At 36.6% G+C, this 72,089-nt stretch overlaps 2 protein-coding genes across 2 annotated transcripts; one reads left to right on the top strand and one right to left on the bottom strand.

The window, feature by feature from the left end:
* Positions 1 to 30,914: 30,914 nt before the first annotated feature.
* On the bottom strand, positions 30,915 to 34,707 carry LOC125228725. Its single transcript, XM_048133386.1, has 2 exons — positions 33,880 to 34,707; positions 30,915 to 33,509 (listed from the first exon to the last, which is right to left on the bottom strand). The coding sequence occupies exons 1-2, from the start codon at positions 34,705 to 34,707 to the stop codon at positions 33,495 to 33,497; spliced, it is 843 nt and encodes a 280-aa protein (XP_047989343.1). The 3' UTR covers positions 30,915 to 33,494.
* Positions 34,708 to 61,080: 26,373 nt separating this feature from the next.
* LOC125228724 lies at positions 61,081 to 62,857 on the top strand. The gene is made up of 2 exons (XM_048133384.1): positions 61,081 to 61,139; positions 61,706 to 62,857. The coding sequence occupies exon 2, from the start codon at positions 61,718 to 61,720 to the stop codon at positions 62,855 to 62,857; it is 1,140 nt and encodes a 379-aa protein (XP_047989341.1). The 5' UTR covers positions 61,081 to 61,139; positions 61,706 to 61,717.
* The last annotated feature ends 9,232 nt before the right edge of the window (positions 62,858 to 72,089 follow it).

Here is a 72,089-nt window from a genome sequence, read left to right as displayed (position 1 = left end):
GCCAAACCAGTCGTCAAATATGCCAAGATATTTATTTTATTTATTTAAACTTTATTGCACAATATAACAAATAAAGTACAAATGGCAGACTTAATGCCTAAAGACATTCTCTACCAGTCAACCAAAAAAAAAAGGTAACTGAAAATGAAACATAAATGTAGTAAATAATACATATTGTCAATAATAAACTACACACAGCTAGGGTGGAGCGAAAAAACACTTTTCTGGAATTAGCAAACCTAATAGTTATCAATCAATGCCCCTTAGTCTATGAAGTCTTTGTGCAAATTTTCAGCTTTTTAAATCAACATCTTCTGCCTCCGCATTAGGGTTGAAATTTTGAAAATCTCATACAAACCTAAAAATTCAACTTTCAGATAAAAAAAAAATTCGGCAGTATTATGTTTAGTATATGTTATTGATACATATCATTATGAGAAACTACAAAAAGTTGCGAAAATAGCGTCAAGAATCGCCAAAGTTTGTCTAGTTTCAGTACATTCGCCAAAATAGCCGCTAAAATACTGAAAATTGGCGATTTTTAACGCTATTTTCGCAATTTTTGGTAGTTTCTTGTAATAATATGTATCAATAATGTATATGTACTGAACATAATACTGCCGAAAAACATTTTTTATCTAAAAGTTGAATTTTCAGGTTTGTATGAGATTTTCAAAATTTCAAACCTAATGCGGAGGCAGAAGATGTTGATTTAAAAAGTTGAAAATTTGCACAAAGGCTTCATAGACTAAGGGGCATTGATTGATAACTATTAGGTTTGCTAATTCCAGAAAAGTGTTTTTTCGCTCCACCCGAACACACATAGGTATAAGGACTGTATCGTTAGGGGCAAGTGTTCAACCTGTGGACACTTTCCAGATTTTGATATATTTTTTAATTTTAATGAAACACCACTGACAGTATCATTACACTCTTTATTTTTTCCAAAGAACAACTAATCAGTCTTTAATCAACACAGACTTTTATAGTGCTAGCTATACAGTAACAAAAGATATATTATGAGCTCTTTTTTAAAAATGCAGTTTTTGTCCACAGGTACATAAGGCGTTTGTACCTGTGGACTTTGATATCCTGCCTATGGACGGCACTGTACCTAAGGACATAAAATCAACAATATAGATTTAACAAAATATTTTCTTTTTAAACTCTCAACTAACAAAATAAAATAATAATCAAGTTACTAAATAACACGTTGGTTATATTTTAATAGACATTTTGCTTCTTGGCATTGCAATATTCTTGATACAACTCTTCAGCAAACTCGTCAGAGTGGGATGAGTTTCCACGATCAACACAGTCATCGGAATCATCATTCAGCACGTAACACTTTTGACAAATGAAACTAGATTCATCACCAGAATCTATATTGTCCTTGTGAGCTTTTGATACGCACTTTGCATGGTATTCTGCCTTGCAAATACTGCACACAAGTAAAGCTTTTTTGCTATATTTTTTACATACAACACACATCTTGTATGTTAACTTAGTGTTCTCTAAGATACAAACTTTTTTTGAGTCTGATGCCTGGTCAGACTTACTACAATTAGGTATTGCTAAGTCTTCCTTATTAGGTGATTCTTGCACATTTTTAGGCTTAACTTTGGTAGGATTCATGGCTTTTTTTGGTTTAATTTTACTTGTACTTGACTGATGTAGTTCTTCCTTATTTCCTTTTTTATTAGCAATGTTCTTTCTTTTATTAATTTCTCGCTTTAATTCCTCCATCTGAATTGAGTTTTTCACTGGCGTATCAGTTAGTATCCTAGTTTTACCAGGTTTTCTTCCACGTTGAACTGTCCAAGCGACTTTGGTCTAGATTCTGGCCCAGATATAATTTTTGGTACTTAAAAATCGTTGACTTTGGAATTTTGTATTTTTCAGCAGCTTTCCGCACAGAACATCCATTATTTACTTCTCGAACTGCATCCCTTAAAGTATCGGGGCATATCTTGCTACGTATTTGTCCACTTTTACTACGAGGCACTGAAATAAAATAAAAATATTTATAATTTTGAAATGTCCACAGATACAACAAGCAATATTGTACCTGTGGATAGTCCATAGGTACATTCAAGAAACTGTCCACAGGTACAAATTTGACACTTTTATTTTTAAACCGTTACCGATCATTTTTAAAACTACTTGCGGGAAGTAAAAACCAAAGACAGCAAAGATCAAACATTAAATTTATATATGTGAGCACTAAAACAATCATATTAATTACATAATTTGCAAAAATCACATTGAAAATGCAAGTATAAACTTACTTTTTGGCACAAAAACTTTCAACAGCCGCACGAGACACAATTCCGTCCATTTATAAAAATGGCGTCTGACCAGTGTTGCCATATCAGAAAAATACTATTTGAATACGTACTCGATATTTGTCTATGGCCTTTTGTTTTTTAAATACTGTTAGTGTCCAAAGGTACACGCGTCCACAGGTTGAACACTTGCCCCTAAGTATAAGGACAAAACAAACCTCGTCTAAATGTTGACATGTGCATAATTTTGTATTATTATGTTCCGAGAGTATGATCTGAAGGTATTGGTAAGCACTATTGGATATAAGAAGGTCTGATATTTTTTTTATTTTAGGGACTTTATGGTACTTTCATTAAGGTCTAGCAAATAAATTTCGGACAACCCCTATCTGGCTTAATTTGAGAATATTTCAATGACTCTTTGTACGATTTCAACAAACAAAGATTAATATGCTGCCAAAATATATTCTTTAAGAGTCCTCTTCATGGTTTTCCAATTGGGTACTTGTAGAATAAATGCGGTGAATTTATATAAATTAATAAAACGCAATTTTGAGCAACGTTCCGGATTGCCGTAAATTTTTGATGCGAGCAGGATGAGAGAAACAGATAAAAAAATTAGCCATAGGCCAAAGTCTAATTGACATTCATGGTGTTTGAACAGTGCCTAAACCAGATCAATATAAACAGTGTATGATAGTCAAATTCGACATCAAAGTCGGAGTTAGGTAAGCACCATGCCACATTCTCTAAATGACCGCCATACACAGATCCTGAACTTTATTTTTTTTAAATAACAGTGGCTAGACTATGTCCAGATATTCTGCTTTGTGGATCATGTGTCGTTGAGGTTCGCACCGTACAATTTTTTTTCGCAATCGTATCGTCTTTTACGCACTTTGTGAATTTTCTAGTAGCATTTGTCCGGAATCGTAATTAGTACTCGGGAGGATTAAGTCAATACTGTCTAAACCATATGCTTTACGTCGAGCTTCTAGGACAAAATGTGTACCTTATTATGTGCCTTATTAAGCCCATGTCTTGTTATAAGAAAAAAATCTAATAGCAAATAAATACGGCTACTCAAAGTTGTCTTCATACTTAACGATACAGTCTTTACATAAATAATACACATATAATAAATTTGTATATCTATAAAATTACATAAACTTACATATATATATACATATATATATACATACTACATACTTTATGTACCCAGTGCAAAGAATACTATGCCTATGATAAACAAATTAACCAGTGAGCTTGTCAAAAAAATGCTGATATATATATGGGAAGATTTGGTTGAGAGCTGCAGAGCTTCGGATTTTGTGGTGAGCAGTCGTGTTACGAGAGGTAATGACATATAAATTGGTCGCCGCGTCAGAGGATTAAGTAATTTAAGACTACAATAATCAATCATTGTTTTTGTTGAATCATGTTTTGACGATTTTTACATTCTAGTATGCGTTTCCTTAAATCGGTCAATTTTATCCTGTCTTAAAAATACTATCTGACAGGACTCAGATCACTCCGAAGATACTCGATATATAGCGGAACCGTCACAAAAAATAGCAAATATTGTATGTACATAGAAAGTGACCACACTGATCACTGATCAGCGCCCATGACTCTACTAATAATGGAATGATTACGTGTCAAGGTTCTTTTTTTTTTGAGTTTCATACTGATTAAAGATATTATTTATTGGACCAGATTTTATTTAGACTGCAATGATAAATATAAAATATAATCATTTTTCATTGACCATAAACTACTACGCCGTTCTTAATACCTATTTATGCATAACTCAAGAGGCAATTTAAATGCACAAACTCTACTTATATCACAGAATATATTATTAGAGTACACGTGCAGATTAGAAGGATCACTCGGTCGTCACGCGAACAGCCGACATTTAATTCTATTGCACCGCGCGAAGGTCGTCACCAGTGTCACCACTGAATGGGCCGCGAACTCGCGGCCGCCGGTGCGGAGATAAAATCGAGGAGTGAGCCAGCCCTGATTTAGATGTCCTGTCATCATCATCACATTTATATTTATTCCATACCATCGTTTTTTAACTTGTTATGAAAAATAAAATACCGTGGCAACGTTTTCTAACCTGAACATAAAAGCAATAAAGTATATTAAGTCTTTAACGTTACACGTGTTGACAGGCAGTAATACCTATATGAGAAATTTTGGGTGGTGATGGCTTCAGTAACGAATATTAGACAAGCCAAACATTATATATCATTCCTAGTTGGCTCATAAATAGAAGTTAGCAAAATAAGATTTGCACAGAACGATACATCCGCCTCACTGAATATTGACATTAAGATAAATGTGTTTGCACAACTTCATATATCAGAGCCATTTTCAGAGTTAAGAGCATTTCATATTATTTATGAAATAACCAACATGTAAACTTAAAACCAGAGGCAACAAAAAACAGACATACATGCAATCACGCCCGTGTCCCATAAAGGAGTAGGCATAGAACATGAAACTCACTCTAGTTTTAGTGCTACTCTTGGCAGGGGTTGAAAGAAAACGAAATTGTGTCATTGTAGTGACAGATTGTCAGCCTTTTGCCTGCGTCACAATCCACACTTCGACTCGAAACTCGCGGGAAGAAAGAGGGTGGTGAATCTTAACCCGTCATCACACGGACAACCAACAAAAAATACTTCAAAGAAAAGTATACCTAGCCGAATAAAAACTCAAAATTTTATTATTTTCGATACCTTTCCTATCTATTATTTCAAACTCTAGAATTTTACAGAGTACCTAAAAATACCGTACCCTACTTTTTCCAAGAATTTAAGGTACCTACCTATTATCACGTTCCACAGGATTCTAGAACAATAATATGAGAAATCCGAATAAACATTCACTGTGTGTTCGCCGTTCATTTTTTCACATTCAGATAGCGAGTAAAAGATGCCGAATCAAAAACTAATAATGTTGGTTTGTTTCATTTTACACTATAAATTAATTCTACACTTTTAATTAATTTTGTAGTCAGACGTATAACTTTAAGTGACAGGAGAAAAATTAACAGAAAATGAATCGTCTGATTTCACCTTTAGTTAAAAGTACTTTTCTGAAACTAAAACGTGGCACCTTGCTAAAACTAGTTCAAAAGTAAAATAAAACTATTTCAGTTATGAAGAAAACGAATTTAACTAGGAAAAGCGCGTTTACTACACTATTATTTAACGATAGCCAAATATTTATTAAATCTACTGAACTATTATGTGATCATAACATTAATAATGCTTGACATCTTGCATAATTGCACTCGAAGCATTTCATACTAATTTAATTAAACTGTCAATACAATGCCGACATCAGTTGTTTGTTGTTGATAAACTATTAGGTAGGGTATGCCAATCGCGTGTTCGAAATTTTGAGTGCCAACCGCTTTTAGATTTCCTCGTGCATACGGGTACTTGTTCAGTAAGATAAAGCTTAGAGCAAGAGGAAATGTGCTAGCTCTATAACAGTCGCAATCCGAATGCCACTTTTACAGACAACGTGAACGTGGCTCCGTATTTTCCCGCTTAATACACTTCCCGTTATATCGCTCTCTTAGGGATAGCTCGACGTCGCAGGTAACTAACTGCATTATACTCACTCGAGGACAATGAAAAAGATACCAAACTTTTTCAGATGTGTCCACTCAGATGAAGACAGACTTTTATTTGATTAAAGCAAAGTCAAAGCTTTATCTGCAGTTCTGAGTTATATGCCAGATGACTTTTCATAAGTCATGCTTATTTTTTGTCAATCATGCAAACTTCTACGTATAGAAAGAAATTCGCTTACCGTTTTTATAAGTAAATTATTTCATTTCAATTTGGTTACATAAGTGTGGTAATAAATATTGTTTTTTATTTCAGTGAATTGTGATACAGTCATCATTTGAATACTGGCTAGTGTAGAAATATGGGCATTCAAAACTTGCTTATAATTAAATGTAGGTGCTTACGATAGCTCTTAAATCGACGAATGAAGAGCTATGGGACATAAATTTTGAGCAACTTTAGTACGCCCCTAACACTTGTACAGACTTGGTATACACTTGTCTATTCATCATAATCATAATCATAATCATAATATTTTATTTGTAAAACCAATTTACACGTCAATAATACATAATTAGTAATTAACTACAATACAATATAAATGTATGATAATTAGAAGTTACAAATTTATTATCACGCTGGACGTATCATGCCTTATTATGCTATGAATTCATTATAGCTATAAAATCACTGGTGGATAAGCCACTGCTTTAGGCGGAATTTAAAGCTGCTCAAGCTTGGAGCATCTATAATGTTTTTTGGCAACTTATTGTAGACGGTGGGACCCATGACATGAGTAGTAGATGACTTGGTCAACTTCCGGCTTACACCCATAATCTTATCGGCGTTTCGCGTTCCGTAAGAGTTTAACATTCCGAATGTTTTAAATGACGCCAGATTAGCTCTCATGTATATAGCCACGTGCAGGATGACTATTGCTGGCAGTGTTAATATACCTAGCCTGATAAAAAGCGGTTTCGCGTGGGTATCGTGGGGCACCCGAGCAATTAATCGCTCGCGTTGTGCTCTATTTGCGACGTATAAACATTACATTTAAGTTTTAATAAGGCCGTAAATCTCGTACTTATTTAGCGGTAATGTAAGTAAATAATTAAACATTTTATTGTACTTACAAGAAATAAATACAACACCACCACCCACTTCCTTCCCGTGGGTGTAGTAGAAGTCGAATGTAGGATATGGCTAAGTTGCAGCGTAGGCGAGAGGCTGGTAACCTGTCACTGCATTGTCACAATTTCGTTTCTTTCAATCCCTACATTGCCCCTTTTCTTTCAACCCCTTTTTGAGATACAGGCGTGATTGTATGTATGTATTTATTTTTGAATTTCTTAGTTGTGTTGCAATCCGCATGATAATATTTAAACAGACAGCAAAGACTAATAAAAATACACATGTAACTTCCACTTTAATATCTACACTGTCCACCACTGCACAGAAAAGCCAAAATGAATGTCGCTTACGGGGCCATAAATCCTTAAATATTAAAACTGAACCGGTGACCGTAGATCCTGCAAGGGGACGGAAATAATGAAGACATTCATATTGTTTGAAAATGGAATCGCTTTGCAGTGATTTCGAAAACAAAAAACATTTACCATAAATCTCAGGGGATTTAAAAATGTATTTACGATAGGAGGCATATATGGCACGGCGGATAACAAGGCCCAGGCCATTCTAAAATAGCAGTTTTACACGTTATGGTCACTGGCGAAACCAACTGGCAAACATTATCTTTGCACGTGCCGCTTTTTTTAAGGTTCTAAAAAGGTACAAAAGGAACCCTTGCGTGCGATTCTGTCTGTCGGTATATCACATTACTAAATATTTTTAAATTATAACTATTTAAATGTTATCGATTAGAGATGAATGAGGAATTGTTGTAATTACGATTAACATAGTGAGGATTGATTGATTGCAAACACTGTTAACTAGAAATTGAAAGTGTTATTTTTTATTTCATAATACAATAATCATAGCAAATGACCAATATGAATGGAACAAAACCTTTTTTTTTATTTTTGGCTGGGAAAAGTGCGAAAAAAGCTGCTATAAGCTATGCAGGTGTTTGGCAGGTTCAGTATATCAACAAGATTTTCTTTAAATTTTATATCCAGAGAGGAAACTGGAGAAAATATTTTACGGAAAAGCGAGCTCGCACGGTCGCTTTTGATAAATTAAGTCGATAGGTAGTAAATATGTCCTCGTAGTCAATGGTAAAATGGAGAATATTGATCTACAGATTAAGAACGTAGCTCATCGTCATCATCATAATTTCAACCGTTAATCGTCCACTGTCAAGCCTTCGTGCACGCCACTGTCGCCACTTATCCCGGTCCTGGCTAGTCTCATCCAGTGGTGCCCCACAGTTTTTCGAATGTCGTCCACCCAACGAAACAAAGGACACCAGGCGCTCCTTATCTGTACGTAGCCGAACGCACAAACGCTCACGATAATATCTGTTTCGTAGCTATATTGTAGATTTTTAGTATCCTTAACCTAGTGTAGCAACCGTAGTGATAAACTAAACGGTTTAGAAGTTAGATGGTTGTAAAGGACACGTCAAAATGCTATGGACGTCCTTTACACCCACGATTTTTTTGAACAATTAGAGTTGATAGGGTCGTAAATGACGGTCTTAGATGATTTTTATACAAATTCGGGGCGTAAATGTAACCGGAATGGTACAAATGGCAACTGTTTTTAGCTTAGTTTACAATTGAGAAACTTGAAAAATGTATCAAAACGTAGTTAATATGGCATAGAATAGCCACATTAGTGTTACAGTGTATATTTATCTAAATATTTAGCAAAGACAAAGAACAAGACTATTTTATATCCAGTTTTGCAATAAAGAAACAACATTTGCTTAAAAACTATCTAATATTTTGGAAAGTTATTATTTTAGTACTCGCCGCTGTCTCAATAAGTTACGCATTCAGTATTTAATTCTAGCAGGGAAACGATTTCGTATTTTAAGTAAATATAAAAACACTAATGGTACCTAATCACGTAAACTTTAATCAGCAACTGTGAACAGTAGACTATATTAATACGACAGTCATTTTAAGTCTAAAGTAGAAAGAAGTTCTAAGAATAACTAAGAGTTAAGTATTTATTTATAAACGCAAGTTAGGACGGGTATACAAACTGTATTAGTCAAGACTACCTACTATGTTGATTCATATTTTTGATAATTTTAAAACAGAAGATTGTTATTTAGTCTTAAACCTGTTAAATAAGAATAATCTTAATTATGAGTTCAATCCTAGAAATATTATAGTCAATGCTTTAAGTACCTGGGTACATAGCCAAGTCACCAAACGCTAACGCTCATTCGCTAGCGAAACGCACCTGTTATTGTCGCACTAAATGTTAGTATAGTCTACTGTTAAAGTTTACTGCCGGCGTAGCTGAATGGCAATCGTCGACGCCAGACGCCGACAAAAATGCAGTCTGGTGCAATACGCAAGAGCGATAAAGATATATAGCTACGAAATAGATATTATCGTGAGCGTTTGTGCATTTGAATACCCTGATTACCATAGTGTTTTTTTTAATTACCTACATCTCGCCGCAGTATAATAATACTACGAAAGCGTTTCCCTGCTAGAATCAAAGACTGAATGCGTAACCTACTGACTATTCAGACAGCGGCGAATACTAAAAAAAGAACTTTGAATTTGTTGCCAAAATATTAGATAGTTTTTAAGCAAATATTGTTTCTTTATTACAAAACTGCATATAAAATATTAGTCTTGTTCTTTTTTGTTGCGAAGATAGCTTAGATAAATAATACACTGCATTAAACTAATGCAGCTATTCTATGCCATATTAAGTACGTTTTGATACATTTTTCCAGTTTTTAATTGTAAACTTAGCACAACATTTGTACCATTTCGGTTACAATTACTCCCCGACTTTGTATAAAAATCATCTAAGACCGTCATTTACGACCCTATCAAATCATGGGTGTATATATCTCTATCGCTCTTGCGTATTGGCGCGACAGAGCCAAGCTGCATTTCTGTCGGCGTCTGGCGTCGACGATTGCCATTCGGCTACGTCTACCGGAACCTAACTCCAAACACTGAACCAGTAGGTATCTTAAACTTAATTACTATTATTACTACGGGTCACAAACATCTGAAAAAAGTATTCTAATTCCTCTTAATTACCACGGGACCCTACAAATAATCAACCCAGATGCTCCTTCCAATATCCATTAACCAACCCGATGCGATACCTAATCGAGCGTAACTGTTAACTTCAGAAACGTTACGAATAAAGACATTGCTTTATTCAGCCCCGGAGGCTACTAAATACAATCCAATGACTTAGTCGTCCCTTCTATTAATCTTTTTAACAGCCCTTAAAAAAGATAAAGGTGCCTTCAGACCCTAAAACGGACCTTTTCTCCTCGTGTCTAATTAAAATTGCCCAATTTGTAAGGGACTCTTAAAGGATAAGCTCGGCTTAGCGTTATTGAGACATCGATTACAAATAATGATATTACCCGTATTTAACATCTATTGTGTGGGCTTTTTTCGATTTGTTCATTTATTAGCTCATTAAAGAGCAATTGTTGCAAACCTCATCATTTCAGATTTAACATTGTAGGTAAATCCTCGTCAAGTCCTCGAGAAGTTGACTGTAGGGTACGGGTTCAATTGTGGCGTAGACCAGGCGATGGTCTAGCCAACCCGTCACTCCAATAGGACGGTTTCGGTTTCTTTCAACTCCTTAAATGCTAAATAATGTGCAATCCTAATCAATTTATACTTAAGATCTTTTGTTAACTACATTTAATGCAAATAAAGTTTACTTACTTAAATTTAATGCTCAGAGTGGACTGTACACATAAGTATTTATTATAAATTAAACATCCATATCCTGACTTTCTTTCCGTCCACTATATTTTCCTTCCTGGAGTTTACTGTCCAATAGGCTAGACCAATCGTCAGAAACAACTACTATAATATATGTCTAAGTGTACAAGGAAAATATTGCACATGCCCCACCACAGGGCTTCGTAAACGTCTCTACCCGAGGCATGATTATTTAGAAGATTAATCACGGCTTTAGCAGGTCGTGAAACTAACTGTCCGCCTGTCCGGTAAACTAGCTGTCAATTGCATTACTTGCTTGAGTAACTTACCACTTAAGTACATTTAACAACAGGTACATAATGTAGTGCGAAATGTTTATCTTTCGTATTTTTACGGAAACGTTCATGATTGTCATGCTAGCTCAGACAGTGTCAGTGCGTCTTGTACTGAGACTGACTGAAATAGCATGATACGTTCGTACGTTTCCGTAAAAATACGAAGGAAGATCTTTTCGCACTATATCTATAACTACGTACATAATTATAGGAGTATACCTAATACCTATCTATTAATACAGAAGAAGTTTTCCCAGGTACACTAGTTAAACTATCTTCAAATGAAAATAAAAACACCGCAAGCACAAGTTCTACCATAAAACTAAACGGTTGACATCCTTAAGAAGGTAGAAATGTAAAGCAGAAAGTGTACAAAAAATAAAGTTCGTGAGCAACGCAAACTTCGTGAAGTGGACAGCAAAGCAAACAAATCAGCAACAGGCTTCGACAACTACTAACAAATGATGTAATCCGCAACATGCTTTGTCAACCTTAATCACTAAATAAAGGCTGAAGGTCCCCGAAACCAGTCGGAAAATGGAAATAAAGTACCTACTTAACGTGTGTCATTTTATATTATTGGTGCTTAAACTATCTTTAAAATTGTAATAGGTAAACAGAAAGTGTACCAAACATTCAAAATTTTGGCATCAGCAACGCATCAGGCTTCGTCAACCAATAACAAATGATGTAATCCGGAACATAGTTTGTCAACCTTAATCATTAAATACTGAAGGTCCGCGAAACCAGTCTGAAAATGAAAATAAAATACCTACTTAAGTGTCATTTTATATTATTGGTGCTTAAACTATCTTAAAAATTTTAATAGGTAAAACGGAAAGTGTATCAAACATTCAAAATTTTGGTATCAGCAACGCAGGCTTCATCGACTTAATAGTCGTAGACTTAATACAAATGATCACCAAATGATGTAATCCACAACATGGTTTGTCAACCTTAATCACTAAATAAAGGTCCCCGAAACCAGTCGGGAAATGGAAATAAAATACCTACTTAACGTAAGTGTCGTTTTATATTATTGGCGCTTTACAACATTTGCAGTGCGGCTGACGGAAACGCGGTGAATCAATTTCTTTGCGCAGATGTTTCACATGGGCCGTTATTGGATCCCTCACGATGTAATATGCGGGAATTTATTTTCACATATATGATAGAACTAGTTGCGTCCTACAGATTTGCCTGTAGATTAGTTTTGACACCATAACATGTATTTTTTTTAATTTGTGATGTTTGAAATGTATGACGACACTCAATGATTTTGTATAGCTACGATTGTAGCCGAGTCCATCGTGTTCCTGATTTATATTGGAACGCCATCCCGCCGTTTAAAAACGAAATATGTTTTTTTACCAATAATTTACTTCCCTAAATCCCCAACTGCTCATATAGTGCCTTAGACCCTGCCTATGATTATAAGGTAAGTTGATATAATTATCATACTTAAACGTACAAGTGACGATATATGAACGCTGGATCAACTTACCTTTGTACTAAACTTCGTACAAACTGACACATCCAACGTGAATTGGAGCACAGAACCCTAAAAATGTATATTACCATTTCATAACATTATTAGGCGTATTAAGGAAGCTTTCTCAATCTCACGTTATTTGACAAAATGGCAAGATGTATTTCTTTATGCATACAGATTTTACAGATTATTTTCCCTGCCTTGGTAAGCGCTCTTAATACTTCGCTTACGCCGTGCGATGGTTTTATTGGATCATTGCTGATTATTTCTCAATGTTTATTCGGATCTCCTTAATATGCATAAACACAGCGAGCTTCTGTTTAGATTTCATAAAGGAATCTTCATTTTGTTCACGAAAGCGTGAAGGATATTGAAGGTAGAATAAACATATTTTCTAAATTAGATATTGTGATGAACGAATTGAGTTTATTGAATATATTTACCGGGAAAATAAATAATATAATCGTTGTAGTTATATAAATAAGATTGTTAAAATTATTTACACACGCATATTGCCTAAAAGGTAACATTAAGACGACAACCATGTTGTAACTCAACACTATAGCAGTAACGCTGGTAGAATCACAATTCGAACAAAAAACGTATTCGTACCTAAAACATATGTGCCCAACACATAATTTTTTTCCCCTTATTTTTGAGGTGACAACCTTATTCTTTTACTTATTTTAATGAGTAGTAGCGTGTTTTCAGCAGTGGATCGAAAACGACCCTATAGGCACATATGGGCTAATGATAGTTCTGGGTTGCACGATGTTTTAAACATTTAAAGATATCGACTATGCTTTCTGAGGTTATCTTTACGAATATCCTTTTTACATATTCATAAAATGAAATGCTTCTCCCTTTACCTTGAACTGTGTAAATGCAAACTATGCAGGAACAAATGAGTACCTACATTTTATCCCGCCAGGCGGCGCCAGTGCAAGTGCCTAGGCATGTCACTGTCATTCATATGTGAGAGAGAGAAAAAATATCTTCTTCTCGCTCTCACGTATGAAATTCTTTATCAGATAAACACAGATTCTGTGCAATGGACTCATAAGGTGCCTATCTGTCATAATATTAGAGTGTGCCTCCCCATTCCATTTTATAAATAAATATGTTTTTTTTTATAAAAAAAAGTTTCATAAAGATACTTTTTCATCTCCAACGGTTAACATCAGCTAAAGAGACAAGACTGGTGAATTTAATTCCCCCGATGTTTGCTAGTATAATTTTATTACGGCCGACTGTTTCGCAGTGCTATTAAGATGACAAATGCTCGGTGGGCGGGGACCGAGACGTTAATCTGGATATAAGTGGGAAAAATAATAGACAAAATGTGTTGGATGTTTCAGTTTTAAAGTTCTTGACAAAAATGCAGATGAATGTTTATTTACTATGTTTGTTTGTGTTTTAAAGTTAGATACTACATACATATAATTATTTATACTCAAATAATTGAAAAGTAGATTCTGTGAATAAACCACATCAATATGTGTTATTCTCAGATTATGACAATACAGAACCGCTATTCGAATCTAGCCATATACTTGTACCAGACTGTTCTAAGTCATCAACATCAAACAGTTCACTGTTTCCTGTGTGGCTTGCACACTTTCACTGTAATTTTAAATAACACAGTTTTTTTCTTAGTAATATATTGTGTATTGCGAACCAATTTATTTAAAGAGAACTAAGGGATTTCCGCAGCCTAAAAAATACTGTTCGAGACTACCACTAACGCTGTGCCTTCATTGTACTGATTCTTAAATCACAACCCAGACATTATTGGTATTGTTTGGCTCTGTATAAATCTGTGCTGGCTTTATGATTCGACGCCTGGACATTTTTCACCGTCTAATGCCCAGTAGGGGAATTTTGTCTTATTTATGTAGGCCCCACGCGGTTTTATGTTTCTTGTTCGACTGCTATAATGTTTCTGGGAACGTTAATTTTAACAAAAAAAATATTCTTATCGTTGTACTTGTAACTGCTTTGCAGAAGTGCTGTTTTTATGTTTTATATTCGTAAACTGAAATGGACTTAGAGCCTTAAACTTTCCAAATTAATAAATTGATATTCAAGTGATGTAAGTAGAAATAAAAGTATCTAAGTATTAAGTATATCGTCGGTGCGTATTAAAAAATCGCTATGTGTTTTTTTACCATTTTTCGATTATTTCATATTTTGATTCCCTTTTAAATTCCTCGTCGACCCATGAAACAAATTTTTTGATATCTTTATTAGTTTTGAAAATAGGATATCTGTCATCTGCAAACGGAACCAAGTTGCGACAAAAAGTAGCTATGTAGTACATAGCGAAAATAATTTACTCAATTTCCGTTGAGGGCAGTACCAATAACATTACTCATAATGCACATGGCGAATTTTTGTGGGGCGAAAAACCTGAAGTCGACACTCGTATTTAAAGCACATTCCTTCTTCAATTACTGAAAAAATCAGATTTAGATGACATAAGTACCTATTTGTTAATACGATTCCGATTATTTTTAATTTATTTAAAACAAAAGTGTATACAATCGCGAAGTAATCCCATACCTTTTCTATGTTTCCCATACCCTTTCGACGTTTGTTCTATGTTATGTTTTGACGACCGGTCTGGCTCAGTCGATAGTGACCCTCTTCCTGCTGAGCCGCGGTCCTGGGTTCGAATCCCGGTATGGGCATTTATTTGTGTGATGAGCACAGATATTTGTTCCTAAGTCATGGACGTTTTCTATGTATATAAGTATGTATTTATCTATTTAAGTATGTATATCGTCGCTTAGCACCCATAGTATTAGTTTGGGGCTAAGTTGATCTGTGTAAGGCGTCCCCAATATTTATTTTTATTTTATTTATTTATTTATGTTTACAGATAATCACAATACCAAGTAACAATAATAGTACCTAGATCGTGTGTCAGATCCACCAACCATCGAAACATTTTGGTAGTTTTTTTTTTCGATTTTCCGAAAAATCTACTATTTATGTAGACATATGAAACTAAAACCATAAGAATTATATACTCTTTACTTTTGCTGATTACTCTATTAGTACGTACATATAGAATATAGTATAGTTTAGTAAAGTATTATTTTTAAAGGTTTTTGCGATCACGATGAACATATCCTTACTTTAAAATAGGTACCGTACACCAAAGAAAACGCTGTCAAGTCCACTGATGGTGGAGCTAGGACATACCTAGTTTAGTTTCTCCTTCTTCTTCTTCTAACTTAAGAGCTGTGCTCTTGTCGGTGGAGTAATCTCCAACTCGTGCGGTCTTCTGCCAACTCCTTCACCTTCTGATACGACATGACCTGAACCTTTTCTTTAATTTGGGTGAAATAGTTTCTCCTAGGTCTTCCTCTTCCCCTCTTTAGTTTAGTTTATATATAAATAAATAAATAAATATTGAGGGACACCTTACACAGATCAACCTTGCCCCAAACTAAGCAAAGCTTGTACTATGGGTGCTAGTCGACGATACATTTATATACAAAGATAAATACATATTATATACATAGAAAACATCCATGACTCAGGAACAAATATTTGTGCCCATCATACATATAAATGCCCTTACCGGGACTCGAACCCGGAACCGCGGCTTAGCAGGCAGGGTCACTACGCGCTAGGCCAGACCGGTCGTCTACTGTATTGTGACGTTTAGCATCGCATGAACTAGGGTAGACTAAAAAAACTATAGAGAAGAAAAAAACTCCGATAAAAAATTTGAACAAACTATATTTTAATAAAAAACCTGTCTAAATTAATCAGGATCGTGGGTAAGTACTTTCTGAGCTGGCCGGTTACAATGAAAGAAGAAACAAGCCCTTGTTAGGGGTCACTTCCTGCACTACGCCGCCGAAGTCGTACTGGGCGTGGCCGTCATCCGTGGTAGTTCCGGACCGCCAGTCTTCCTTCCGGAACCCTCCGGAACGTGTGCAGGAGCGCGCGCATTCAAGTTGTGGGTCCAGTTAACAACCCCAGACTTGTTCCCTGGAATTCCAGTAAAAATGGCCATTTCAAGAAAAGTCCAAGTTTGAACAAGACAAGTGACTGCGACATCCGGAACTTAGGCCAAATTAAAAGTGCTAATGAGATGTAGGCTGGTTTAGTTAACTCCAAAGCATAAAAGGAAGGTAATCAATGATGTGGTAGTCACAACTTAAATCATCATTTTTTTTAAACAAGAAGAAAGTACATTTTATTTAACTATTAGTACTTTTGCTCATTAAAAAAACAACTAAAAACATTATTAATGTAGGTTAACTACAGATTGGCATCTAATTCTAACTAAGCGTAAATTCCACAAGAATGATTAAGATTTTTATAAAGCGGGTAGAACCATATTTCTAGAAAGCTCGAGATCTATGACCGCACAGGGTTTTTATAATGAAACTTGGTGTTTTGGATTCAGTTGGGGTAGATTAAGGGAAAAATATGTGAAAAAAAAAACCAAAATTAATTTTAAATGGTTTTTTTAAAGCGTCACTTATAAATGACATTGCCAACTACAGCTTAACATAAAGACGTCACTTTGGACGGACATTGAAATAACTAACATAGAAAAATAAAACATAAACTTAATAAGTTACACTCAACATTGTCCGAAAATTCACGTGCTACCTCTTTATGTCCGGCGCAATATCTGTAACGTAATCTACGTTATGAAAATTACTCAAAACTATGTTGACTGTCCGGATCTGCTGTCAAGCTTGAAGTTCCCACTTCTCAGTCCCCTCACGCCTTTCGTGTCGCACTAAACGTACGTTAAATATCCCCTACGCTAATACTAACTTCAGAAAGAACTCCTTTATTAAAGAACCACTAGGTCTTTCAATCAAATTTGCAGGAACCATGACTCCATCGATTTGATCTATGACAGTTTTACATCAGTACGCAAACTACTGACCCAAGACTTCTCCCACTGTTAAATCTCAAATAACACTATAAAGAGGTTCAACCAATCCCATCATTGACCAATCATTGTTTAAACTCATTGCTGCTGTAGATACTTCCAAATATAGATATGTATTATTACAAAATTTTCAAATATATTACACAATTTTCTGTAATTTTGCACGCATGTACTTTGCCAAGTTTCAATCTGTGGAAACTTGTTATTAGCTCTTTGTTTCTATGTATAACAGCCTTATTGTAACTTTATCTGTGAGTTTTCCTAACAAATAAAGTAAAAAAATAGTCCAGGCAAAAATAAACAGTTATGCAGGAGAAGATGATCTACTGCTGCGGTCGTTTCTAAAAAAACTCTCAAGCTAAGATTCTCCTTTTTTCTTCGTCGTTTAATTCTAAATCGGAGTCTTCAGAAGCTGGAGGTGGTAGAAGAGCTATTATCGTCTTTGACCTCAAACGTTGCCCGGCAATATTATTGTAAAAATGCAACTAATGTTAACAATTCACAAAAAAAATTCGCTTAGAAAAGTTGGAAATGTCCGTTACCAGTGACGCTTCTGATACTAGCAGACGTTGGCAATGTCCGTTACAAGTAACAAATAGAAAAAACAGAATATTTAGTACTAACTGGCAGTGTCACTTAAAAGTGACGTCTATTATAACTTCAAAAATAAGAATGAAATGTATGTCATTTATTCACAATAATGACACTAAATAGTAACGTAATTACTATTTAAATAAAATTGAGTGAAAAATATGGATACATTACTAAAATGCATACATAACAACGATATTGTCACAGGCGCAAAAATACTTCACGGTTTTAATTTTTAAACTGAGTATTTTTTCAAATTTTGATATGCGAAAGCTCTGCGATAGTGCGTAAAAATGAAAGGGATAGACGCTAGACCGCGTGGACCATGCCACCTGCATCAGAGTGCCTAGGAATCTGAGTTAGCCTAGATTTTATAGGACGTCATTTAAAATGGACAAAAACAATTTAAGGCTTAATTCCAACATTGTTTCTAAGGAAAGATTACAGTTACTAAGAAGATAGAGAAAGATGAACCCAGGAAGAAATAAATGAATAATGATTGCGTGAAGAAAATGATTCCTTATTAAGACTTTGAACTATGGAAGAATACCTTAAATCTAGTGCTACAAAATATTCAAAACACTCACCCTATTTGGGAAAAAACTGGCACTTAATACATTTAATGGTAGTTGTTATTTTAAATAAAATAATATTTGTCACTCCATGTCGTCTGACATTACGTGTGAGAAATTTAGGTAACTTGACCTTTCGCTGTCGGAGCCGTGGTAGGGAATGAGAGTGCGAATGCGCCTCATACGCTGACCAGCGCCTATCGCTTATCGGGAGCGGTGACGTAGTCTTTTGTATTGAAAAATCTGGTGTGGGGAAAATTATATTATGTGCACTACCTTATGCAGAAAATGTATCATATGACTATAATTGTAAGATAGCTTACTATAATTCTTTAATGTACCATGCCATAGCTGTTAATAAAAAGTACCATTTCTTTGACTTAAATAAATTCATTGAGCGCTTCATGCTAGCTCCACGGAAGGTATTTTTGCCAAAGAAATTATTTGTATATTTAGTGGAGTTATTGGCCTTCAATATTGATCCAAATAGATGTAATAGTGTTATATATAAGTCTCAGTCAGCTGACAAAGCCAAGGACCCCATGCCTCATTTAAACTAGATTGTAAGACAGCGGAAAAACACCTGAGTATGAACGTTGTTCACCAGAATATTCAGGGTTTTTCCAGCAAAGAATTAGAAGTAGGATTATTTTTAGATAGTAATAATAATGTTGAAGTTATGTGTATTACTGAACATTGGTTGAAACAAGAACAGTTGATATTTGATTATGTTAATTTTAAATAAGCTAGTTTTTTTGCCAGAAAATCTGCTGCTCATGGTGGCTGCCTTATTATTGTTAAAAATTGTATGAAGTGTAAAGAGCGCAAAGATGTTGTAAAATATTCCGTAGAAAGAACTATAGAAATTTCATGTGTTGAATTAGACAGATATATTATTGTATGTGTTTATAGACCACCATCAGCTGACTTCAGCATATTTGAATCTACAATGGAAAATGTTCTCAAGTTAGTGTGCAAGGGCCAAAAACATTTTATTGTATGTGGAGATTTTAATGTTAACTTGCTCAAGTCATCTAGTAATACTGTTAAAATGTTCTGTTTGTTTAAATCATTTAATTTATTTAATTTATTTCTTGAACCTACCCGGGTAGGGGTGACTAGTGCAACATGCCTAGAGAATATTTTTTGTAACTGTGAATGTATAGATAAGAAATTATTTAACTGTTTTCATTCCGATCACAGCGGCCAAAGGGCAGCTTTCTTAAACGTTATTCATGATACTCCACAAACAATAACATATAGACCCATTACTGGATCTCGCTTGGAATCATTCAAAAATTAAATTCAACATAGTTTGTCTATAATACCATTTTCGCATTATGACTGTAATCATTTTGTATCAAGATGTTTTCAATGTAATTCTTAATCAATTTAATAACAATTTCAAAGTGAAATCTATTAGTGGGTCAAAAGTTAAAACAAAGTTTAGTGAATGGGCTACTGTAGGTATTCACAAAAGTAGAAAAAGACTTTATGAACTTTATGGTGAGAGAGAGCTGAACAAGAATTCAGAATTCCTGGACTATGTAAGAAACTACTCAAGAATCTTCAAGAAAGTGTGTTTAACTGCCAAGAAAAACTTTATTAGTTCTAAATTGAAAGTGTCGGACAACAAAGTGAAAACAACTTGGAGTATTATAAATAAAGAAGCTGGTAAATGTAAATCACGCGATTGTCAAGACAACATTGTATCAGATAATCAACAAATAGTGTCGAACAGCGAAGTTGCCTCGGCATTCGAAGATTATTTCTCAAATATAGCCGTTAACACCACAAAATGTTTACATTCTTCTGCGGCTCAAGCCCATTCATTACTTTGTGCTAATGTTAAGAAATGTAATAATTCATTTGAATTTAGTCAAGTAGACTCTGTAAATATTGTTAAAACATTCAAGTCACTCAATTTAAAGAAAACGGTAGACTTATGGGGAACATCAGTTAAAGTAATTAGTCATGTCATAGATTTAATAGCACCTTACTTGGCCGTAATATATAATATTTCAATTTCACAAGGTACCTTTCCAGATCTTATGAAATGTAGCAAAGTCATACCGCTTTTTAAATCGGGTGATTCGAGTGATATAACCAATTTTCGTCCCATATCAATACTTCCTGTACTAAGTAAAGTCTTTGAGAAGCTAATTAAATGTTAAATGATCTACTGGGACACTTCAACAGACATAGATTACTTACAAGCAAACAGTTCGGTTTCACAAGGGGCCGTTCCACGACCGATGCTGCTTCGGTACTCATTAAACATATATATAATATTTGGGAAAATTCTTGTGATGCAATTGGCATATTTCGTGATCTTTCAAAAGCCTTTGATTGTGTGGATCATGGAACGCTCATTTTGAAATTAGAACACTATGGTTTGTCTATAAATGCCCTAAACTTTATGTATTCTTACCTTAGCAATAGAACACAAACAGTAGTTGTTAACAAAACTCGCTCTAGCGGGACTGTAGTCCAATTAGGAGTGCCACAAGGCTCAATTTTATGTCCATTCCTGTTTTTGGTTCATATAAATGATTTCCCATGTATAGTAAAAAACTTTTGTGAAATAGTACTTTTTGCTGATGATACATCACTGCTTTTTAATGTTGACCGAAAATCTACGGATTACAATGTAATTAATAGCACGTTAGCTGGTGTACTGCAGTGGTTTACTGTCAACAATTTACTTCTTAATTCTAAGAAAACCAAATGTATTCGATTTTCTCTGCCGAATGTTAAATGTTATACTTTTGAATGATGAATGCTTAGAGATGGTAGATACAACACTGTTTCTTGGTTTAACATTGGACAAAAATCTACAATGGAGTCCTCATATAAGGAAACTAGCAAGCAAATTAAGTTCAGCCGCATACGCCGTTAGGAGAATCAGGCAACTGACTAATGTTGAGACAGTTCGCCTAGTGTATCATAGTTATTTTCACAGTGTAATGTCATACGGTATTCTGGTTTGGGGCAAAGCAGCTGACATACGGACTATCTTTGTATTACAAAAGAGAGGCATTCGTTCTATTTATAACTTAGGAACACGTGAATCAGTAAGAGAACTCTTCAAAAAAATTAATATCTTAACTGTAGCTTCCCAATACATTTATGATAGTATAATTTATGTTGTTAAGAATTTAGACTGTTTCACTAAGAATTCTGATATCCATAATTATAACACTAGAAACAAAAATAAGCTTGCCATAAAGAAGTTTCGTGTCCGTAAAGTACAGAAGTCATTTGTTGGACAATGCATTCATTTTTATAATAAGTTACCTGACACTGCTTTGAGATTACCCCTCCCAGCTCTTAAGAACTACTTAAAAAAATCATTGATGTTAAAGGCTTATTACAGAGTCGAGGACTATTTGACAGACAAACATGCATGGCCCGAACCAGAAACTACAAAAAACGAATAGCAATTAAAATAATTGTATTATGTATAGAGGACACAGTTCAGATAAGAAAGCACATCAAATATTTTATATTTTATGTTGTGTAGGTAAACTACATATTTAATGATATTGATATTCATATTATCTTTTTTCTTCTGTGACAATTTGATATGTTTTCTCTGAAGAAGAACGACGTATTATTAAGCAATAATATAATTTATTGAAATTAATTTCCATAGAGTACCTAGTCTGTTCATATTCTTTGATGAATACTTTTGCATGTTAAATTGTATCTTGTTATTTAATGCATGTTAATTATAAGATGTAATGTTTTGAAAAGAAGTTGCCCGCCGAGTTTCTTGCCGGTCCCATAGTGGATACCCCCCTCCCAACTGAGGGGGGACTGAAATCTTCTCGAGGCTGAGGCGTAGGGTTAGAGCCGGCGTAGCTTTATTTGACGTTCATATGCGCATTGTAATATGCCTACTTGAAAAATAAATATTTCATTTTCATTTTCATTTTCGCATCTAGTTTTAACTAATAACAGATGCAGTCGTCAATTCTGTTTGTACATACGTAGTTTTATTCTTCATTGTTGTTTTAGTTTTTAAGTTTTTGTTATAAAATATTTTATTTATAAGAATGTATTTCAAAATGTATTATAGTAGTTTATAGTTATATTTAGGAATGTTTTATTTTTATTTAATAGGATTTTAATTAGGGATAACGGTAAACCGTTACAATATCAAGAGGCGACTACTTTGTAGTCTTAAATTGAAATTGAAACAAAATAAAGTTTTAGAACATATGAAATATGGAAACGGCCGGTTGCTATAATGACGGCACCGGTATCCTAGGAAACCAGAGCTTAAAATCAAACTATGCATACTTGTCGTCTGTTTTGACTATTGTTTACTAAACAGACCTTGATTTAATTAAAAAAAAGTTATTTACCTGTACATGAATTACAAATACACATAGCGATATTTCGCTAGTCTGTCGGAGCGCCAGTAAAATTATGCTACATCACAGCACCGCCACTTGCATATTCATGACACAAGCGACAGTCATACTAAATATAATATTAAGTGACTTTATTTATTCGTGAGTGAAATATTTAAATATTTGATTTTTAGCGCCACGGTAGAATAGTAAGTAATTTAAAAACTGATGCTTTCTCTCTCTTACTTACATGTCGACGCTTAAGAATCAATATCGTCTAAGCATAACATATAATCTAATTTTAGTTAGACAATATTGATTCTTAAGCGTGGATGTCATTTACCTTCATCTAAAACGTCATTTACATACATACATATAATCACGCCTGTATCCCATAAAGGGGTAAGTTTCAGGGCCACTATTGGCAAAAAGGGGTTGCAAGAAATCCAAATTGTAACACTGTAGTGACAGGTTGCCAGCCTCTCGCCTACGCCACAATTGAACCCATATCTCACAGTCGACTTCATTTAATGTGTTAACAACGTCATTTAATGTGTTAATTATGTAGGTAAAATTAACCTAAGATTTGACTCTGTTAATCATAATATAAATATTAATCATTAAAAAAAAAGTATAACACCTAGATTTAGTGGGCTACCGTAAGCCTACTCTGCCTCACAATCTTTATCATTTTCTTTCACCGTCTTACACGAAATTTCAAACTTTTCACGTCGTATTTCCAAAGCCTCTAGGAAAACATAAATTTAAGTTTGCTTCGAGATAAGGGAACTCGCTATAAGACACAATAAGACGTTTTAAACCGTTTCCTGTTCACCTCGGACAAAAAGATTTTTGCCCGTTTACTTTCGAAATCTCGTTGTACTTTATTGACTGGCGAGAGCAATGTATTTTATAAAAGTGGTCTGTGAAACCTGAAAAATTTGTAAGGTAAAAAAAAATACAATAATGGTACATTCAAATTCAAAGGATATTTGCGTATAATGTTACGTCTGTTAGCACAGACTGTTGTTGTTCTGTTAGCACCGCGACAGGCGAAAATAATAATTGTATATAAAACGCAAATTGTTAAGTGTTCAGGCCACTTCAGGCTTTATACCGTAGTAGGAACATGAAGGTACATGAAGGAAGGTACGCAAATTGTTAAGTGTTCAGGCTTTATACCTTAGTAGGTACATGAAGGTTATTCATATTTTTGAGGGCATAATTTACAGTATGTCATTAAAATACATACATCATTTAGTTCGAACAAGAGTCTCGAAGGAATTAAGGATCCTAGCTGATACCAATCGAAACCCTTGTTGCAACGCGTGTACGCTCACTTTACCGAAAAGTGTACCTACCTACGTATGTGAGGTGCATTTTTTGCTTTTTGTATTAAATTTGTTTATGCACAAAATCGTTATGAATAATATTTCATAACGATTTTGTGCATGCGAGGGTTTTCAAAATACATAGAATTGATCTAAAATTTTTCTAGTAACTTAACGTGAATATTTTTGTTGGCAAATTCCGAACATTCTGACTGGTAGCCATTTTTGTAGGAAGCAGCACTCTGTCGCTTGCAGCTTTCATTTTGCGTTTCCTTTCTTGCCGCATATTGTGGTAACATGAGCGCTTAAGTGCATGCAATATACTTATAAAATAAATAATGTAATGTGTTACACTGAAATTACAATCATAATTTCGCTGAAAAGAAGCAAAACGTTACAATAAATGTAGCGTAATCAAAATATTACTTAAATATGGACAAGTGTTATTTACCGCATAAATAAAATATATATGTATTTTTAACAGGTTAACGACAAATTAGTACAATAGTATTGAAATTTAATTTGTAAAATGTTGGTACATCTGTATAAAAAAACATAAAAAAAACTTAAACTATTAAACTTAATCTAACACAGAATAAATATATGTACAAAAAAAATATTTACAAATAAAAAACAGGAGCAAGCTCGGCGCCGGATGGTAGTGCCATCATAGATGGGTGCCCAGAACAGAAGGCTGGTGGCATTGCCGTGCTGGATCGCGATGCTTATTCGCTGCGCAAGAAATGAACCAGCCCTCTGGTCACCCGTAGCATCAATGAGACGCTTTGCCAGCTCCCTGAAAACAGAGTGTGCTCCGGGTCCCCAGAGTCCAAGGGTCTCCACCCCAAACGGCTCAAACATGCAACCAGAGTCTATGATTGCATATTTGCGCCGTTTTAGGCGTTCGGCCGCTTCGGCGGCCGTGCCAGCTTTGGCAGAAGTCCCTGGGAGGTGGGACGGTGCCAAAGTGTCCACACATGTGGCGTCCCAGACAAAGGGCCGTCCTAGCTTCCAGGGAACGAGGGTCATGCCATCAGGCCGCTTACCATCATCCCTGGTGAGCCCTGTGGGCTCTAGGACGGCAGGTGCTCCGGCACTGGCAAAGGCGGCCTGCACTCCTACTGCACCGTGCAGGCCTTACCGGTAACAGGAGGAACCCCAGTGGCATGTGTGTGGGGCGACACAAATGGCACCGAGTCGAACTGCCATTGAAAGTCTAAACGTCTCATTGCTTAAAAGAGTACATGTATTTGTATATTATAATTATATATCGTTGTCTGAGTACCCATTATACAAGCCTTCTTGAGCTTACCGTGGGGCTCAGTCAATCTATGTAAAAAAATGTCCTATAATATTTATTATTTTATTTATTTATTTAATTATGTCTACTCTGAAGCAACTGGTCTAATTTATCCCTATAATAATTATTTCAATACCTCTTATTAAACATTTTAGTACGTAATTATTTCAATGTTTAACTGTAAAGTTTTAATGTGTACTTATATTCAACACAAATATTGTACCACTTCCGATTCCCTAGGTTTCAATTCGATATCATATCATAGAACACCATCACGTGTAACTTGGGGTTATTAATAATGCATGAATTCAATGTGTTTGCATTAATTTCGTTGTAATACAATCATTCTTAACTATTAACCATACTGTCCAATTTATAGGTAATATATCCTTTCTTTAAAGAAACCCCACCCTATACCTCAACTAACTTATTAAAAAACAAAACCCGACACTTACTTGTATTTACTATGCTATAATAATTGCCAAGCCACCGCAACCAAAAGTAACTTATGTAAAAAATAATGCAAACCTTCCGTATGTTGGCAATTTACAAATATGTAGGCCTCCCTTCCCTTACATCGGATGAGGCAGTTAAATCTCTGCCTGCCAGAGATATCTTTTAGGTCCCGTGATATTATTTACATAATAACTACCCTGCCGGCTTGTTGCTCTCCTGATCACAAAAGGTCCTAAGTAACAATGTTCCTCTACTAGCGATTGCTTTTTTGTTTTAGTGCAGCAGAAAGATGTTGAGTATATTTTCTTTTCGCACCCAAAAGGTATTAAGAGTAACTCCGGATGATTGATAAGGTCATGCAGGGAAGATGTATGGCCGCATCAATATCAATAAACGCCAGCGGGTTAGGTATATACGAACTATTCGCGTGTCATACTCAGTCACTTCTTATTATTTTTATTTGAGATTTTATGTGCAGGAAAGTGTTTTGTATACCATTATGTTATTGTTTTAGTAATCTGCTAATATTATATATAAAGGTTTTACCGCAACGGCCATATTATTATGTACCTACTTATCAACTTTATCAATTCCGAAATAAAAAAATAAATGTTATATACAATCAAAGTTGTATATACAATCAAAGTCGGATTAGACTTGAAATCCTGAATCTGGATCGGAGGTCGTGGGTTCAAGTCTCACTGAAGACAGTCTTCTTCCTTCTACCTTTATCCCACTTTATGAGTACCTAATTCTTTTCCTCTTCCATTCTCCTCTATGTTTCGTCATCTCAGCACTCACTTCTTTCTCATATCCTCTCTCACACGTCTATCCCTCGTCGTTTAGGTTTATCCTTTCGTCTCCATCCATAAACATCATCTCTAACATTATTCTGCTTAGGTTCATTCCTCCTCATTACATGACTGGACCAATATCTTTACTCGAGGCAGTATTAATACAAATTAATTTACCGTTAATTTTGCTTTAACGCTGAGACTGGAATTTTATCAAGATCTTACGCTACACATGTCTCAGTTTGCATAAGGAATCCTAAGTTAAAGCAAACTTTGGTGGGCGCCGCCCGATTCTCCCGGGTGCTCCAGTTATTGTATAACTCAATATTGCAACTCGCTACGTTTCATGCTCGTTGGTCGTATCTTGAATTCCTGTAAACTTATATATTATATACCTGTAGTCCCGCTTTGAAAATAAGAGAGATCGCAGAGAGCTCTGCAGAGCTGAGACACAGATAATCAGTGATATTAAAAAATTTCATGATTTTTGCCCATTATTTAGTAACAGTGACAACAATAGGAACAATACCAATACACCGGTCAAATCTTACATGAAAATCGGCTAAAAAAACAAAGTGTGATGTAAAGCTGGATTTTTGGTATGTTATTTGGAGTCCTTGAGGGAATGTAAGACTATATTTTGCAAGCAAAAAAAAAGTGTGCTAACTTCGTAATTTAAAAAAAAAAGTAAAAAAATCGGACTTTTTTTGGTTTTTATTTTTTTATTAAAAAACTATGCGTTTTTGGTCAAAAGTTGCTTTGTAATGTTGAAAGCGCATTAAATTTCAAATAGTTTGACATCTTTTTTATCAATGTCCGTCAAATAGTTTTCGAGATATGAAGCGTCAAAAAAGGTTAATTTTTGACGCATTTATAAAATGTAGCGTTTTGCCAATATTTTTAGACAAATATCTGCAAAATACTTCATGATATGATATATATTGCAATATAACATTGTATAAAATTTATTTTGCTTTAGTTTTAGTGCAAATAAAGGTCAGTAAGACGAATAGTTACTTTGGTAAAAAAAAAAATATCTATAAATAGAGAAGGCAAGAGTCTGGTAGATTAAGTTAAGGTAAAATAGTTTACGCTAAAAGTTTTAGGTTGAAAGTGCTATCTATTCGATCTTACTTTCTTTGATATCCGTTTATCTGAAAAAATTGTCTAAGCTAACTTTGCATCGATTTGACTATTACTAATGAAGAAATAAAATACAGTAAAATTTTGAAGTTTAGTAAATTAGAAAAATAAAACAGAATTAGTTACATTTTCCTGGTTCTGCATCTTGATGGCACAACTCCTGTAGTGATAGAAAGTCCACTTGAGTTGTATTTGACCACCAATTGCTGTGGAATAAACTACGGGAACGGAAAGCGCCCACGCCAATTATTAAGATACTGGAGAAGTGGTATTCCCAGCAGAAGAACGTAGTAAGATGGAAGTCAACTCTGTCCACAGCCAGCGGGCTAAACTGTGGCGTGAGACAAGGAGGCAGTATGTCTCCGGCTCTCTTCAGCGTGTACATGGATGGGCTGTCGCAGGCTTTGACCAGTCGGTACTGGTCAAAGCCTGCGACAGCAGCCAACCTCGGTAGGTTGGCTGCTCCATCAATGGGCAAATGATAAATCACATCGCATATGCAGACGATATGGTCCTACTAGCACCATCTGTGGGAGGGAGCTATGCGTAAGTTACTTGCAGAATGCGAGAGATACGCCAGCCAGCATAACATGAGATACAATCCGAACAAGTCTGAATTTATGCTCATGGAGGCAGCACATATGCCCACACATGTACCACCTCTTTTGCTTGATGGAGTTCAATTGCGGAGAGTACACGAAGTCAAATATCTTGGCCACATCTTGTTCTCCAGTTTAAAAGACCAGGAGGACATAGAAAGGCAGAGGCGAGCCACCGCAGTAAGGGCAAACATGTTGGCTAGAAGATTCGCCAAATGTAGTGACAGCGTAAAAAGACAGCTGTTCCTCAGTTTTTGTACAAGCGTGTATACTGTCGAGTTATGGTCCGACTACACCTGCGCGGCGGTGAGAGACCTGCGCGTGCAATACAACACATACTATGTACTGATATTTCGTTAAACGGAGAATACTATGATTCGGGCACGTCCACGACAACGCTCGTGAGATTGCATCGATGTTATTGACCCTCAGTGATATGCTTTAAAAACCAGTCCGTACGAGAACAATTTCGAAACAATCTGATTCAATTAATGAGGGTTTTCTACTCGTAAATATTTTTTTCCGCCAAACGGCGAGCCTGAAGTCTTTCTGACCGTAAACTTAACTTACTAAATAAATGTTGATTTGATATACGCAAATATGTGTCTGAGTAATACTTGAACAGCCCCCAAATAATAATAATTCGTTCTCCGCTACGCCTCCTGTAAATATATGTAAACTATCCCATTTGGCCATTACCATCCACCGATTATTTCTGATCCAGTTATACTAGACTTATGATATAATCCTATTTTTTTAAATAACTGGCACTCTTTTGGTCTTATTGAAATTTTCAACATTTTTATTTTACAATTTATGTAATAGCCTGAGTTGTTTTGCTGATATCTGTCTCAAAATATTAGCAAAACGAATATTTTCATAGAAAGGGGAAAAATGCTCTTTTTTTGACGCTCATATCTCAAAAAATATTTCACGGACATTGATAAAAAAGATGTCAAACTGTTTGGAATTTAATGCGCTTTCAACATTACTAAGCAATTTTTGACCAAAAATGCATAGTTTTTTAATAAAACGGCAAAAACCAAAAAAAGTCTGATTTTTTTACTTTTTTTTTAAATTACGAAGTTAGCACACCATTTTTTTGCTTGCAAAATATAGTCCTATATTCCCCCAAGCACCCCAAATAGCATACCAAAAATGCAGCTTTACATCACACTTTGTTTTTTTATTTCTCTTTTTGACCAGTGTAGTGAGTCATTCAATAACACATAGTCTTGATAAATTCCTTATATAATAATCTTTAAGTTATTAGATCATGTAAAAGCATAAATTTTTATTACCTGGCGAGCCCAATAAGTCCCATAGATATTCGGACGGTAATTCGGTATTTAATAAACTATTTAACGCTTTGGGAATTATTCAGGTCAGTTAATCCATCCAGGAAATTATTGTTGAACATTGGGGAGTTACAAACTAATATTTTAATACCATAATTATTCGTATGCGAGTAAAATTGTGTTTACATAGAACATATTTTAACCGACATACAAATCTCAAAACGAAGCGGTTATCATTTCGTCGGTTTGATTTTTGTTTTTGTTTTTAATGTTTGTTATTCGATACTCACTAATTTCTAGACCGATTTTGAGAAAACAAAATTATTGAATGTGTTTACAGATTGGCCCCCTTTTTTTATAAAAGTCCAATTCTAATGATGGGATCCTGAATGAATAGAAAGGACTCCTCAATTTTTTTCAGTTTTTAATAGTAAATTATGCATTTATAATTTATGCATAGAAATAACATTTGATGAAGTCGAACTGCTGAATTATGATCAGAAAGGAACTATTCGACGACGCATAGCTCATGTTAAGAGATTTGTTCGTTGCGTAATGTTTGTTAAGCATGTTGAGACTAATATGAGCCACACAAAAATGTTGACGTTAGCATCCAGGCATTGATTTTTTGATACCACACTTCTTCAACCAACATGTATCTGACGAACGCATTTTTTGGTGTGCTACTCTGCAGCGGCGCCACCTTAATGAAATTCAACTAATTATAATTATGTTAAAATGATGTTCGTAAGACGTACAGTATGTGTTGTATATTGAAACTAGTAATTAATTAATAAACTATATTTATTCAATTTATGCGCGTTACATGACAACTGTGTATAAAAAAACAATTGCGTTCGATGACAGTTTGACATCGTTCTGGAAAGTCTAGAACCATAGACCCAAGAGAAGAGTTCCGTTTCTCACACTCTCCTCCACTTATTTTAGTAAATTAACTAGTTAAACCAAATTAACAATTCCTCCTACTCAAACTAAACTAACATAAATCTTCTAACTCATTAGAACAGCTTAACATCTGATTTATGTGACGTTTCCACTTAAACCCTTCTACATCTACCACATAGGTAGTTCCTGGTATTGACTCCTCTATAACAAGCCCTTGAACCCACGGCCTGCTGTCCTTCCTGTAGTCTTTAACCATTACTTTCTGACCTATTACAAAGCTGATATCCCTTCTCCCTTGGTCCCTTTTTTCCACTCTCTCCTGCACCACTTCTGACAGAGGAGGAGGGCGCAATAAACTAAATCTATTTCTTACTTCTCGGTTTAACATTAGGCGAGCAGGTGATATTCCTGTAGTGCGTTGTGGTGTACTTCTATAGTCAAACATAAACAGATTGATAGAAGATCGTAAATCTAGTCCACTCTCTTTAATTTTAGTAATAGCGGACTTAAAAGTTTCCACAAATCGTTCAGCTGCACCGTTCGTCGCTGGATGATACGGCGGTGAAAATGTATGCTTAATGTTGCCATTACTACAAAAGTCTTTAAAATTCTGACTGGTGAATGTAGGACCATTGTCTGTCACCAAATGAACTGGATATCCAAAACGAGAAAATACACTTTCAAATACCTCTATTGTACGAGAGCTAGTAATATTAGTCATTTCATATATCTCTGGCCATTTAGAATAACTGTCTACTATGACCAGAAACATTTTATTATAAAATGGGCCCAGGAAATCAGCATGAATTCTGTACCACACTGAAGGGGGAACAGGCCACGGTTTCTGTGTTTTCGAAGGCGTTTTACTATTTTGCAAACAAGTTATACATTTTTTGGGAATGTTTTCTATTTCTGAGTCAAGGTTCGGCCACCAAAAATATGAGCGTGCGATTTCTTTCATTCTAATGATTCCAAAATGACTTTTATGCAATTCAACCAAAACCGATTCTCGAACAGTGTGAGGTATTAATATTCGATATCCCCAAAATAAGCAACCTCTGTCCATAGTTAACTCATTCCTTCTGCTATAAAATGGTAACACTTCTTTATCTAAGTTTTTCTTTTCTGGCCAGCCATCTGTCAAATACCTTATTAATTTGGACAAAACAACATCTTTTTTTGATTCTGTTTGAATTGTTTTCCAATCTAAGGTTTTCATGTTGGAATCGTTAGTATAACTCAACACACTATAACTAGCGTTCACAAATACAGGATGAATATTTATATCATCATTTATATTATCCTTTTGTTCAGACACGGACCTTGATAGAAAATCAGCTGGATTAATACTGGTTTTTATATGCCTTATTTTATAATTAAATGCAGATAAAAAAATTGCATAATGTTGCAATCGTTTGGCAGCCATTTTTGGAATACTTTTAGTTGGGCCAAAAATTCTTGTCAGAGCTGCATTGTCAGTTTCAAGCTCAAAGAAACGACCATAAACATAATTGTAAAATTTGGTGATTCCAAAAATCACTGCCATTGCTTCTTTGTCTATTGTACAATACTTTCTTTCAACATCATTTAATTTTTTACTAGCATATGCAATCGGTTTTACAACACCCTGTTCATCTCTATTGGATAATACTACTGCGAGCCCGGTATCTGAAGCATCACAAGTCAAGATCAGTGGCAAATTAGGATCATAATGTCTAAGATTATCTGCAGAAGCTAATTTTCTTTTTATTTTCGTAAATGCTTCATCACAGTCTGTTGTCCAGATAAATTTGTTTTTTTTAGTACATTCATATAAAGGTGCTAGCGTTGTAGCCATGTCTTGTAAAAATCGAGAGTAGTAGTTTATTTTACCCAAGAATGATCTGAGCATGGTCAGGTTTTTTGGTGCATTAGCATTTAACAATGGTTCAATATTAGACTGAATCACACTGATACCATTCTTGTTTACACGGTACCCAAATACATCTAGATGAGTAGTAAAAAACTTACACTTTTGTGATTTTAATTTGAATTCACAATCATGCAACTTTTTTAAGACTTGACACAATGTTTCATAAGTGTCTTGCAACGAATCACCCTTTATGTAAATGTTATCGATAAACACTACAGTATTAGGAATATTAGCTAATGTTTTTTTCATTAAACGTTGGAAAGCCCCAGGGCCGGAACTTACCCCGAAGGGCAAGTAATTATATTTGTATGTTCCTGATTCTGTTACTATAGTTGTACAATCTTTACTATCCTCACTAAGTGGAGCCTGCAAATATGCCTCTTTTAAGTCCAGTTCACAGTAATATTCGCCATTCTTTAAAGAATTTAAAATATCATCAACATGAGGCAAAGGGAAGTGATCAATTTCCATACAAGGATTCACAGTTAATTTATAGTCACCACAGAGCCTGACCGAGCCATCAGGTTTTATGATAGGTACTACTGGAGTACCCCACTCACTATGTTCGACTGCTGTAATTCTACCATTTCCTACCAATCTAGTAATTTCATCATTTACCTTTTCACGCAGTGCATAGGGTACTCGCCTGGCTGGTAGACACCTGGGTTGAGCATTAGGCTTCAGTTTTAAATTGATCACCTCGCCCTTGAAATTCCCCCATCCAGGTTCAAATATTTCTGCAAACCGGTCTCTTATTAATTGTTCTGCATCTGAAACATTTTGAAACATGTAAGTTTCCTTATCAATATTGTCAGCCCATTTTGGAGGCCACAATTTAAATGCGTACAGCCAGTCCCTACCAATGACTCTGGGCAAGTCATCATTCACAATAAATACACTTAATTTATTAGTGATATTATTACAACTTACTGTTATATTTGTAACAATTCCTATTGGTTTAGATATACTTTGATCAAAATTTTTAAACAATGTTTTACTTTCTTGTATCTCAAAACTACCCAGATATTTATTTCTATCACTAATTGACATCACTGTCACCTCAGACCCCGTGTCAATTTGGAATGGTAAGTTATGACTGTTTACATTTAGAGTTAAGTATTCTGGTGGTATCCTACTTACACTGTTAACGGTATATGTTGTATACCCTTCATACAAATTGTGCTCTGGTGTTTCCACCCGTTCACCGTCCTCATTTCCTGATGTAGTGGTTTCTATTACATTAACTTGTTTTGATCTTTTGGGACACATTCTGAATATGTGTCCTTGAACTCCACATTCTGAACAAAATTTATTTTTTAGAGTACACTCTGCTTTAATGTGATTATGTTTTCCACAACAGTAACATTGTCCTCCAAGTTTATTGCTATTATCCATTTTCCTTGGTTTGTAAGTTGGCTTTGCTTTCTCTCGGTTATAAAACATTTCAGTCACACATTCAGAGCTACCTGTGTGGAGCAAAGCGGCTTCAACCGTTCTTCCTAATTCGATGCATTTATCCAAGGTCATTTCAGGCGGACTTTTCATTAATTCGAACTTGATCAGTTTTGATGACACACCTTCCATGAACTTTTCTTTAATTTGATCTTCGGCATCTTTAAAATTGCATTTTCCAGCCAGCTTTCTCAGCTCGAGAGCATAATCCTGAATTTTTTCCTTTGGCAACTGATTTCTTTTCCGAAATTCGGCTCTTTCCAGTGTTGTTGATAAAGTCTTGACATATTTGTCTTGAAGTCTCTTTACTAGTTCTTTATAAGTTAAATCCTTTGGTTGTTTTGGTGAACATAAATAAGTCAGTGTTTCGAACACTTTGGCCGTTAATTTGGTAATTAATAAAGGCACTTTTTTTTCTTCAGTTATATCATTAACTAAGATAAAACATTCGAACTGTTGCTCAAACACCTCCCACTTTTCTCCGTCAAATGGTTTTAATTCGCCTAACGCGGTCATTGTTAAGGTATGCACTTTTTGTTGTTTTTTTCCTTTATTTTTGAAGTGATCACTCAATAATTTCCGTAATTGATCCACTGTAGAGTCTTCACTGAAGTCTAACCTCTCATCCACTAAAATTTCAATCAATTCGTTTTTCTTACATTTATAGATGAAACTTATATTTCCGTTTTTTACTTGTTGTATTCTATTGCGGATTTCCTCAGGAGGTTCATCACCCATTAGCTCTGCGTCTAGATAATCGGAATCTGACATCAAATTCTTGCGATGAGATTTTAGTCTTCATGTGTCGTCCGCCATTATTGCCAAATTAACACTAACACTTTATTACACTGATAATTTTACTTTTATACTTTTATTTCACTGGTTCATTTGCACACTAAATACTCGTCGCCAATGTTGTATATTGAAACTAGTAATTAATTAATAAACTATATTTATTCAATTTATGCGCGTTACATGACAACTGTGTATAAAAAAACAATTGCGTTCGATGACAGTTTGACATCGTTCTGGAAAGTCTAGAACCATAGACCCAAGAGAAGAGTTCCGTTTCTCACAGTATGTACGTGAAATGTTATGACTGTACCTGATGTTACAAATTGACGCGGTTTTCGAAAATATGATGCAATGCCAATTCGTAACTGTCTGGATCGAGCATAAATATGTATACTCGCTGGTAACAAACGATACTAATTGAGAAACCTGGCCAACAAGGATATCATGCACCGGACTAACCTTCAGTTGCAGTGTGGCTCCTCAGCGTGGCTGGTTCTTTCACGTTCACCCCTTCTCCTTCACACACCGGCCGGCGGTACGATAAACAGTCTCAGGCCTTGTCACGCACAATAATCACGATATAAACACACAAATATGGAGATTGAACGATTAAAACATAATATTTCGATTTAATTTAATGGCGGTCGATGTGATCGCTCGCGGCGTCGCGGGGGTTGCATTAACGGTAGGTGAGAGCAGGGTAATGAAATAATGGGCTTTTATTGTGGCGCCGCTGCAGAGCATGCTCTGCAGCGGCGCCACTCAGTTCTCATAGATAGAAATTACATCATCTACTTTTTTCTTATGGAAATTGATGTACCAATGCTGTTTATTATGTACGTATGGAAAAAATCACTATCACTTAGTAAATTTATGTACTTTCAGTAATTCCGCATTCCGCCTGAACGGTATGAGATAGTATGTAAGGAGATGTACCTACGGGTAAGCGAGAGGGAGATATATCCCTTCCCGCGCTTCCGCGCTCGGCGCGATTTGCTCTGAGTTTCAATAATTATTATTAAATTTATGACCCTGTTGTACACTCTGCTTTTCACTTCGATTGCGAGGAATTAATTATATTTTTCTCGGCAATTTACACCATGAAATGGGGGACAACTGTTACTCGCGTCCGCAGGATTTACCTACCACAGCCCTGCACGTGTCCCCTGGGTGGTGCTAAAGAGTGACAAACTACGAGGCGAAATAAACTTTCCAAAGTAATTGTTCCGATTGCGAATTCCACATGGCAAGAAATGCTGTTCCCAAAGGCCCTTCTCAGGGCCCTTCGACTAGGGATGTCGGACCTTCAGTTCGCATCATGCAAATTAATATTGAAGGCATAAGTTCAGCCAAAAGCGACTACTTGCAAAGGCTTTTGCATAAGGAAAACATCGACGTAGTCTGCATTCAGGAAATTCACACGAAGGACGACTCAGATCTTGAACGAAGAGGCCAGATACCGGGGTTTACATTGGTCAAAGCTGTTCACCATCCAAAGTATGGCATAGCTACCTATGTCAGATCTAGCCTAAATGATGTCCAGCTGATAGACACCGGTGATATTGACCTGATTTTCACCATCATAATCAGAGTTAAAAATCTCACAGTGACGAATGTGTATAAACCGCCAAAAGTTAAGTGGCCAACAAGTGTCTTACCCAGTTTCCCACACCCTTCTATATACACTGGTGATTTTAACAGCCACCATACATCCTGGCGGTATCACAGCGCTGACGATAACGGAGAAGCACTTGCATTTTGGGCGGACCTTTGTGACTTACACCTACTGTTTGATGCTAAGGATAGGGGTACTTTCCACTCCGCAAGATGGGGCAAAGATTACAACCCTGATTTGACCTTTGTCTCAAAGGATCACCTTGACCAGCCCCTTCCTGCTGCACGCTCAGTCCAAGGAAATTTCCCAAATAGCCAGCATAGAGCAGTCATCTCAGAAGTAGGTCTCAAGATACCACTGACCAACTCAATACCAGCTCCTAGATGGAATTTCAACCGCGCGGATTGGAAGGGTTTTGAAAAGACGCTGGATTCGGAGCTTGTAGCTGCAAACTTGGACCCCGTCCCAGCAAACTACAAAACATTCGTTGAGCTAGTCATTAAAGCCGCCAAGAAGAATATTCCAAGAGGTTTCAGAAAAGAATATGTGCCAGGTTGGAACACCGACAGCGAAAAATTATACCGAGATTATATGGAAACAGAAGATCATGCGACTGGAGCCACGCTACTCCAATCTTTGGATCTTTTAGGAAGGAGAAGTGGAAATCTACAGTTACCAACATGGATTTTAAAAGATCAAGTCGTAAGGCTTGGAAAGTCCTGCACCGCCTCTCAGGAAAACCTCACCCACGAAGCTCCGGTCGAAACATAAAGCCTGACGCCATTGCAAATCGGATGGTAGAAGTAACCAGAGCTAAGCGGGATAAATTGTTCTCAAAACGAGTTAAGCAAGAACTGCGGACTGCTAGGAGGAACGCTCCAACGGGCCATCTTCTCTCAAGACCTTTTAGCATAGGCGAAGTAATGGAAGGCATAAAGCTCCTAAAATATAGTAAAGCAGCTGGACCAGATAACATTTTCAACGAATTTATTCGAGCCATGGGTCCAGCAAGCATAAGCTGGCTTACTGCCCTCTTCGACAATATTGTACAAAACAACTGCTTACCGAGGGAATTCAAGTTAGCCAAAGTCATTGCAATCCTAAAACCTGGCAAAACGGATGACAAGCCTGAAAACTTTCGACCCATATCCCTTCTCAGTTGCACATTTAAGTTACTAGAACGCCTTATTCTCTCAAGAATCACACCACACATCGACGCTGTTATTCCACCAGAGCAGGCAGGTTTTAGAAGAGGACGAAGCTGCACGGACCAAGTATTGGCACTGACCACACATATTGAAGCTGGCTTTCAGAAACAATTGAAGTCTACTGCAGTCTTTGTGGACCTGACTGCGGCATATGATACTGTCTGGAAGCAAGGCTTAATGTGTAAAATTCTTAAAGCGATCCCAAGCCGAGAAATAGCAGACATAATAATGAGTATGCTTAGCGATAGAGAATTTGAGGTCTATCTTGGTGATGCCAAAAGCCGCAAGAAAAGACTGAACAATGGCTTACCCCAGGGTTCTGTCCTCGCTCCAAGTCTTTTTAACTTATACATCCACGACTTACCACCTACTGAGTCCACTAAATTCATTTACGCTGATGATATAGCACTTGTTTACCAGAGTAAAGATTTCAAGTCCGGTGAGGAAGTTTTGTCGTCAGATTTAGTAAAACTCAGTGAGTACTTCAACGCTTGGCGTCTAATACCTAGTGCAAGCAAGACGGAAGTGGCATGTTTTCACCTCAACAATCGGTCTGCTAACTACCACCCGGCTGTGTTTCTCAATGGAAGTCAGTTGAGACACAATCCCTATCCAAAGTATCTTGGGGTGACACTGGATAGAACTTTGACCTACAAAGAACATCTCCACAAAGTTGCGTTGAAGGCTGCCACGCGGAATAACATCCTCCACAAACTTAGCGGTACTACTTGGGGCGCCTCAGCTGATTGCCTTCGTACATCGGCTACGGCCCTGGTCTTCTCAGCTGCCGAATACTGTGCCCCAGTATGGCTGAATAGTGCACATGTTCAGAAAGTGGATACTAAGCTGAATGAAGCCATGCGTTGTGTATCAGGCACAATAAAGTCTACGCCCCTTCATTGGCTACCGGTTCTTAGTCATATTGCTCCGCCGCACCTGCGTAGACTACAAGCGCTAAAGAGGGAAGCAGAAAAAATAAAAGCGCAGCAGTCTTTGCCTTGCCACCAGTCCTTTTGCCATCCCCCACCCCAACGTCTTAAGTCTCGCCGCCCAGCATGCGTTACAGCCCAAAAACTGACTGATTTTGACCTCGAACAGAGTTGGAAATACGAGTGGAGTAAAACTACTGCTGGAACTATACTGCCAACCATGGATCCCATAGCGAAACCAGGTGGTTTTGACCTGCCACGAAAACTCTGGTGTCGAGTGAACAGACTGAGAACTGGTCACGGGCGCTGTAATTACTTCCGCCATAAATGGGGTTGGCGGGACTCTGCGCTCTGCGAGTGTGGTGAAGAGGCTCAAACCATTGAGCACATTATACAGCGCTGCCCTCTGCATGCTTTCCCAGGCCCTCCGGAAGACCTGTTTAAATTAACACCTGACGCAATCTCGTGGCTTGGGACCCTGAATGTGGACTTATAATTCTAGCTACATATTGTTTGAAAGTTTATGTAAATGCGCCATACGAATAAATAAATAAAACCATGAAATTGTCGTAAAGCGAAAGAACATAATACATAACCAAATCCCGCCAACTTTTTTTTTCAACATGTAATCAGAGTTTCAGACGCTTGGTTATTTGCCAAGTCAAACATTTTTTTAACGATAAGTAATCGAATCCTATTTTATTTGATTTACTGAATTTAATGACAGAAAATACGGAATTCTAATAAATTGTAGCAAAAATAAAATTGTGCAATATGTTTTGACTGTTTGTCTCTTGAGACCGATCCTAACAACAACATTGGTACATCAATTTCCATAAGAAAAAAGTAGATGATGTAATTTCTATCTATGAGAACTGAGTGGCGCCGCTGCAGAGCATGCTCTGCAGCGGCGCCACAATAAAAGCCCATTATTTCATTTCCCGCTATAAGTACAGTCTTAACATTACACGTACATACTGTACGTCTTACGAACATCATTTTAACATAAATAATTAGTTGAATTTCATTAAGGTGGCGCCGCTGCAGAGTAGCACACATTTTTTGCTAATTTTCCAATAATTTTACTAACATAGTTTGTAATAGAGCATGCTCTGCAGCGGCGCCACAATAAAAGCCCATTATTTCATTTCCCGCTGTAAGTACAGTCTTAACATTACACGTACATACTGTACGTCTTACGAACATCATTTTAACATATAATTAGTTGAATTTCATTAAGGTGGCGCCGCTGCAGAGTAGCACACATTTTTTGCTAATTTTCCAATAATTTTACTAACATAGTTTGTAATAGAGCATGCTCTGCAGCGGCGCCACAATAAAAGCCCATTATTTCATTTCCCGCTATAAGTACAGTCTTAACATTACACGTACATACTGTACGTCTTACGAACATCATTTTAACATATAATTAGTTGAATTTCATTAAGGTGGCGCCGCTGCAGAGTAGCACACATTTTTTGCTAATTTTCCAATAATTTTACTAACATAGTTTGTTCAGAATAGAAGAAACATAGTTTGTTCAGAATTTTAAGAAACGAACGAGTAAACATGTTTTATTTTAAACCGCAAGACGTTCATATGTTTCTTATGAAACTTTACGATATAAATGTAAATAAAACCAATATTTCTCGCTTCAATAACGGCGATCCGTATGGAACACTAACATTTGAAAGTGAAAACTCATTCCTTCGTACGCCTGATCCGAGTCTCAACTAAAACATACATGACATCGACTTTGCGAGTGAAGAGATAAAATATTCTATGAATAATTCACGTGTCATACATCGACAGAGCCGTATAAGATCTCTATTCGTCTCGTTGTCACTATGAGAGGCAGAAGTGTGGATGAATATACTTTTATCGGATGGCTTCGTGCATAGTTCGAGCGATAATTGCATAATGATTCAAAAAATTCCGAACAGTTTCAAGAATTATCAGATACATTTACCTCATATTTTTATCATATAAAAACCCTATTTAACAATTTTATAGAAATAATGCGAATTTGTAGTTGATAAAATAAAAAAAAATAGACTGAGTTATTCCGTCCAATTAAATAGTACATTACTACAGAGGCCGGGATAAAGGGGGTTGCCGGCCGAAGACATATAGATAGGATACGGATAGGTCTGAGGCGGGCAACCCCATTTCCCGCCGAGGTATGTATAGTGCTTTTCTCAAACATGGTATGAAATAAATAAAGTCTACTGAAAATAGTAACTTTGGATGGCTGTATCTCCTAAACGGTGCGTCGTAGCGTAAAATACCCCGTATACGCTTATAAAAAAACAAAAAGTTAAAAAAAAAATCAAAAAAAAAAACGAAAAATTTTTTTTTTGTATGAAAACGCACCCAAAATCAAATATTGTCTAGGGCCCGTACCAGTGGCAGTCGGCAAAGCCCCTTATAGTTTTTTTTTTAATTGGCTAAATACCTGGATGTTATGTCACAATTTTCTGTGTTTGGAAATTAAAAAAGAGGACTTTGCCGGCCTTGGCCTGCAAGGTTTGTATGAAATTCCATTATCTATCAATCGTCCTAGCCACACCTGCAACGTCATACTTCGCTGCCAATTATAAGGCACATAACATCAATATTTCATACCATGTTTGAGAAAACAATATTAAATTACCTACTTCTAATGAAAAAAATAGACTTCATCCACTTTTTTTTAATATTATTTTAATATTAAAGAATATATTTTATCGCGTTTTAATTTTATTCCAATACCTCGAATTAATAAAGGCGAAGCAGAGGCGGATTTTTTTTATTAAAATTGAGATTATTTAAATCGTTTCATTTACTCGCAATTTTGTTTGGCAATTAGAATAAAAAACTGTTCTTTGCCCAAACCACGTTGGAGGGTAGTAATTTTGATGAAAACCGGAGCGGCATTCGGGTCACGAATCCGCTGAATTTCCCTGAAGATAATAAACGTTTCTGGCTAAATTAAACGGTTGTCTCAATTTACATTTTTTGCTCAAGCGGCGCAAATTTGTGTGTATTCCATCACGTATCATTTTGCTCGTTGTAATGATCGCATAAAAATCAGTGTCACGTACGAATAATTGGCGAATGGCTTTTGCAAATATGAAAAATGGAATATTATAAGTCAGGTTGGCAAGTTACTTACAATGGAAGCATCCGTAATTTTATAGTAGCGAATGACAAATAAAACTAGTAAAAAAATCATCATCATCCTCCTTGCGTTATCCCGACATTTGCCACGCGGCTCATGAGAGCCTGGGGTCCGCTTTGACAACTAGTAAACAAATCATAATTATTTTTATCAATTCATCAGTGTTAAACTACCTACAGTAGGACTAATAAGTTTAGTACGTCTATAGTTACAAGTCGTTGCTGCAAACTTAGTGGACTTAAAATTTAGTTTATTTACTTTAAACGTTAGGTATTTTGACATCAAATTGAAGCACTGTTTTAATTACCTAACATTACACTATGATTTTTTTTACATAAAGATATCCGACTAGGAAACAAATTAATTTTCTTTATTAGTGGCCGGATAGTCTAGTGGTAAAGACTTTAGTCGCGTAATGAAGACCCAGGTTTTTTACCCGGATCGTCAACCGGTGGATTTGGCCATTAAATAAATGTATGTCATACATGTTACTTTATATACTAATATAAAAAATAAACACAATAAAAGTAATTACCTGCTCTTGATAAGGCACATAATTCATGAATATTTCAGTTTCAATCCAACGGCTTCAACTGAAACTGCAAGTTCATTTGAAATAAGCTCCGTTAAACAAATATATCTTATCTTGCTCGTGATAAAGTTGAAGATCGAGAATTTGTTTTATATGTAAATTGCGTGATAAAATGACAATAATTCACGCCATTGCCGAACACCGTCAGAATAATGGGGCTGGCGATAAAATCTAGAAACCACAAAGTTCGGTACAAAACGGGTAGTCGGTAAAATTCGAACAGTGTGCTTTATTTATTACTCGATATTTGAATTGCTACGCCATAACTTGGACCACACGAAATATTGCATCCAGTGTACATTTTCGATACTTAAAATTTTCTGGATGAGCCATTTTAACACAATGTTTTAGGAATTGCCAAATAATTTTACTCTTGTACCCGTATAATGACGTGTTAAGAATTTCACCACCCCCTTTCTTCCCGTGGGTGTCGTAGAAGTCGACTGTGGGATGTGTGGTTAAATTGTGGCGTAGGGGAGAGGCTGGCAAGGCAACCTGTTACTGCAATGTCACAATTTGAATTTCTTTCAACCCCTTTTTGCTAAGAGTGGCACTGAAACTTAGTAGTTCATGTGCTCTGCCTACCCCTTTATGGGATACAGGAGTGATATATGTAATTTTACTCTTGGTTCATTAGAGTCCCTGTCCCTATATTATGTTCAAGTCCATGATTTGTTAAATGTGTGGACCGTGGTGTACAATGTGTACATTTATTCAACTCTGAAATCTTATTATACAATACGATACTCTTTATTACACAACTGACATAATTTATATCCTAAAGAACCACAAAATAAAAAAAAATTGAAAAAACCCCGACATAGTGGACCGATTGGCTAAGAATATTCCCGACTAATTAGGCTTTCAAACAAAAAAAAATCAAAATCTGTTCATCCGTTTGGGAGCTACGATGCCACAGACAGACACACACAGAGACAGAGACACACACACACACACACACAGAGACAGACAGACAGACACGTCAAACTTATAACACACCGTCGTTTTTGCGTCGGGGGCTAAAAACAATTAATAACAACAGATTGGTCTTATCGCTTGAAAGCGATCTCTTCCTTGAAAACGACTAGGTAAAGTATGATCTAAGTGTGAATATTCATATCATTTTATAACTACCGGTGAGTACCTACTTCGAATTCACTCATTGTATCTATCAAGTTTGGTTGCACTTTAATAAATAAGTAAAAAAAGTATTAGCAATATTTTTAGCCACATCTAGCCACGCAGTACAACCTAAACGTGTTTTTGTAAACGCCCCACGTAGATGCACTAGCAACGGCTGAGGGCAAATAAATTTCACGATTTGTGGTTGGAAAGCTTCCAGCGGGTTGTCCGTGGTCGGGATGTGCCGTGAACTCAGCTCGGCAGCTTCCATTATTAGTGTTACAACTTATCGGCCATGCTTAGTGTTAAGCACCGTAGATAACTTGGTATAGAGGGTCGAGTCCGTGGTCCGAAGTCAGTCGCAATCGGAATATAATACTTATATATTGTTTACGATGGATGATCCTACCTTTGATTTTTACTGTCTTAGCATCGATCTAAACTACCTAGATGCACCATCACGGCTTAGAATGTGTCCGCAGCAAATTGTGCTTGAAAATGTTCTAAGCACAATTGGGCGGTCAGTAGCGCTTCATCCGCCGTGTCGGCAACATGCCTAAGTGCTCCGTAAAAAAGTGCAAAAATAACACCTTATATACGTTGAAAAAGGATGACGTATCGTATTTCCGGTAAGTAATTGTTAATAATTTTATAATGTTATGCATTTGTGGTCAAAATGGCTTCCTAACTTACAAAAAACATTTATTTTCTAGAATAATTAAAGTAAATTCCTTGATTTGGTCTTACGCAGTTTGTCTCTTTCTCTCGCGCTATACTAGTAATGAGCGGACGGCGACAAAAGATGGATGAAGTGGAACATAGTTAAAAATGGAATGATGGAGTCGCTAATTTATATTTTTTGTAAAAGAAGCCTATTTCATATTAATAATGTATGTATTTATTTATTATTATGGACCAATAAGTCTGAAATAAATGATTTCAATTCAATAATATTAATACATATCTTATAAATTACTTTAATTATAAAAAGAAACAACCCGGGAATAGCAAATTCGTTTTTAAGTAATAAAAAAGCTTTTTATTCCAGATTCCCAAAACAAGACGTTGAAAGGGAAAAATGGCGCAAGATTATAGCTGAGGAGCGGAGAGAAGATTTACCCAAACAAAGCTTTGAAAGAAATTATACGTAGAATAATAAATTAATGTCATCGTTCAATTCTTCTTTGTTTTAATAGCTACTTAATTCATATTCTCCAAGTGCACCCTCACACACACCACATACAATCCCTCAACTGTTTACCTTCACATAATCGCTACACATACACTCACTACACGCACACACACACACACACACATATGTTATATTTTAACTGAAGTTCGCGAGAAGGTTCCAACTCTCTACCCCTTCTTGCATCAGGTTTATTCGTCCCCTTCCAAGCTTTTTTATAACGGTTCGCCCATTCCTTCCCAGGTAGGGGCTCAACAGGGTGACCCGCTTGGTCCCCTGATCTTTAGTCTGGCTATTCAAAAGGCAGTCTCTGGTTCTCGATCTCCTTTGAATGTCTGGTACCTCGACGACGGCACACTGGGAGGTAGCCCAGAGGAGGTTGAGAGGGATCTGCTTGTGCTCCTTCCACTTTTTCGGGAGTTAGGGCTGGAGGTTAACTCGAATAAATGTGAGTTTTTTCCGTGTGGCGCTAACTCACAGCTTTCCTTCGCCAAGTTTGAAACCTTGCTCCCTGGTCTCACAGAGTTAACTTCAGGGAATTTTTATCTTTTGGGCTCTCCGATTTTTCCCGCAGCCATACCTGAAGCCTTCGAAGTAAGAGAGCAGCTTCTGAGGTCTGCTGGTGAGAAGTTAAAAAAGCTCTCGGGTCACGTCGCACTTACTTTGCTGAGATCCTGTTTCGCCGTGCCGAAGGTGACGTACTTTTTGCGCACTTCCCCAGTCTGGATGCACCCCGGCCACATGGATTCTTTTGACTTTGTGGTGAAAGAGTTAACGGAAGGTATTTTGAATGTGTGTTTGGGTCCAGAACAGTGGGATTTGGCTTCGTTACCAGTACGTAGCGGTGGAATTGGAATACGGCGCGTACGTGATGTGTGTCTTCCGGCCTTCCTGGCGTCGGCGGCGGGAGTGGTGGACCTTGTCACTAGGATTTTATCTTTGAATCGTGACCAGGTCATAATACCTTTCGCTTCCAATGCCTTGTCGGTCTGGGAGGCTCTCAACCCGGGTGCGCAGGTGCCTGAAAAGCCGTTTCTGCAGCGTTTGTGGGACGAGGTAGGCATTAAACGTCTTTTTGCCAGTCTCTTGAACAACGCTTCTGGTGCGGATAGGGCTAGACTGGTGGCGGCTTCGGCACCGGAATCTGGGGCCTGGTTACACGCCCTTCCCTCCCCGAACTTTGGCACCCTCCTCGACAATGACTCATTGCGGGTGGCCGTTGCTCTTCGTCTCGGCTGCGATGTTTGTCAACCACATCAATGCATTTGCGGCTCGATGGTGGAGAGCAACGGGCACCATGCTTTAAGTTGTCGCAGGTGCGCAGGGAGGTTCCCACGGCACCACGCCTTGAACGATATCATTCGTAGAGCACTGGTGTCGGCCAACGTTCCGTGTGTGCTGGAGCCACCTGGACTTAGCCGGTCGGACGGTAAGAGGCCGGATGGGTTGACTCTGGTGCCATGGGAGAGGGGTAAGTGCCTTTTATGGGACGCCACCTGCGTTAGCACGTTTGCCGCCTCGCACCTCGCTCGCACCGTGCGGACGGCAGGAGGAGCTGCTGAGCAGGCGGCGGACCTAAAAAGGGACAAGTACTCGGCCTTATCAAATTATTTATTTGTTCCGGTGGCCGTGGAGACTAGTGGGTGCTGGTGTGCGGAGGCAAAACCTTCCTCTGGGAGCTGGGGCGTCGTCTGCAGGAGAGGGGTCTCAACCCCCGCTCCGGGTCGTTCTTGGCGCAGAGGTTGTCCATCGCGGTTCAGCGTGGAAACGCGGCAAGTGTGATGGGCACTTTTGCGTCGGGAACGATGCGGGGTGGGTTGTTTGACTAATTTAGGTAGTTTGTTAAGGTTTTTTATTGTTAAGGTTTTTTTTTTATTAGTATTATGTTTTAAAACTAGTATTAAATAGTTAAGTATTATACGTGTAAACCTAAAATCTTATGTTTTCGTGGTTACTTTATATATTTCTACCTGTTATATATATACATACCTACACACACACACATATATATATATATATATATATATATATATATATATATATATATATACATATACCTCAGTTGACTCTATTTAATAATGAAAACATTGCAAAACGTGGAGATATTAATCAGTTCAGTTGCAATTGTCCCCCAGTCCAAATTGTCCCGCCGTACCTTATATATTTTTTTGTTTGAGATAATATCAATAAAAATATCGTACAGTAAAAACTCATTTTTTTTCGCTTAAAATACGCAACATCTCGAAAAATGTTATACCAAACGTTTTGTTCCTTAAGAAATTTTCTATCTAATAGGATTTTTTAAAACAGTTTTTCGCAAAAATACCGCAAATTTCCTCATTCTCGCCTTTCATCTCATAGCGCGACTCCCATGATGCCTCTGTCCATCCTCGTTCCCAATGTAAAAATGGCGTTTAGATTGTTGCAGCGCAAACGAAATTAAACTTAAGTTGGTTGCAATAAGACGTAGATTTTTTTAAAAATATGCACACCTGCGATCTGCGGTAATAAAATTTTATGGCTTTCGCGATGATCACATTCATTAATGTCATAACCGCCAATTGCTTGCATTTGAAATTGAACTTTAAGTACTAAGAAATAACGTTGTTTTTGTAAAAAAATGAAAGTAGTTTTTACTACATTGCGAAGTTTTCGTTTGTCAACTGGACGCACACATTTGCAACTAAGCGATCGGACACTTTTGAGTGCCGAATTTGTAGGTGATAGTGTATCTAGAGAAGTTTAAATCGATGTGTCTTAGGGTTTCCTCAACTATGCATAATATAAATATAGTTAAATTTTAAAGTCTTCATCGCCGCGTGAACTCTACTCTGTTTCGTTACTTATAATTTGACGGTGGACTTTAGAACAAAATGAATTGCTCAAAATGCAAGAAGACGCTTGGTTCCAGCGAACTCATAAAATGCACATCAAATTGCGAGGGAAATATGCACTATGGGTGTGGTGGACTATCGGAGCAAGATTTTAAAAGAATACTCCCTATGAATTTAAAAAAGTGGAAATGTCCCGACTGTAAAAGTGCTAAAAAGGCTCATCGACGTCTAGCCCAAGTACACCCGTAGTAAATAACGAACGTCTGGATAGCAACGTCGACAACATGCCTTCGATCTTAAGTATCGATACGGAGGCTTTGATGAACAACATGAACGCCAAATTTGAACAACTGACTCGTGACATGACTGAACTTAGAAATACTTTCAACGGTAAAATTGACGGACTAGCCGACAAAATAGAAACCTGGTCATCCAAGTTCTTGCAGCTCGAGGGCACTGTTAGGAGCATGCGGGAAGAACTTAATGAAATTTCTAGCAGTAGCAACGAGGTACGTGCAGAGCTATCTAATCTGCGCTCGGAGACAGCCGAGCTACGCTCGGAGACAGCCGAGCTACGCTCGGAGACGGTCGATCTACGTACAGAGAACCAGCAGCTTCGCAGGAGCATGGATGATGGTGATTATACAAAAAGTTTATCCGAGGCTAACGAAACTATAAAAAAGCTTGTTAAAGAAAATAATACTTCCAAACAGTATTCCATGATGAATAATTTGGAAATCTCGGGTATCCCGTTCAACAAAGGAGAAAATTTATTATTGATCTTGCGTAACATATGTGTCAAGGTCGGGTTTACACTTATGGACAGTGACGTTGACTCGATTCACAGGGTTCGTCGCTACCTGAGCGCTGAAAGTACTCAGAAAACCTCACGACCACCTGCCATTGTCGTTCGATTTACTCAGCGAAAGCGAAAGGATGAGCTTTTATCAGCTGTTCGGGCTCGACGTGGAATCACCACTGCGGACATCGAGCTCCCGGGGCCTGCCTCCAGTGTGTACATCGGTGATCACCTGACCCCGGATAATAAACTGCTACTAAAACGAGCCAGAGAAATTAAAAACGAGCTACAATATTCTTATTTGTGGATTCGCGACTGTAGAATACATACATACATACATACAATCACGCCTGTATCCCATAAAGGGGTAGGCAGAGCACATGAAACCACTAAAGCTTCAGGGCCACTCTTGGCAAATAAGGGGTTAAAAGAAAACGAAACTGTGGCATTGCAGTGAAAGGTTGCCAGCCTCTCGCCTACACCACAATTTAACCCATATCCCATAGTCGCCTTCTACGACACCCACGGGAAGAAAGGGGGTGGTGAAATTCTTAACCCGTCACCACACAGGAACTACTAGGACTGTAGAATATTAATGAGAAAGAAGGATAATACTAGGGTAATTTATATAAATAGTTCTGCCGATTTAGATAAGCTAAAATGACCTTTGTGTATTTTATTACCGGTAGTTAATCTTAAAAAAACAAATTTGTTTTGCTATTTTATGAAGATAGTGTTAAATATGCAAATACAGTACGCACTTAAGACGTGTAATAGTAATGTATCAAACTTTCACTCCACTTTATTGTGGGCCCTGATGTCTATGTTATGTGATCTATTTTATCTTAATAATGAAAAAGTTTCATTTACAAATAGGAATTATTTTGGAAAGTGCTCGATGCTAACAGTGTATACTGAGTCCGTTATGTGTATAATTAACTTAAGAAATACTACTAGAACTAGAATTAAATTTTATATATATAGGTATGAGAAACAAAAGAATGGGGAATACATGCTTGTTGATAGTACGAATGAGCAGTTCGCTCGAATAACGTGGTTATTTATTTGTAATTTTAACCCGTCGGCATTAAATTATTTAGATTTCAGTCTATTTTTACTCTTATACTGTGTCAATAAAATCTTTTAATGGTTATTACCAAAATGCGAGGGGCTTACGCACAAAGTCTCGTACATTTTTATCACATGTTATTCAATCCTGTTATGATTTCATAGGTATATCCGAAACGTGGTTAACAGGGAATTTTTATGATCGCGAGTATTTTGATCACAGATATAGCGTGTTTCGTTGCGACCGATCTGCAGCTGACAGTGGTGCTGTGCGCGGTGGAGGAGTGGCCTTGGCCGTGCGTGCCGACCTTAGTCCGGTGCGCCGCGACTGGCCCGTACCCTCCGCGGCTGGCTGTGAGTGTGTGTGGGTATCCGTCCCTCTAAAAGCCTCGCTGAGAAATAATACTAGCGTAGGAGCGGAACGGGCCAATACCTGTGATTTGAATATTGCTTGTGTTTACTTGCCGAATGGACCCCTTTACAGGGAATCATTGATATCATTTTTTGATATTGTGTGTCAATTAACAGTAGACCGTTGTAATGATACATTTCTTATAATGGGTGACTTTAATGCACCTCAAGCAAAATGGGTACCGACATTATCAGGTGCGATGATGCTTTCGTCGGGTAACGACTTTGCAACTCGAGATTTTGCAGACTTTCTATGCTTTTCTGACCTTAAACAATATAATTCCATCATAAATTCATATAATAATTTACTAGATTTAGTATTATGCAATAGGAATTGTGTAGTATCTACATGTGATGAACCACTGGTATCTGAAGATGTATTGTACCATAAGGCATTGACAATTGATGTTGAACTCTCCTATGTGCCACAATTAACGCCACTTGTGAAAGAGGTTTACAATTTTCATTTAGCTAATTACACAGACATTAATAAAGAATTAAAGGATATAGATTGGGGTAATTATTTTTGTAGCATTAGTTGTGAAGGTTCGGTAGAAAAATTATATAATTTATTAAATCACTTAGTTGAAAAGTATGTTCCCCGGCGAAAGCTACGGTCTTCATCAAAATCACCGGCTTGGTATAATAAATCTTTGAAAAAAATTCTTAAGGAAAAATGTAAGTTTCACAAGAGTTGGAAGCTGTATAGGAATCCACTTGATTATGACAGTTTTAAAATTCTACGAAAACGTGCCGAAAAAATGGAACAAAAATGCTACCGTGACTTCATTTCTTACTCAGAAAACAATATAAAGAATAATCCTAAATACTTTTGGAGATATTTAAAATCTATTTTTTCTAGTAACGGTTTACCGCAAACTATGACTTATAAGGATATTGTTACCTGTAATGGTGAAGACATTTGTAATTTATTTAATAACCACTTTCATTCTGTGTTTGAAGTTTACGACAGGAGTTCTGCTGATGCGGATAATCTGGCAGCACCAACTAATCCCTTGATAGATATGCATTCAGTTGAAATTAGCGAAGAAATTGTGGCACGATATCTCAAATCTATTAATGTGAATAAGGGTGCAGGACCTGACGGAGTACACCCACTTTTTATTAAAAATTGTTATGCTTCCCTAACAGCTCCAATTACAATAATCTTTAATAAATCTATCAAGGAGGGTTGTGTTCCAGCTATCTGGAAAAAAGCCTGGATAACTCCTGTGCCGAAGGGTCCGGTTAGCCGTAATATTGAAAACTATCGACCTATTTCCAAGTTATGTCAGTTTAGCAAGCTCCTGGAAAAGATAGTTACCGACCAATTCGCTGCTGTTGTGCGACACCATATAATACCCAATCAACACGGGTTCTACAGAGGCCGTTCAGTAGATACAAACTTGTTAACTTTCACGAATGACATATTACTGGCTATGGATGATGGTTTCTCTGTGGACGCCGTGTATACCGATTTCTCCAAAGCATTTGACAAAATATGTCACTACACTTTACTATGCAAGCTCTGGGAACTCGGTATACATGGTGATTTGTTTCGTTGGATTAAATCTTATGTAGAAAATCGTACACAGTCAGTGGTAGCGTCGGGATTTATCTCTCAAAGTAAATATATCAGCTCAGGCGTGCCTCAAGGCTCCCATTTGGGACCTCTGTTGTTTATTTTATATATAAATGATATCGTAAAGTGCATCTCCCATTCTCACGTTCTTCTTTATGCAGATGATGCAAAAATTTATAAAGTTATTCGTAATTCTTCTGATTGCGAACTTTTACAAAGAGATCTAAGTAATTTTGAGATATTTTGTAGAAAGAATAATTTATTTTTAAACACAGAGAAATGTAATACAATTACTTTTTCCAGAAAAAAGCATTATCTTATTTCAATTACAAGTTATGTAACCATGACCTGGTAAGAGTAAACGAGATTCGTGATCTTGGAGTAGTCATGGACGACAAATTATCATTTATACCTCATATTGATTCTATCCTATCTAAGTCTTTTAAGCAATTAGGTATGATACTGCGAATTGGTAAACCTTTTAGTAATACCTTAACGCTAAAAATTCTTTATAACAGTTATGTACGAAGTCGGATTGAGTTTGCAAGTGCGGTCTGGAAACCCTATTATAGCATACATATTAACAGGATAGAGAGATTGCAAAAAAAGTTCCTAAAAGCACTTGATTACAAATGTGGATCTGAATACAAAGATTATGTGGAATCCTTAAACCGACATAAAATGCAGACGCTTGAGTGTCGGAGAGACTGCATTGATTCTGTTATCCTATATAAAATAATAAATAGCCATATAGATGCCCCTAGTTTGTTGAAAGACATATGTATAAGAGTTCCAGGTAATAAAGAACGCCGATGTCGTCTCAGGTTCAAACATTTATTCTCCATCCCAAGAAGTAAAACTAATTATTCAAAAAATACCTTTATTAAGCGAGCATGCGCACTCTATAATGAGAATAACATCTTAAAAACTGTAGACGTATTTAATAGTACCATAGGCTCTATAAAAAGGAAGTTCAGTTCTAGTAGTATTTCTATAGAAATAGAATAGAAATAGAATAGATATTATATCACATTTATTCAAAAAGTGTTTAAATTTACTGTCGGAACAACTACCTCTATAGCATTTGGCCCTGTTTTCCCATATCTTATTCTATTTGTAGTCATCAAAGTGTTATTTCAGATACTGCATACATCAATTAATTTATTATGGAACAAAAGTTGCAAAAAGCTTTTAGGTTGACCTAAGTTTTTTATTGCAGAGCTACATGGCAAAAAATAATTTCTGACTAATATAAGCCTTTCGCAGAGGATGCAATCTTTGCAGATTTATAATCATATTTTGGTACAAATCAAAGCTGATCCAAAACTTAGGTTTTGTAATCATTTATTTTTTTCTGCAGACAATAAAGATATCTTATTTGCGAGGCAATGTGTTAATAGAAAATAGGGAGTGTGCTATAAAATAGACTGAATAACAAAAGATTGAAATTGCACGTTGCATACAATTACGATTTGACGCAAGAACACACAGCGGACGGTTAAAACGGTGAAATATTAGAGAGCCGGTGTTTGCTCCGGCGGCGGATTGTGATTGCGCCACTGGCGTTAACGAACCGCTATCCGCCAATGTTTGTCCAACTATTGCCGGTCGGTAAATAATGGCGACTCAGAAATTTGCGGTTGGCGCAAATTTTATTATTTGTCACAACAAAAAACTTATAATAAGTCATAATCTTCCACAAAATCTCCAGTCTAATCTACAATCTATAACTAATTTGCTCCGTCTATTGTCCTTTGAGTCGTCGGCAACCCGAACCCTCCTTAGAACTTGTACACTCCTTTTTGCTGTGTACTTAACACAGCAAAAGGGAGTGTACAAGTTTCTAATGGGTTCGCAACGCGCATGGTGACACTCCTGAGTTGCAGGCGTACCATAGGTTACGGTGAACTCTTTCCATCAGGCGGACCGTATGCTTGTTTGCCACCGACGTAGCATAAAAAAGTAAAAATAATCAACTGACTGACCAGAGCTTGACAGAAAAAAATATTTCCGTCTATTTTGAGTACAATCTAAATATTAATTATGTCAGCCTGTATACTCTCATGAAGCATACTGTATACTGAAACCGACATAATAAATGTATAACACTTTAAGTTCTAGAACTTTGTACACATATTTAAAGTCACACACAGGTCGAACGGTGTTGTGAGTGCTGTGTGTCGTGCGGTGGGAAATAAACATTAACTAAAAGCGGGTAGATTGTATTTATTTGTCTACCCCGAACATTTATATAAATTAATATCGGGTAGTTTTGTGTTGTTTACATCTCCGGTGACACTTTGCTGGGACGTCAGTCTTCCGCGACCACGGCCAGTGCAACCTGGCCGAAACGTTGGGAAAAAAAGGTAAAAATAATGTTAATTATTCGCGTTCGACCTGTGTGTGACTTTAAATATAATAAATGTAATACTACTCTACTCGATTTCAGATAGTACCGCGGTGCCGCTTTTTCTGATCAGTAACTCGATATTTTTATAAAAACTAAAAATATAAATGTTTGTTAATTCTGTTGTTCACCAACTGGCTACCAGACAAATGTTATAGAATAGAATATTGTTTATTCGAAAGCACACATACTTATAATAAACAATTCTACACTGACATAAAATAATAAAGTGCCACGAAATGGCCTCACCTCAGCTACTTCCAGCGATTGCTGGCGACTTTCAGCGCTGGTCTTCCGGTGAGACCATAATATCGTAATTGAAACATGGTGTCGTGATGACGTTACGTACCCGTCATCTAGGGTTTCAATCTATGGTCAGAGTACACCGATATCAAGCAAATATTACAAAACTATATTAAGAACATTATTTTTTTCCGAACGAATGGTCTTGCTTTTGTGTGCCAGCATGGAATGTCACAAGCTGAATGCATGGTTGATGAATCCGCATCATGCGCACAATTGGTCGCAACTGGGTGCGTTACACACTATGGATGATTGGCTCGAATTTGTTCCTGCTCTGTACTAGCACCATTTTTAGTACCCAAAGCTTTTAGAACACGTAGGGACCATCTCTCTCGCTATACCGTAATCCTGTAAAGGATTCATAAAGGTGTAAGCACAAATTGCTCGCCCTTAGAGTTGGTCAAAAGGCGCCTAGAGTTATCTTTTACCTTTAAACGAGCAATTCTTGTGTATTTATTTATATATACCGACGATCTCGGAAACCGCTCTAACGATTTCGCTGAAATTTGTTATGTGGGGGTTTTCGGGGGTGAAAAATCGATCTAGCTTAGCCTTAGATCCCGGAAAACGCGAATTTTGAGTTTTCAAGTTTTTTTCTTTCGCGTTAGTAAACGCAAATATGGTCGTTGGGCGTAGCTCAGTCGTAAGGTCCTGGTTTCTCTGACCACCCGCCTCCGGCGGCCGGCGACGGACGCGGGTCCGCGACCGACGACGTTCGAATGTGTTGTTCCGAAATGTTTGAGGGTGGTTTCTCTGAAACGTCGTCGGCGGCGGGTAGGTCGACGGGCGAAGGTCACACGCCGCACGCGACGGTCTGTATTCGTTTTGTAGAATAGCAACGGACGGCGGGTGGCGTCTTGATATGGAAAATGACTGATTTCACTAAAGATAATGACGAGTTGTACTTTTGTGAAGTGTTTTCGAAATAATCGAATATACGATGTAAAATTTTCTTTACTACACTGCAAGTGTTTGAGCACCAAGTTAAAAAATTGCACTTTCTTTTTGCCGGTTTTATACAAATATCGTTTGACTGTCTCTTTTTTTTGGATAAAATCAATAGGTACCTACCTATTTCATGAACATCTTCTTCCTCTAAGAGTTACAATGTAAGTATTTTTGCATTCGTTTTGCTCAGAGCACAACACAACAGTTCAAAAAGCAGTCTACCAGAGCTTCTGATTTCCGTCGCCGGCGACGGGTGACCGAGGGTCAGAAAACCAGCGCACCCGCGACCGACGGCGTGTGGCACAGCGTGCGACGCACATCCAGACGCCGCCGGTCGCGTGTGACGGGCCAGAGAAACCAGGGCCTAAGAGGTCGGTCTAATATTCGCAAGCACATCGCAGGTGTCAGGGTTTCGAATCTCGGCCAGAAATAAAGTTTTTTTTTTTTTTTTTTGTATTTATAAGAGTTTTTTTTTATCTAAAGACGTGATAATTATAATAAAATAGAACCACATACCTACTAGACAAATTTCGTTGGGTACCGCGGCGGGCGGGTGGTCTAGTGGTAATGACGTTAGCCGCGTAAGTTGAAGACCCGGGTTCGATTCCCGGCTCGGCCACCAGTGGGCCTTGTCGTTTTTTCCTTCGTGTATGATAATTATCTATTTCAATTTATAATTAAGAAACAAATCAAAAAATAATTTGATTTGTTCCCTAGTTGTACGTAGGGACCCTTTTGACAATTTCATTTATTGAAATTTAAGGGATACAGCAAGCGAATGCTGCCCTTTTCTGTGTCATGGGTAGCACGTTGAGGCGAGAGGAGTGATTTCAAGTTTAAGGCATAATTAATATTTTTGATTTAATGTTTTTCCAAAATGAAACTATAGCTTGCGACATAACATTTTTAACCCCCGACGCAAAAACGTCGGGGTATTTATAAGTTTGACATGTGTGTCTGTCTGTATGTGTGTCTGTCTATGGCATCATAGCTCCCGAACGGGTGAATTCAGATTTAGACTTTTTTTTTGTTTGAAAGCTGAATTAGTTGGGAGTGTTCTTAGCCACGTTTGATGGAAATCATTCCACTATATCGGGAGTTTTTTCAAAATTTAAATTTTGCGGTTAGGTTAGTTTATTAAATTATCCACCACTACGTAAACTACGTTGAGTATCTACTAAAAGGAGCCAAGGCTTTTTTAGAAAGTAAACAGATCCTCGTAGCTTCATTTTTCTCCGCAGCGTAATTTGGTAATCAAGAGTGAGGATCTAAATTAAATTGGATCATTCGTTTAAGCACTTAAGTGAGAAGCGCATTATCAGACAATGAAAGACCAGTTTACGCATTTTTTTTTATTTTTTTTAATTTTACGTCAATGGACATTGAAATAAAATATGTACATTAATTTACCTTAGTACCAAGTTAAGATTCATTAACGAAGTGTTATTTCCTATTCCTGATGTTTTCAGATCATGAGACCAGTTTTGGCAACAGATGAATTTACATATTTGGCGCGGGCATTGTGTTAATGAAATTGCTTTCTTGTGATAAGTCTGACTTATGCAGTATTATTACTTATACCAAAGACCTATATAACTTCGTATAGACAGATAAAGTCTAAGAAAAAAACGTACCCCAAAACCATACAGAAAAAGGTACGGTGAGCTAGATGGCAATACACCTTTGGGGTACGCTCGGCTATATGGCGCTAATATTAATTTTAAAACATATCAAGCTAAGAATATGGGCCAAATTGTCAAAACTGAGGTTCAAAAGTTTTAAGCCTGTGTCGAGAGATGGCAGTCTTTGCACTGTGATTACACATTTTACTTTGACAGTAACTCTCTTTAATACTCTATCCTCTTTGCTTATACTGAATACCAACTAGCAAAAATAAATATTCATGGTTTACTTAGCAACGTTTAGTAGCAGATAGGTATAAAAAGGAGGTATTTTAGTGCACAAATATATTTTTTTATGACATAGTTAGGAGGCATCCGAGCAGAGGATGTTAAATGATTACCACCGCCCATGGAAAACCGAAACTTAAGCCGCGTTTGTAGGTGTGTATCCCGCCTTTTAAATGCGACTATTATGACCACGTTATAATCAAACAAGTATCAAGCCTAACATGATAATTATGTAGGTTACCTATTTAATGATGCATCACATGCAAGAAGCTACACAAAATCCTCAAATATGTATATCTAACTTAACACTTCAGAACTAAAATTAACTTACTAAAACAACAGCCATGCTCTAAAAATACTCCGCAGAAATCCTTTTACTTTTAACCGGTTTAAAGTCAGCGTATTTTCATTATAGCGCTGCGCGGCCTTTGTCTCACGCGCTCGAGGGCTATAAATTCATGCAGCCGCTAGTGGAGTGTAAAATGCCGAGGCCGTCACCTGGACTGCAAGTGTGGACGGCCAGGGAATGGACAAGAGGAGAGAAGAACTAGAAGTAACGCTTTTTCCTTGGGTTATATAATCTATAATTATGTAATTCTTCTAGAATTATATTTACCGGGATATAGACCGTGATTACCTTTTTAATTTTAATCGAGCTGCCGATACTTCGACGCAGTTACATTCATCATGATCACGGAAAACTGAAGAATGCGGGTGGATGTCAAAGTTGCGTAGACAACGCGCGATCTACCCCTCCTTCCAGCGCGTCGGTTGCGTTTACTTTCAGCGTTACCACTGGTCCCGGTCAATATAAGTCTAATGTCCGTGAATCATTCCTCTTATGTAACTTCTGTCTACAATGTATAAGGGATATTACCAGGCTGATGATGAAAACTATTACTTGTAACACTTTTACTTTATTCGTTAATTACAAACATAATAACAACCAATTTACAATAAATATTTCAAGACTTCTTCACTGCAACTCGTCTGTACTCGAACTGGCCCCCGTCACTGCATGTCCGCCATTTTTATCTTCCAAGATGGCGGAAACCAGTGACTAGTATGAGTCAATTGATATTCTTTAATACTTTCATCATAAATAACAGTAAGATAAATCAAAATATAAGGCATTAATAAATAATTACTCTTACACTTGTATGCTTAGATTTTTTATTTAATCCAACAGCGTGTTTTGCTGGAGCAAGCAGTTAAAATTTAGTCATAATAACAACCAATTTACAATAAATATTTCAAGACTTCTTCACTGCAACTCGTCTGTACTCGAACTGGCCCCCGTCACTGCATGTCCGCCATTTTTATAACAATCCAAGATGGCGGAAACCAGTGACTAGTATGAGTCAATTGATATTCTTTAATACTTTCATCATAAATAACACTAAGATAAATCAAAATATAAGGCATTAATAAATAATTACTCTTACAAATGTTATACTCCCAACTGGTTTACATATTTCGATGACAACCTTTTGTTATGGATCTCTTTTGTTTGCGATTTCCAGTAATTTATTTCTACACATAATATACAAGTACAAGATACTATATGCATTTCAAAAATATATTAGTATGCGTAGTCCTTGTAGCTTCAAGTTGTCAAAGCGGACCCCAGGCTCTCATGAGCCACGGCTCATTTGCTACGGCAAATGCCGGGATAACGCAAAGAGGATGATGATGATGATTAGTATGCGTAGTTTAGTTGCGCTGCCTAAGAAGTCACAAGGGACCGAAAGGCCTGGGAATCTGTCGTCCGGAGTCATGTGATCCACGTAGGAGGTCACGACCCTCAGCACTGAGAAGAGCGAAGCAAAGAGGAGGGAGTTGTGTTACAACCCTTAAAAGTCTTTTTATAAAGAACCTTTTCATCTTTAAGTTGGTGCAGACACACTTAAACAAGATATTTTTATTGCGCGTTTAATATTAGATGGCAGATGCGATAATGATGTCAAAGTAAAGTCGAGTTCTGCGCACTATGATTTTATTTTTAAAAGGCTATAAAAAACTCTAAGCAAAAACAAGTTTTCTAAACTATGATCTAACTTATGGGTTGGGCCAGATAGCTTTTTAAAATAATTCAAGCTACTATATTACGCTAAAGGAGACAGTGACAACTATCGCGGTTTTCCTAACGCTATTCGGGTCGCTTTGCTTTGTTTTGTTTATTTATCTTCTGTGAATAAAACTTTTAGTTTGCATTTGGATAGTGCAATTAACAAGTTTCAGAACCTTCCCAAAATTTTCATGAGAAAATTCTCAGGCAAGTTGCAATTGAGAATATTATCTTTAAGATAACAATACAATGTTCTTAACAGTTGAAGATCGCTTCATTTTATGTTTGAGACACACTGTGGCGTTATTATAAAATGATCAAGTATGCCACAGAAATGTAACAAATTTTCGGACACACCGATAATTTCTCTTCGTAATCTGAATTTTGAGCTATCTAAATCCAAAAATGCCTTACACCTCCAATTCACGAGTTCCATGGTTTACAGTTACACTTTGCTTTCAGAAATTATGTCAGAATTAAATTACTTCCGGTGGAAACAGAATGATTGCATTAAATAATTTCACATCCCGCCGAGTACTTGTTCGCGGGTAATTTATTTTGTTTTATAATTTTAAATCCGTTGTGTTCCATAACTATGTTTACTCGCTTGTGTTTTAATAATAATATTATTCTAAATACCTGTGGCCTGTGTGATGAAGGGTTAAGAGTTCCACCACCTCCTTTCCTCTCTTGGGTGTCGTAGAAGTCGACGAGGGTTGTGGTCAAATGGGGTGTGGGCGATGAGCTATCAACCTGTTACTGCATCATAACAATTTCGTTTACTTTCGTTTACTGACGTGATGTGTCTCTACAGACACATCACATCACTCGGCTGAGATCTATGGAACGTCTCATACAATAAAATTTAGCGAACGTTTTGACGGTGACGGTTTGGTGCAACCGATCCTAATAAAGTCAATGAAACTCGAGCAGTTTAGTGTACTCTACCTACCCCTTTTAGTAATTTAGGCGTGACTTTATGTAGGTACCTAACTTTTTAAATATTTTTACATACATACATACATACATACATACAATCACGCCTGTATCCCATGAAGGGGTAGGCAGAGCACATGAAACTACTCAAGTTTCAGTGCCACTTTTGGCAAATAAGGGGTTGAAAGAAAACGAAACTGTGACATTGCAGTGACAGGTTGCCAGCCTCTCGCCTACGCCACAATTTAACCCATATCCCACAGTCGCCTTCTCTGCCCTCCTAACGTAAAGTGCAACAACTCGAGTTTTGGGTCAAATTGAGTTACATACATATTCGTGAAGAGCATAACGAGTTCTATAATCTCTTCTTTGACAGTTTTATCGTATATGTTACTTAAACATGTTTTTATTAATCATAACTGCAATATCTGAGGTACTAACTTGTTATTTACTAATAAAGAACGCTATAACTTTAGTTATATTTGAATTGGTAATACTATTAAGCAACATTACTAACAATAAGTGTAATAAGTATTGATATTCCATTTTTAATAAGTAGTTCATAAAATACCTTGCTATCTTTTACTTACAATAACTGAAATAAGTATAGTTATTACGATTATAGTTGGTAGGGTTTATAATTTATTTTAGCCCATTACTAGTTATAAACGCAATAACTATAGTTAGCGCTCTTATACTTAGTAGAATTCATGTTAAGGTTACGACCAACCCCTAATCATAAACGCAATAAGTAAAGTTATTACACTTATGTTAAGGATTGTCGTAATAGTTTTGAAAACGTTACTTAATAATAATGCGATAAAACTTAGTTATCGCATTTATGCTTAGGACGACAGGGCACAAACGGTATACCAATTCAAACATACTGCAATATGAATCCAAGTTATCGCGTTTACGCGTAGTAAAAGACCGCGCTGCGGGGTGAGGGGTAAGAGATTAGAAGTACCTAAGTTGACATTTTGTGCCGCGATGACCAATCAGTCGCGGGGCGCGGTCCCATAGAGCTGGTCGACTCGACTCTGTCCACGTGTTTCGCGACGAAATTTGCGCGGTAAGTTACGTGTTTATTTGGATTAACTTAGACTAAAATAAAATAAGGTGCATTATTAATGTAACTTCAATATTTAGGTATGTTATTCCGTTACCAAATATTTAAGATACATTTACATGACGGCCATGTTCATAATCCACCTCTTTTGAGTTAATAGTATTGGTGTTTGTTTAACTTATTAAGCGTATACATTAAATAGTAAGTACTATAAAATCAAATATTACATATTTTTATAATACATTGCTATGTACAGGTATAATAGCAAACGAAACCGAAACGCGTCCTTTTTAGGGTTCCGTACCCAAAGGCTAAAGCTATTACTGAGACTCCGCTGTCTGTCGCAAGGCTATATCTCAAGATTCATGATAGCTAAACAGTTTAAAATTTCACAGACGACGCATTTCTATTGCCGCTATAACAAAAAATAAATAAAAATATAATATTTATAATATAAAAAGAAGCCCTTATTTTGTTTGTTTTCATTGCTTCAAAATTTCTTTGGTATAGAGTAAATGTTGTCCCGCTAGTAATAAAAGTTTCAAATTAACCTTGTGTTTTGTTTGTAGGTTTACTTCACAATGTCAAGAAAAGATAAAATTATGGCTTTGGCTATTTCAAATACAAAAAAATCAGAGTCTCTTATTCGTGTGAAGCCAGCTAATACTACCAAAAATAAAAACTCTTTAAGTAGTTCGGATGATAAACAAGCCGCTCGAAAAAGTCCAATCCTAACAGATCTTGATGAACTTTGGTCTCGCCCTCTGGATTTTAACAAATACCCAGCCATATTTGAAAATCAAAATGAATACTGCAATTCATTTGAAATAGTTCAAGATCTTGATCTATTATCTTTTACAAACAATACGTATGAAAACACTTTGCCATCTACTCGTCAATCTTTGATATGTTATGAAAACCTTCCAGACTCTGACGATGATAGATGTGACTCGACTGGTTTATATGACTCCGATGACAGCGTCAAAGATAAGGACTATAACCCTAAATCTCCAGATTACAACTCAGATTCGTCGAACAACATTAATGAAAAAGTACCAATTACTGTCACAGTTGATGCTGGCAAACATACTGACTCTGTAGAGACTGACTCGGTTTCATCATACGATTGCAATGAAACAAGACATGTTAGTATAATAGTTAATGCTGAGATACATGACGAGAGAGAGAGAAAAAACACGCGGAATGGTCACGAAATGAATAACAACAATAGATATTTTAAAACTAACCATAATGTGATAGAAACGGATGATATAATAGAATTAGAAAATGTTGATACTCAAAGTATACAGAATCAAATGGAGGATACTGATTTTGTGGAGTCTGCTATTGAAAAGGGCGATATCGAAACATCATCTAATGTACCAGAGTGTGAAAAAGGATTGACGAAATTGGGTTTGCCAAGGAAGAGGCGTAAGTTTGAAGAGTCACTTCATGAACGAAAAAGGCAAAAAAAAGAAGCTGCAGATGAAAAACTGACATTAAAACCACCATGTACTGAGAAATGTCGTAAAAAATGTACAACAAAGTTTACAGAAGGTATGAGAAAACAAATACACGATAGATATATAAATTTATGTTGGGAATCGAGAGGACTATTTATAAAAGGCCACGTAGAGTCACGAAATGTAAGAACACGGACAAAACAGAACGATAAAAAAAGATCGAGCCGTGTCTCATTTCTACTATCTTTACACCGATAATCGTGAAAAAATTGAAGTATGTAGAGCATTTTTTCTGACGACGCTCGGCTACAATGCTCAAAATACCAGGCACATTTATACCGCACTCAGCAAAGAAATTGATGACCAGAAAGATAAAAGAGGAGGCTATGAACGCATAGACGTAATCAATAAGGACATTATTAAAGACCATGTTGCGAGTTTTAATCCAATGATATCCCATTACCGTCGTGAACATGCTCCCAAAAGGCTTTATCTGCCTAGTGATCTAAACATCACGTTGATGCATCAGTGTTTCATGAACATTAATCCTCAGATAACTGTATCATTGGAGACGTATCGTAAAGTTGTCAAGGATATGAACATCTCATTTGCTCATCTTGGCAATGAAGAGTGTGAAGATTGTGCTTTATTTAAATCACATCAAGGGTGTTCTGAAGTTGATTGTGAAATCTGCGCCGAAATAAGTGACTATGAAGTACACAAACTACGATACACGGAATCCCGACAAGAATACCAAAAAGATAAAGACCAAGCTTCTTCCGATGCACAGTGCATTTACTTTTCTGTGGATTTGCAGAAAGTGATACAGCTTCCCAGAATGGACCAGTTTAAGGCCGCCATCTTCTGTCCTCGTATAATAGCGTTTAACGAAAGCTTCGTTCCACTTGGCAGTAGTAGTACTAGTGGGCCACATGTACCATATGCTGTACTTTGGAATGAAACAGTCAGTGGACGACGCCAAGAAGACATAATATCCGCATATAGGTCGTTTCTCACACATCATCGTGATGTCGAACACTTTGTCTTGTGGGCTGATAACTGTTCCGCTCAGAACAAGAATTGGGCGCTAATGTGTTTCCTTGTAAACATAGTAAACAGCGATCTGGTGGCTGCAAATTCCATAATAATGAAGTTTTTCGAACCGGGGCATACATTCATGTCTGCAGATAATTTCCACCATCAAGTAGAAAAGGCTTTAAAACAAAAGGGGAAAGTGTATGACATGGATGACTTCGTAGATGCCGTCAAGATGTCCAATTCGAAAAAAAATACTGTTAAAGTTATGCAGGTAACAGATTTTTTCAATTATGATGATTATTCTTCCCAGCACAAACTTAAAAACATGACACCAAGAGTATATCTACACAATATTATGGCAGTAAAGGCCGAAAGAGGGTCGTTTAACATCCAATATAAAGAAAGCCACTCAGAAAATGTTTGGAAAGAACTCGATTTTCTACAGGTAAAAATTAAAAAAACTAAATGCCTGCCAAACCCTTCGGTAAAAGTTGCACCACGAGGAATAGCAAAAGACCGACTACAAAACATTATAAAAAAATTGGTGCCCCTGATGCCTGAGACAAGGCGTCGTTTTTGGACGAACTTGCCAGAAACTATATAATAGTAGTAACTAAAATAGACTGATTTTATTAAAGACTGATCTCTTTAATGTACCTTAAGATCTCATTTAGTGCCTTATTAATTATATAGTTGTTGATTTGGGAAGTAAAATAACATATGGTTCCTATATTTATAAGTATGCTAATACGTTTAGAAGAAAAGTTTTGTTTTATATTTAAGTTAAATGTGATTTAAAAGAAAGACTAAGTATTGCAATTATATTTAACAAAAAAGTCACTGTTGTCACTGCAATGCCACAGTTTCGGTTTCTTTTAACCCCTTAATTTGCCAAGAGTGGCCTTGAAGCTTTAGTAGTTTCATGTGCTCTGCCTACCCCTTTATGAGATACAGGCGTGATTGTATGTATGTATTTAACTAAAAAGTGATTTAGAAGATACTTTTGCTGTTATGTCTGTGAGACAAGTATTATTAATTAAGGTTAATTTAATAGGTAAACGTTAAACGTGATTTTGAAGTTTTGTATTTGCTAATTTTGCTAGAATTTTTAATGGATACTGTTATTGTGATTGAGATATGAAAACCAAATAAATATTTGTATGTACATGAATGTTTTTTTTTATAATCCTTTGTTTTATCTCAACATGTTATACTTATCAAAACTGCAATAAGTAACATGTTATTGTGCTTAATTGAAGCGTAATGATACAAGGAACATACTATAATTCCTAAACAAAATCGTAATATCTTGATTTACTAACTATAAATGCAATAAGTAGACTACTTGTTGCAGTTATGGTTTGTAATAATATCATGCATGTATTGGACTATCCTAAGCATAAGTGAATTCATTCATTTTTTATTACATAAATAAATAAATAAATAATAATAAAGTATTAGCAAATAAGCTAAGTAATATTATCTACTTCATGGTCAAGGTTTCATGTCAATAGGATGCGTAGTAATGGAGATATCGTCAAAACAACTTTAAAAAATTTAACCGCGTTTTTCTCGAAAGTAGCTTGAACCTAGTTGTTGCACTTTGCGTTAGGAGGGCAGTTCTACGACACCCACGGGAAGAAAGGGGGTGGTGAAATTCTTAACCCGTCACCACACGGGTAACATTTTTACACAATAATATTTGTACGAAAAGAAACAAGTGTTACCTATGATGTTCACACACTAACAGGTAAATTGTTTTTTTTTTTTATAATTATGATTTAATTAATTAAAATCATATAACCCGGCAACCCTTCAAATCAGGGGTGAACGGGCATCTTCTGGGCTAGCTCACTCCATCGTAGGCCACGTCTTTGTCTTTGCCTGTGGTCAAAAGTAAGCCCATCTTCTATCTATCTAAATATATAAAAGAAGAAGCTGACTGACTGACTGACTGACTGACTGACTGACTGACTGACTGACTGACTGACTGACTGACTGACTGACTGACTGACTGACTGACTGACTGACTGACATATCAACGCACAGCCGAAACCGCTGGTCCTAGAGATTTCAAATTTGGCACGTAGGTTCCCTATATAGTGTAGAGGAGCACTAAGAAAGGATTTTCCAAAATTCACCTCCTAAGGAGGTCAAATGGGGGTTCAAAGTTTGTATGGGGAAACAAGATTAGTTTGACTAATTTATTCGAAACTTCACAGGAAGATTCCTTAAGACATATGACTGAATACGTGTTTCAGGTTTTTTGAAAATTTAACCCCTAAAAGGGTGAAAAGGGGGTGATAAAGTCAAAAAATCAATATGGGTATCGTTTTTATGGTTTATCGGGTCGCTGATCACGATAAATACAACGTTTTTAAAATCTAACGAGGCGGAAGTGAAATACCTTCTCCCCTGTAGTGGTGCAATGGGGTTTAAATATCAAAAAAATATATAAAAGAGGATATTGACTGACTGACCGACATATCAACGCACAGCCGAAACCGCTGGTCCTAGAGACGTCAAATTTGTCAAGTAGGTTCCTTATATAGTGTAGAGGAGCACTAAGAAAGAATTTTCCAAAATTCACTTCCTAAGGGGGTCAAATGGGGGTTCAAAGTTTGTATGGGGAAACAAGATTAGTTTGACTATTTTATTCGAAACTTCACAGGAAGATTCCTTAAGACATATGGCTGACTACGTGTTTCAGGTTTTTTGAAAATTTAACCCCTAAAAGGGTGAAAAGGGGGTGATAAAGTCAAAAAATCAATATGGGTATCGTTTTTATGGTTTATCGGGTCGCTGATCACGATAAACACAACGTTTTTAAAATCTAACGAGGCGGAAGTGAAATACCTTCTCCCCTGTTGTGGTGCAATGGGGTTTAAATATATAAAAGAAGATATTGACTGACTGATTGACATATCAACACACAGCCGAAACTGTTGGTCCTAGAGATTTCAAATTTGGCACAAATGTTCCTTATATGGCGTAGAGGAGCACTAAGAAAGGATTTTTCAAAATTCTCCTCTTAAAAGGGTAAAATGGGGGTTCAAAGTTTGTATGGGGAAACAAGATTAGTTTGACTATTTTATTCGAAACTTCACAGGAGGATTTCTAAAGAAATTTGACCCCTAAAGGGGTGCAAAGGGGGTAAAGTCAAAAGCACAATATGGGTATCGTTTTTATGGTTTATCGGGTCGCTGATCACGATAAATACAACGATTTTAAAATTTAATGAGGTGGAAAAGAAATATTCTCCCCTGTTGTTGTGCAATGAGGTTAAAATATCCAAAATAGCCATAAGTATAGAGCTTTAGTTTTTATCTTTACTTCTGGTTCAAGAGATTTCAAATTAACACGGAAGTTCCTTAGAGGAGCACTAAGAAAGGATTTTTTATAGTTCACCTCCTAGCATGATAATTTGACAGGGGCAAGGACAGGGACAGGGACAGGGACAGGGACAGGGACAGGGACAGGGACAGGGACAGGGACAGGGACAGGGACAGGGACAGGGACAGGGACAGGGACAGGGACAGGGACAGGGACAGGGACAGGGACAGGGACAGGGACAGGGACAGGGACAGGGACAGGGACAGGGACAGGGACAGGGACAGGGACAGGGACAGGGACAGGGACAGGGACAGGGACAGGGACAGGGACAGGGACAGGGACAGGGACAGGGACAGGGACAGGGACAGGGACAGGGACAGGGACAGGGACAGTTATTGTTTATCCGATAACTGATTTTTGTTTTATGCATAAAATTTAATTAATTGTCTAATAATGTTGCCTTTTGTTATTATGATCCCATCAAACAAATATTATAATGTGATCAGACACGAAACGACATTTTGATATTTGCTAGTCCCTTTTCGATGAAGGATAAAACGTGAGGAAACCGGACTAAGTCCAATAAGGCCTACTTACCCTTCGGGTTGGAAGTTAAGATTGCAGCCGCATTTGTAAAAACTAGTTCCTACGCCAAATCTTGCGATTAGTTGTCAATGTGGACCCCAGGCTCTCATGAGCCGTGGCAAATGCCGGGATAATGCAAAAATTTACCATTTAAAATACTTAGTAAGACCACTTGCTAGCTTTTTGTTTTGTAATTGACGAAACAATACTATAATTTTTTTGTAATTAATTGTTAGTAAGGCACATAAAAGTTCTAAATAGACACATACATTTAGTTTCAACAGTTTGTCTTGTAAAGCAAGTTATACTTCTTTATATAAAACCAAGTCTTGTGAGAAAAAGGTCTTTGGTACTAATTTTTTTTAAACAAAATTTTTGTTTGCCTCTCCTGTAAAATTTCGGTAAATGCACTTGCTAGGCTTTGATTTTGGACAGCCGATTTGGAGTTCATGTTCAGTTAATAAGGTTTTGAAGTAAAATTAATTCTCAGAATATTTGCTCATGGCAATAAAAACTTTATAAATGAAAACGCGATTTACCCAGTTAAAACTAATTTTCCTTATTGCCCCTGTAAAAGCTCAAACTAGTTTTAGCAGATATTAGTTTTCAATATTGGAAACTAATTTTCACTTTAGGTGACACGGAAAACTAAGTTTAACTTAGACGAAGTGCATTTAAAAAAAAATACATTTGTTATAAAACTGACGCTTGTAAGTATTTGAAGAAACGTCATTTATGTCGCTGCAGCGCTGATATAGAGGTATAATTTTATTATACATATTGTTTGAATCTAGCCGATCTACTTGGATGTGTAGCAGCTCAAAAAAGGTAAAAACGGCGTTGAAAATGCGATTTTCATTTCAATGTGTCATTTGAGTGGCTGGCTGAATCGGATTTAACTTCAATAATCCGAAATGTAGGTATTTAAAATCGTAGGCGAGCTCGTGTGCCATCTAAACGAGTATTAGACGTCAAGGAAAATGAAGTTCATAGTTAGGAGAAAGTTAGGTAACAGTACCTCCAAAAGGTTTAGTACCAAAAATTACATACACTTTTCGCGACGTTTTCGCTATTAAGTAACGTATTTTAAAACTTCAAAACTCATGAGTCAGGAGCTGCTCGGCGAAACGCCGCAAAAATGCAATCTATCTCTATCGCTTTTGCGTATTGGCGCGACAGAGCCAGACTGCATTTCTGCGGCGTTTTGCATCGCAGAAATGCCATTTGGCTACGGGACCCAGGCATGTATTTCCGTCTCGTATATTCTTCAAAGCAACAAGAATTAGTGTGAAAATGTTTGACTGTTTGTAACACTGAGATATCCGCAGACGTTAAGTATAGTTAGTTCAACAACGCAATTTAAAGGCAATTATAGCGGTTCGCGGTGATATAGTGGGTGCATTCGAGAATGAATCGGTTAGTTACGAACTCGGGAAGACGCAACGTTGTTGTTACAACGAATTCCTTTATCGTACGGCTACAATCAAATCTTAATTGAATTTGAATAGGAATTGTTATTAATTTCAAGATAATCAAATATGATAATAGCGACAAAATGGTGGTGAACGGAATTGAAATAAGATAATACATAATATTATATTATATGGTTTGTTTTATGGGCTTGACGTATATGTTTTTTTTTATTCTTATGGCCACGTACCGTTTGGCTCCGTACGATATGAAAAACTTACATGCTTAAAGACTGGCGTATCATTCCTACTAAACGTCAAAAATTATGTCTTAGATCTGCCACTGTAACTGTTATTGTTTTGACGGAAGACGCGTCACTTTTAATATTAAGATACGGTTATGCATCCAGAAATAATGAAACAAAATAATGATGCTTGATGTTTGTTGGGAAATTAAAAAAAGTAAGCCTGTCTGTTTATTATCCACAAACTCCACTCACAAGTGTAAAAGTTATTTCATGCACGTTTACATTACTCATATCCTCAGTATTGTTACTTGTTACAGTAATGTAATAACGAGTCAACAGGATCCTACAAGAATATTAAATTCGTATTCTGTACAATGGGTACGCTAAATTAATTTTAGTAAGTAAAGTTAGTTTCTGAGACGGACTAATTTGGCCTCCGAGTTGAAGGTTCGAAACGTCTCGGAATGACTTAAGTGAGATTTGCGGCAAATGCTTTATTTTAAGTTATAAGATGTGTAAGTTTTGCTACTCGCAGTATCCGTATTTTCGAAAGCGCACAGGTTTATGTGGTGAGACATATATTGCTCACGAATTTTGTGGACCCACTAAATGTCTCTCTAGTGAATAATGTAAAACATCAAAAACATTTCCATAAGTTGTAATTACCAACATATAAATATATTGCTCATGATCATTGAACTACTATGTACTACCTTTGGTACTACGTACTAGAAATGACAACTCGAACATATTCTGTGCGCCGACCGGCAGCGGCGCATGCGCGTCAAGCGAACCGTGTCATAGAGTAAGACTTGACCACTTAGACGCGACACTTCTAGTGTAGACCTTTGTTTTATATTTTGTGTGTGAAATACTAAGTAGTTTACTTTTAGCACTATTATATATTGTGTTATATTTAATTTCAACCGAGTGAAATAAAAATACGTAATTGTTTTTTTCATAAATTTTAATTTTCCTTGATTAAAATTAGTTTTGTAAGTAAGTTTCTGTCGCTCAGAATAATAATCGCGCCATTCACCTTGTTTTACCTCCCTTAAACACCGGTTGCATTAAATACTATTTCAGTTTTGGTGTCACTATTTTTCGTCAATAATGAGAATTATAATTCAGATATAATTCAAAATCATGCTTGTTGTATAATAGTATCGACTAAAATTCGTATTAGAACCGTGTAATATTCAAAACTATAAATTGAAATAAATATTTTTATATTATATATTGAAAACAGAATATGATCACCAGGGTTCGGAAATTCGGGAGCTAATCTAAGCAAGTATGGAGTCAGCTTCTTAAAAATAATATTATTTATGATTTAAATCCCGGGATCCCGGGATTGTATGCAACATCAGAAATTGTTAATGTGTATCAATTGTCGTTGGGTTATGCCTTTTTTAGCGAATTTCGTCAACATATGTACAAGCCGTTTTAACGATATGTCGGCAGCATGTACAAAAAGGACACGTATTAGTCCATTTAAGGCCTTAATTTAGGTATTGTGTTTAGATGATAATATTGATAACATAATATAACAACTTATATATAATACAAGTACTGAAATTTAACTGACATTACTGAACCAAAATTTGGAATATCTGTATTCATTCGAATTAACATAAAATAACACGGCTACATCTTAAAAAGCTGTTGCATAACCGTTGAAGATACGTGAAATTGATACACGAAGGAAAAAAACGTTTGGAAATATTATTTGGAAGGGGTTCGGAAGAAGCTGTAAGTACAGAATACCAGAACTACAGTGGCAACGAGAAAATGTAAAAATAAGCTAATTAAAGAACTCCTCATTAATGTATGTCAGAAAGCACACCTACCAAACCATTTTAACTCGATTCTTTCATTTGAAATTTCCAGTTTTATTTCGTTACACCCTTTTATTGCTTTAAATACATTTCTATGGCTGTTATTCAAATTACGGGAAGTCCCGGGAAATTTATTAGTAAAACCAAATTGAGTCTGCCTCCATACTAGTCAACATCACGCAAAACAAAAGACTGAGGTCGAAGTTTAGGTATAGAAGCTCCCGAATTTCCGATCCCTAATGATCACAATTATTATACCTTATTACCTACATGTCATGTCTGCGTAATTCATCTATGATTCCAGTTGTCAAAATGGCGGCCATAGCTTCGCGTTTAAGGAGCCCGTCCCTTCATTATAATACTTACTTAAATTAAGTTAAATTTAACGGATATTTTTATTAGACATAAAACTTAAGTAACAAATAAATAATACATATCTAACTCTAAAAATAACAATAAAAAACAACTTAAAATTATAGTATTTTATGCAACTGGTGGTTAAAAGAGGTCAAAAAAGGCGAGTGGTGTGGGTAACAATTTGAGGCGAAGCCGAAAATTGTTAATGAAGACGCCACGAGCATTTTTTGACTCAGTTAAACACCGTTGCATACAATACTTTTTCTACGACCAAGCACTTACTTTGACACCAATGATCGCAGCAGTAAACGAACGAGTCTCGACTCTGCGAATGCCAGGCTTTATCTGACATTCTAAGGTTGGCAACAATGTACCTATTTCATACAATATTTTAATTTTCTACGATGAAGTGATTGGTTTGTTAAGTTGGTAGCAATGTATTTACTGGACTGTAACAGCTATAACGTGCTACTGCTACTAAATGTTTTCAGGGTATAGACTAGATAGACTTGTCCTGACATCTTTTATATAGGGTTTTAAAGTTCTATGCACGACCTTGTAAGTCACGAATAACAGTACGAGAGTAGAAAAAATTAAAAACTAAACTAAACTAAAAATAAACTAAAATACGTCTAAATATGGCCCCCGCGGCATGGTGCCAAAGATGCTGGCAGCATTCCCT

This window comes from Leguminivora glycinivorella, chromosome 8 (assembly GCF_023078275.1).
Source record: "Leguminivora glycinivorella isolate SPB_JAAS2020 chromosome 8, LegGlyc_1.1, whole genome shotgun sequence".
In the NCBI taxonomy this organism is placed as follows: domain Eukaryota; kingdom Metazoa; phylum Arthropoda; class Insecta; order Lepidoptera; family Tortricidae; genus Leguminivora; species Leguminivora glycinivorella.
Note: the sequence above shows the minus strand (reverse complement) of the source record. Positions and strands in the feature narration are given on the sequence as shown.

Coding starts and splice junctions, on each gene's coding strand:
- LOC125228725 (XM_048133386.1), bottom strand. CDS start 34,707: ATGACCGCGTTAGGCGAATTAAAACCATTTGACGGAGAAAAGTGGGAG.
- LOC125228724 (XM_048133384.1), top strand. CDS start 61,718: ATGTCAAGAAAAGATAAAATTATGGCTTTGGCTATTTCAAATACAAAA.